Source organism: Mercurialis annua, linkage group LG2 (assembly GCF_937616625.2).
Source record: "Mercurialis annua linkage group LG2, ddMerAnnu1.2, whole genome shotgun sequence".
Taxonomy (NCBI): Eukaryota; Viridiplantae; Streptophyta; class Magnoliopsida; order Malpighiales; family Euphorbiaceae; genus Mercurialis; species Mercurialis annua.
The window spans coordinates 36,802,276-36,874,364 of NC_065571.1; the positions used below are offsets into that span (position 1 = coordinate 36,802,276).

The window sequence follows — 72,089 nt, forward strand, 5'->3', positions numbered from 1 at the left end:
CAGACAGAGCAGATGTCAGTAATGGACATATCTCTTGAATCCATACGAGTGGTTAGATAAAATTAAAAAATTCATAAGTCTGGGAGGAGTAAACCTCAGCACTTAAATGGTAAACCACAACGAAACATCTAAAAGAAAGATGATGGAAAGAAGTGTGAGTATTCTCAGAACCAAGTAGGTACACTACTAGTTCTGATATGAGTAAAGAGGATCAATGAATATGTTAACGACTGATGTAGTTGTCAAGTCGTGTTAGCAGATATTCATTAATGAAAATGATTAATAAATCATAAAACGAACAAACAATATACTTAAAAGTATATCAAACCTGGAATCAACATAAGGTAAAGATGTTATCAAGGTGTAACGGGGATGAAGATAGTGAATTGGACAAGTGAGTTTCAGATGTTGTCTGTAAACTACCAGGGTGTAGCAAAATCCTAATAACTTGCGATCGAGCCGTTAGATCGGTTTGATATTGGGATATGATGGTCCCATGACGGTTATCTAAGTTTTAACCGTTGCGATCGTCGAACGGAGAGGTAGGAGATGCTCGATGATGGAGATGTTGTCGTGGAACTTGCGTGAAATTTTGGCGGTAAGCCAAAAGTGCAAGTGACAACGATAAGAAGTATAAACTTTAATTAACTTGGAATTATCAACATAAGCTCCAGATATGTATATAAATGAATTTGAAAGCTGTAATGAGACAGTAATTTCAAAGGATGAAAATTCCGAGAACCAAGCCTTATGACTATGAGGTCTAGGCTAGCTGGTAACGGAATACACATGTGATGTACATGTGTTTTAAATGTTGGGCCAGAAATATGTATAGTACGGCCGACTAAAAGTGAAAAAATGTTTAATAAACATTTTGTTTTCAAAGTGAAATATTTTGAAAACGGAGCTAAAGTTGATAATCACTTAATTAAATACAATAGTAACAGCTAAAGTACAGTTGTGATAACTGTTAGCTGTGAACAAGGGAGTAGATGTGTGTGGAAAAGAGGTTGAGAAGTCTAATTAACCTTGAAAATACCGAAAACTAGTAATAGATGTATGGTTTTACGGTAATTATGAAGTAAGTTAGAAGGTGTTTTATGGTGAGATAGTTAGGTTATAACCTACACATACACCTAGATAACCGCATCATTAGGGTGAGAGGAATCCATTAATTCAATCTGTAACAGGAAGTTACTATAGATTGATAAAGAGTTAAAAGACATTCTGTACAAGATATAGAATTCATAAGGAATTGTAAGAGATGTTATGGATGAGTAGTCTGTTTATGGAACGGGAGTTCCAACAGATGAGGAGGGTAAGGTTAGGGATTGAAAATACTTAACCAATATTACCCTAAAACGATTAAAAGATATGAAAATTTTATAATGAGACCAAAATTCTTAAATTATAAAATGTACAACCAATAATTAACATTGAACTAGAAGGTTCAAGGAATAAAAAGAAAGTGAATTCAAAGGTGATATCATAAGACTTAGTAACAAGTTGATATCCCAGAAATGAGTTCAAAGCTTGTACCGTCCATAAAGAAGTACAATGAAAAGAAAAAGTAATAAGATGTATAAAGAATACAAATATGGCTAGTAGCCAACTTCAAGGACGATTTCAGAAACCGAAAAGAGGTCGGATTAAGTTCGACTCTTCACGGAAGTTGTAGATTGGATGTCAAAATATGGGAATTTGAAATAATATTTGGAAAAAGACTGGTTTAAATGCTTGGTTCATTGGTTTCGACAATAGCCATGACGGCAGTTTAGCAGTCTCCCTCTCAAAATTTGCTCGAAGAGGCAACTTTGAGATCGATTTCCGAGACTTTCGAGAAAGAATCTTAACTCGAAGTCTAAACGGAAATTTTAGAACGCATTGCCGACTATAGGAATACCAAATTTATTTGGTAAACGGACGCTTCAGAATAAGCGATTCAGATAGCCAAAGTAGGCTCGAAAAGAGGAAACATAAGCGAATAACTCGAAGTTAATGGATACCTAGATTTCTGATAACAGAAGTCAAGGTTATAGGTTTAGAATCTATAAGTGAAAGTATAGTGAGATGAGATGTAAAGTGATTGAGAGTTATAAGATGCAGTTAGAGGAGAACTGTAAGATGCTAATATAAGCATTTATATACTAGTAAAGGAAAGTATACGGTCTGAAAGGACCAGTAAAGCAGAAGTAGAAAAATTGATAGACGAAAGGTAGTAAGTTGACAATAGTGCACAGCTGTGCAATTGAGCCATAGACGACATCAACTGTGCCATAGATGGAAGCAGTTATGCCACGGACAACAACAGTAATGTTTATGCTGTGAAAAGCATAGAACATGCAATGGAAGAGTATTCTTTGGTTGTATAAGTAAAAGCAGAAGTATAAGTAAATTCGAGGACGAATTTATATAAGGGGGAGAGAATGTAATACCCCGTATTTTATAAGCTACGTGTAAGCTTTTATTAGTCGGGAATACGTAAATTAAATTTAAGCGTAAATTTAATTTATAAGTATTCCTAAAAATATATTGTAATAATAGAAGTTTAAAATTTAAATCAGGGATTTAAATTTTAATAAAAGAATATGAACGGGACTAATCGAATAAGAAATACGACTAGAGTCGTAAGATAAACATATATTGATAATTAATATATCAATATACCACTCTAAGTGGAGAGTTTAATATTTCGGAATAAACCCCGAAATTAAAATGTTGAAACTCGAAAGTTTTGACGTGTAATTAACGAATATAAATTAAGATATATATAAATATATTTTATATATATATTAAAGAAAAGAAAAAAAAATAATAATGATAAGAAGAAGGTGAGGCGGTTATGAGTGAGGGGAAAGTAAGGAGAAATGCTTCCTTTAATCCCTAAACTTTTACTTTAATTAGTTTTCAATTATTAACTAATTAAGTATAATTTATTAGTCCAAATTAAAATAAAATAATTTATAAGCCCCGAGAGAATAATTTTGGTGTCATTATTCGCGAAATAATTTGACGAAGCTATCGTCAAAATTTCATGAAATTTGGACATAGAAAGTTTAATCAAGTGGGGCTAATTTGGACCTCATAAATCTTTAGAGATTTATTAAGAATAAAATATAAGTCGGATAAGAATAAAAATTATATTTTTATTCTTACTATATTTTATTAGATTTTTGGGTAAAATTTTATGAAATTTGAAAGTCGTTTCCGTTTGGGCTACGGACGACTAGTTTAGAAGTTTGTTTAAAGTGCATGATTGAGCTAGTACTAAAGAGCACTTTAACCGAATCTATATATATAACATTTGAGAGCCATATTAGGGCATCTGAGCCCATTTCTTTCAAATGAAAGAAATGGAGAGCTGCTATGCTCTCTGAGTGTGCGTCGACGTTACGGTTTCGAGCCGATCCGTCCGTTTCTCGATTCTAACTCCGTTTCTTCGACGATTACTCAAGTAATCGAGGTACTAAACCTGTATTAAACGTTTATTTTAATATATTTCGATATATCTCGAATATATATTCGTTTATAAACGGTTACCGTATCGAACGATTGAAATATACGTTCAAATTGTGATTGGATTGCGTATATGTGAACTAGGACGTTAAAATAGCGTTTTTGCAGCGTTTTGAAATTCAATAGCACTTCAGAATGGCCCGGGGATCGATTTCCCCGAGGCTGGCCTGCTGTGCGCCTGCACAGCAGAGGCTGTGCGAACGCACAGCTAGTCAACTGTGCGAACGCACAGCTGGCTGTGCGAATGCACAGCCAGTCACGTGCGGACGCACAGTGACTTAGCGGGACGTGTGCGTAGAGACTTTCCGGACTTTTTCGGCGGACTTTCGAGGGGCGATTTTGAAATGTTTTCGCCTAGTAACTCGATGTGTTGTCTGACCGAAACTAAAATATTTTAAATAAATATTTTTAAACATAAGTCAAAGACTTTTAAAATGAGATTTTAAAAGTAAAGTTAAACATTTAAAAAGGACTTTAAAAGAGTTAAAGTCGATGTTTAACCGGTTTAAAAAAATTAGCAAACGATGTTGCTAAATAATTAGTATACGACTGTGAATTATTTTGACAATCAAGTCGATACTATTAAATGATTTTAATTAGGTATTGCTATAACTAAAATGACTTCTAGAGTGAAGTCTAAACTTTTTCTCGAGGTGAAAACGGTTTAAATAGTTTTTTAAAGAGAAAGAGACCATACGTGCTATTTGTTACGTGAATTGCATGATTTGATTAAACCTAGGTTTCAGGACCTAGATATTTATACCAGAAATGGGTATTGATGTGCTGTCTTGTGTGTTTTGTATGTTTGATCCGACTAGCTGTCCAGCAGTCAGACCAGGACTCAGGGGAGTCTGTCACACATACGGCAGGGCTAAGTAGTAACTTAGCAGTACTGTGAGTTTACGTGTTTACTTTTGAATATCATTATTCAACTGTTTTAAATCCATAAATCGCAGTAGTATAACGTAGCCAAGAAAGGTCCATTGAAACGAGCTACCTATTGGGCAGCAATAGGGTTGCGTGATCACCAACACCGATTTTTAGATATACTTCTGTCGAGGTATAGAGGTATGTCTGTCGTGTAAGTCATTGGGAAAGTAGATGCCCTGACTTCACGGGTAAACCCTGAGACGACAGTAATACAGTTACGGTCGCGGGTAAAACCACGATGGCAGTTTCATGATTACGGTCCAGGTACCAGAGATACAGAAGTGGACGGCAGTGACTCGGGTCACGGTCTTTATTCTGTTGTCTATCAGCTCGTAAGATAAGTGTGTCTGTTAGGACAATTGTGGACTAGGGTTTCATATGGATCGACATATTGGTAACATATTTTATATATATAGCTGTTTTATATATATGATGCGATTTTGGTATTTACCTGTAAACTGTTTACTCACTCAGAAATATTTATATTTCTGACCCCGTTGTTGTTATCCCATTTTCACGAAATGAGTTTTGAGGTCAGTCGAGCTTCCACATCCCTTCTTCAGGAAAGCTCTTCTTTGGTAATGTACATATGATTTTGTACTCTTAGTATGCTGCAATAGTATAAGTGTAATGTGCCAGCAGCCGTGCCACTAGTCCTTTGTTTAGATACTCTGATAGGATCTATTGCACGTATATGTACCTTTTGGGTGGCTGCTTAGTGGTATATTGTATCTAGTTACCGAGTCGGCCTCGTGTGTTTTTGTGAGGGTCAAACACAGTATGTTTTATTTACGCCGGCTATGTGTAACCGGTCCGCTGTGTATTTTAATATGTTTAATACCACCGTTGCGAGACGCAGAGTGTCCGCTTATTTTTATTAAACATATTAACGTTGGCATGTGGTTTGGAACGGGGCTGCCAATGTGTTAAGGCAAGCGAAAGATAAGTCCCTGGTTTCCAGTATCTACCACGCCAGATTTTCAGAAGGGAGCAAGGGTTGAGATAACGAGGTTATCCAACCAGTACTTCTGAAACCAGATTTCGCATATATGTTTATTTTCAGAAATCGTGTTACGTTAAAAGAGAAAAGTTTTAACGGTATTTTCTGAAAACAGATCGTACGCGAGGTGCGATCTTTTAATAATATTTGTGAAAAATTTCTAGAGGTTATAGGCTTGCTACGGGTTTCGGAACAACCATTCCCATTCCCTAGCGCCGGTTGTGACTTGGATTAGGGTGGAATTCGGGTCGTGACAGCTCTCGGGACCAAGTAGAGTAACTCGGTGTAGCTCAGCTCTCGGGACTCTGGTATAAGTGTGGTCAGTGGTAACTCGGTGTAGCTCAGCTCTCGGGACTAGACCTGTTGGATTATGTTTATTATTTAGAATTGTGGATTAGGGTTCCAACTATTATTCGTAATATCGTATTTAAACGTTTTAAACGGTTTCAAAAGTTTTCCACTTAATAAATGTAGATAGTGGTATAAACTCATCTCAGTATATCTGACCCCGTTGTTTTCCCAATTTTCCCCAGGGTTATGATCTGAGAGAGTCTGGTGATCTCCTTATTTACTTTTCCTCGGAGGTTTCTTTTATTTTTAATAAAACTATAAACTGTTTTATTCTTAGACCGCAGTAGTAACTAGACGTCTTTATTATTATTATATTTTTGTCGGATTGGTTCGACTGGTTTTATTGCTTTGGCATGTTATATTATTTACATTGGTTGATGATAAACCTATTTTAGGCTCGGGATTGAATAAGCATGTTATATAAACTGTTGAATATTATAACTGTTAGTTTTAGGCTGAAGTCTCGGTTGCCCCCGAGCATTGGTTTTCTGCAGGTTTATGTGTTTATGTGATATATGGAAGGCTAGCTACGGGTTTCGGTACTACATCACCCATACCCTAGCGCCGGTTGCGATTCATGAAAATGGGTCGTGACAGTTTCGTAATATTTTAAACGATTGGATTGGTTTCGTAACATTTTAAACGTTTGGCTTGAATCGCTAAAATGGAGAAACGTTTGGTTTTGTTTCGTAACGTCTGTAAACGTTTGGCTTAAATTGCTAAAAAGTTGAAACGTTTGGTTTTGTTTCGTAACGTTTTTGGTTTTGTAACGTTTGCAAACGTTTGGCTTAAATCGCTAAAAAGGTGAAACGTTTGGATTTATTTCGTAACATTATTGGTTTTGTAACGTTTTAAATGTTTAGATTAAATAGCTAAAAAATGTAAAATGTTTGGATTTGTTTCGTAACGTTTGTAAATGTTTGTCTTAAATCGCTAAAAAGGTGAAATGTTTGGATTTGTTTCGTAATTTTTTAAACTTTTGGATTTGTTTCACAACGAATTAAATGTTTGGCTTAAATCGCTAAAAAGGTGAAACTTTTGGTTTGTTTCGTAACATTTCTAAACGTTTGTCTTCAATCGCTAAAAATGTGAAACGTTTGGTTTTATTTCGTAACGTTTGTAAATGTTTGGCTTCAATCGCTAAAAAGGTGAAAAATTTGGTTTTGTTTCGTAACATTTGTAAACGTTTGGCTTCAATCCCTAAAAAGGTTAAACGTTTGGTTTTTTTTTTGCAGCGTTTGTAAACGTTTAGCTTAAATTGGTTAAAAGGTGAAACGTTTGGATTTGTTTCGTAACGGCATTAACGTTTGGTTTAAATCGCCAAAAAAAGTAAAATGTTTGGATTTATTTCGTAACATTTGTAAACGTTTGGCTTAAATCGCTAAAAAGGGGAAACGTTTGGATTTGTTTCGTAATGTTTTAAACGATTGGATTGGTTTCATAACATTTTAGACGTTGGCTTAAATCGCTAAAAAGATGAAACGTTTGGTTTTGTTTCGTAACGTTTGTAAACGTTTGACTTAAATTGCTAAAAATGTGAAACGTTTGGTTTTGTTTCGTAACATTTGTAAACGTTTGGATTTGTTTCGTAATATTTTAAATGTTTGGCTCTAATTGATAAAAAGGGGAAACGTTTGGATTTCTTTCTTAATGTTTGTAAACGTTTGGCTTAAATCGGTATAATGGTGAAGCGTTTGGATTTGTTTTGTATTGTTTTAAACGTTTAGATTTGTTTCGTAAGGATTTAAATGTTTGGATTAAATAGCTAAAAAGGTGAAACATTTTGTTTTGTTTCGTAACGTTTGTAAACGTTTGTCTTCAATCGCTAAAAAGGTTAAACTTTTGGTTTGGTTTTGTAACGTTTGGCTTCAATCGCTAAAAAGGTGAAAAGTTTGGTTTTGTTTCGTAACATTTGTAAACGTTTCGCTTCAATCGCTAAAAAGGTTAAATGTTTGGTTTTGTTTCGTAACGTTTGTAAATGTTTGGCTTAAATTGCTAAAAAGGTGAAACATTTGCATTTGTTTCGTAACGGCTTTAACGTTTGGCTTAAATCACTAAAAATGTGAAACGTTTGGATTATTTCGTAACATTTGTAAACGTTTGGCTTGAATCGCTAAAAATGGGGGAACGTTTGGATTTGTTTCGTAATGTTTTAAACGTTTGGATTAGTTTCATAACATTTTAAACGTTGGGCTTAAATCGCTAAAAAGGTTAAACTTTTGGTTTTGTTTTGTAACGTTTGTGAACGTTTGGCTTAAATTACTAAAAAATTGAAACGTTTTGGTTTTGTTTCATAACGTTTGTAAATATTTGGTATAAATCGCTAAAAATGTAAAACATTTGGATTTGTTTCGTAAAGTTTCTAAACGTTTAGCTTAAATCGCTAAAAAGGTGAAACGTTTGGATTTGTTTCTTAGCGTTTGTAAACGTTTGGCTTAAATCGCTAAAAATGTGAAATGTTTGGATTTGTTTCTAAACGTTTGTAAACGTTTGACTTAAATCGCTAAAATAGTGAAATGTTTGGATTTGTTTCGTAACGTTTGTAAACATTTGGCTTAAATCATTAAAAAGGTAAAACGTTTGGATTTGTTTCGTAACGTTTGTAAACTTTTGGCTTAAATCGCTAAAAAGGTGAAACGTTTCGATTTCTTTCTTAACGTTTGTAAACATTTGGCTTAATTTGTTAAAAATGTCAAACGTTTGGATTTGTTTCTTAACATTTGTAAACGTTTGCCTTATATAGCTAAAAAGGAGAAACATTTGGATTTGTTTCATAACGTTTGTAAACATTTTGCGTAAATTGCTAAAAAGGTGAAACGTTTTGTTTCGTAACGTTTGTAAACATTGGCTTAAATCGCTAAAAATGTGAAACGTTTGGATTTGTTTCGTAACGTTTTAAACGTTTGGATTGGTTTCATAACGTCTTAAACGTTTTGCATAAATCGCTAAAAACGTGAAACGTTTTGGTTTATTTCGTAACATTTGTAAGCGTTTGGCTTAAATCTTAAAAAAGGTGAAACATTTGGATTTGTTTCGTAACATTTTTTGTTTTGTAACGTTTGCAACGTTTCGCTTAAATCGCTAAAAAGGTGAAACGTTTGGATTTGTTTCGTAATGTTTTAAAGGTTCGGTTGGTTTTGTAACGTTTTAAACGTTTGGCTGAAATTGCTAAAAAGGTGAAATGTTTGAATTTGTTTCGTAACGTTTGTAAACGTTTGGCTGAAATCGCTAAAAAGGGGACACGTTTGGTTTTGTTTTGTAACTTTTGTAAGCGTTTGGATTTGTTTCGTAACATTTGAAATGTTTGGCTCGAATTCATAAAAAGGGGAAACATTTGGATTTGTTTCTTAACGTTTGTAAATGTTTGGTTTAAATTGATATATAGGTGAAACATTTGGATTTGTTTCGTCATATTTTAAACGTTTCGATTTGTTTGGTAACGATTTAAATGTTTGGCTTAAATCGCTAAAAAGTTGAAACGTTTGGTTTTGTTTCGTAACGTTTCTCTGCAATCGCTAAAAAGGTGAAACGTTTGGTTTTGTTTCGTAACGTTTGTAAACGTTTGGCTTCAATCGCTAAAAAGGTGAAACGTTTAGTTTTGTTTCGTAACATTTGTAAATGTTTGGCCTCAATCGGTAAAAAAGTGAAATGTTTGGTTTTGTTTCGTAATGTTTGTAAACGTTTGGCTTAAATTGCTAAAAAGGTGAAACGTTTGTATTTGTTTCGTAACGGCTTTAACGTTTGGCTTAAATTGCTAAAAATGTGAAACGTTTGGATTTGTTTCGTAACGTTTGTAAACGTTTGGCTTAAATTGCTACAAAAGGGTAACGTTTGGATTTGTTTCGTAATGTTTTAAACGTTTGGATTGGTTTCATAACATTTTAAACTTTTGGTTTAAATCGCTAAAAAGGTGAAACGTTTTGTTTTGTTTCATAACGTTTGTAAACATTTGGCTTAAATTGCTAAAAAGTTGAAACGTTTGGTTTTGTTTTGTAATGTTTGTAAACATTTGGTTTAAATCGCTAAAAATGTAAAACGTTTGGATTTGTTTCGTAACGTTTGTAAACGTTTGGCTAAAATCGCTGAAAAGGTGAAACGTTTGGATTTGATTATTAACGTTGTAAACGTTTGGCTCAAATCGCTAAAAATGTGAAACGTTTGGATTTGTTTCTTAACTATTGTAAACGTTTGGCTTAAATCGCTAAAATTAATAAATGTTTGGATTAATTTTGTAACGTTTGTGAACCTTTGGCTTAAATCTTTAAAAAGATGAAATGTTTGGAATTGTTATGTAACGTTTGTAATTATTTGGCTTAAATCGCTAAAAAGGTGAAACATTTCGATTTGTTTTTTTACGTTTATAAACGTTTAGCTTAAACTGCTAAAAATGTCAAACATTTGGATTTGTTTTGTAACGTTTGTAAATGTTAACGTTTGGATTTGTTTCGTAACGTTTGTAAACATTTGGCATAAATTGCTAAAAAGGTGAAACGTTTTATTTCGTAACGTTTTACAAACATTTGCCTTAAATCACTAAAAAAGAGAAATGTTTGGATTTGTCTAGTATCGTTTTAAACGTTTGGATTGGTTTTGCAACGTCTTAAACGTTTTTCTTAAATCGCTAAAAAGGTGAAACGTTTAGATTTGTTTCGTAACATTTGTAAACGTTTGGCTTAAATCGTTAAAAAGGGGAAACGTTTGGATTTGTTTCATAATGTTTTAAACGATTGGATTGGTTTTGTAACATTTTAAACGTTTGGCTTACATTATTAATAAGGTGAAACGTTTGGTTTTGCTTCGTAACATTTGTAAACGTTTGGCTTAAATTGCTAAAAAGTTGAAACGTTTGGTTTTGTTTCGTAATGTTTTTTTGTTTTGTAATGTTTGCAATCGTTTGTCTTAAATCGTTAAAAAGGAAAAACGTATGGATGTTTTTTGTAATGTTTTAAACGTTTGGATTGGTTTTGTAACGTTTTAAACGTTTGGATTAAATCGCTAAAAAATGTGAAATGTTTGGATTTGTTTCGTAACGTTTGTAAACTTTTCGCTTAAATCTCTAAAAATGTGAAATGTTTGGATTTGTTTCGTAACGTTTTAAAGGTTTGGATTTGTTTGGTAACGTTTTAAACTTTTGGCTTAAATCGCTAAAAAGGTGACATGTTTGGATTTGTTTCATAACGTTTGTAAACGTTTGGCCGCTAAAAAGGGGAAATGTTTGGATTTGTTTTGTAATGTTTATAGACGTTTGGCTTAAATCGCTAGAAACGTGAAACGTTTGGTTTCGTTTCGTAACGTTTGGATTTGTTTCGTATCATTTTAAATGTTTGGCTCTAATTGATAAAAAGGGGAAATGTTTGGATTTGTTTCGTAACGTTTGTAAATATTATACTTAAATCGCTAAAAAGGTAAAACATTTGGATTTGTTTCGTAAGGTTTGTAAATGATTGGCTTAAATCGCTAAAAAGGTGAAACGTTTCGATTTGTTTCTTAACGTTTGTAAACGTTTGGCTTAATTTGTTAAAAATGGCAAACGTTTGGATTTGTTTCGTAACATTTGTAAACGTTTGGCTTAAATCGCTAAAAAAGAGAAACATTTGGATTTGTTTCATAACGTTTGTAAACATTTGGCGTAAATTGCTAAAAAAGTGAAACGTTTTGTTTCGTAACGTTTGTAAACATTTGGCTTAAATCACTAAAAATGTGAAACGTTTGGATCTATTTCTTAACGTTTTAAATGTTTGGATTGGTTTCGTAACATCTTAAACGTTTTTCTTATATCGCTAAAAAAGTGAAACATTTGGGTTTATTTCGTAAAATTTGGCTTAAATCGCAAAAAATGTGAAACGTTTGGATTTGTTTCGTAACATTTTTGGTTTTGTAACGTTTGCAAACGTTTGGCTTAAATCGCTAAAAAGGAGAAACGTTTGGATTTGTTACGTAATGTTTTAAAGGTTTGGATTGGTTTTGTAACGTTTTAAACGTTTGGGTTAAATTATTAAAAAGGTGAAATATTTGGATTTGTTTCGTAACGTTTGTAAACGTTTGGTTGAAATCGCTAAAAAGGGGAAACGTTTGGTTTTGTTTTGTAACGTTTGTAAACGTTTGGATTTGTTTCTTAACATTTGAAACGTTTGGCTCGAATTGATAAAAAGGGGAAACATTTGGATTTGTTTCTTAACGTTTGTAAACGTTTGGCTTACATCGATATAAAGGTGAAACGTTTGGATTTGTTTCGTAATATTTTAAACGTTTGGATTTGTTTGGTAATGATTTAAATGTTTGGCTTAAATCAATAAAAAGTTGAAATGTTTGGTTTTGTTTCTTAACGTTTCTCTTCAATCGCTAAAAAGGTGAAACATTTGGTTTTTTTTCGAAACGTTTGTAAACATTTGGCTTCAATTGCTAGAAATGTTTGGTTTTGTTTCGTAACATTTGTAAACGTCTTCAATCGATAAAAAGGTGAAATGTTTGGTTTTTGTTTCGTAACGTTTGTAAACGTTTGGCTTAAATTGCTAAGAAGGTGAAACGTTTGGATTTCTTTCGTAACGGCTTTAATGTTTGGCTTAAATTGCTGAAAATATGAAACATTTGGATTTGTTTCGTAACGTTTGTAAACGTTTGGCTTAAATAGCTAAAAAGGGGAAACATTTGGATTTGTTTCGTAATGTATTAAACGTTTGGATTGGTTTCGTAACATTTTAAACGTTTGGCTTAAATCGCTAAAAAGGTGAAACTTTTGGATTTGTTTCGTAACGTTTTAAACGTTTGGATAGGTTTTGTAACGTTTTAAATGTTTGGATTAAATCGCTAAAAAATGTGAAATGTTTGGATTTGTTTCGTAGCATTTGTAAACGTTTGGCTTAAATCGCTAAAAAGGTGAAACATTTGGTTTTGTTTCGTAACATTTGTAAACGTTTGTCTTCAATCGCTAAAAATGTGAAACGTTTGGTTTTATTTCGTAACATTTGTAAACGTTTGGCTTCAATCACTAAAAATGTGAAACATTTGGTTTTTTTTCGTAACATTTGTAAACGTTTGGCTTCAATCGCTAAAAATATAAAACGTTTGGTTTTGTTTTATAAGTTTGTAAACGTTTGGCTTAAATTGCTAAAAAGGTGAAACGTTTGGATTTGTTTCATAACGGCTTTAACGTTTGGCTTAAATCACTAAAAATGGGAAACGTTTGGATTTGTTTCGTAATGTTTGTAAACGTTTGGCTTAAATCGCTAAAAAGGGGAAACATTTGGATTTGTTTCGTAATGTTTTTAATGATTGGATTGGTTTTGTAACATTTTAAACGTTTGGCTTACATTACTAATAAGGTGAAACGTTTAGTTTTGTTTCGTAACATTTGTAAACGTTTGTCTTAAATTGCCAAAAAGTTGTAACGTTTGGTTTTGTTTCGTAATGTTTTTTGTTTTGTAACGTTTGCAAACGTTTGGCTTAAATCACTAAAAAGGAGAAACGTATGGCTTTTTTTCGCAATGTTTTAAACGTTTGTATTGTTTTGTAACGTTTTAAACGTTTGGATTAAATCGCTAAAAAATGTGAAATGTTTGGATTTGTTTCGTAACATTTGTAAACTTTTGGCTTAAATCTCTAAAAAGGTGAAATGTTTGGATTTGTTTAGTAACGTTATAAAGGTTTGGATTGGTTTGGTAACGTTTTAAACTTTTGGCTCAAATCGCTAAAAAGGTGACATGTTAGGATTTGTTTCGTAACGTTTGTAAACGTTTGGCCGCTAAAAAAGGGAAATGTTTGGATTTGTTTTGTGATGTTTATAGACGTTTGGCTTAAATCGCTAAAAACATGAAACGTTTGGTTTTGTTTCGTAACGTTTGTAAACGTTTGAATTTGTTTCATAACATTTTAAATGTTTGGCTCTAATTGATAAAAAGGGGAAATGTTTGGATTTGTTTCTTAACGTTTGGCTTAAATCGGTATAAAGGTGAAGCGTTTAGATTTGTTTTGTAATGTTTTAAACGTTTGGATTTGTTTCGTACTGATTTAAATGTTTGGCTTAAATCGCTAAAAAGGTGAAATGTTTGGTTTTGTTTCATAACGTTTGTAAACATTTGTGTTCAATCGCTAAAAAGGTGAAACGTTTGGTTTTGTTTTGTAATGTTTGTAAATGTTTGGCTTCAATCGCTAAAAAGGTGAAACATTTGGTTTTGTTTCGTAACATTTGTAAACGTTTGGCTTTAATTGCTAAAAAGGTTAAGCGTTTGGTTTTGTTTCGTAACGTTTGTAAATGTTTGGCTTAAATTGCTAAAAAGGTGAAATGTTTGGATTTGTTTCGTAACGGCTTTAACGTTTGGCTCAAATCGCAAAAAATGGGAAACGTTTGGATTGTTTCGTAACATTTGTAAACGTTTGGCTTAAATCGCTAAAAATGGGGGAACGTTTGGATTTGTTTAGTAATCTTTTAAACGATCGGATTGGTTTCATAACATTTTAAACATTGGGCTTAAATCGCTAAAAAGGTTAAACGTTTGGTTTTGTTTTGTAACGTTTGTAAACGTTTGGCTTAAATTGCTAAAAATTTGAAACATTTTTGTTTTGTTTCATAACGTTTGTAAACGTTTGGTTTAAATTGCTAAAAATGTAAAACATTTGGATTTGTTTCGTAACATTTGTAAACGTTTAGCTTAAAGCGCTAAAAAGGTGAAACATTTGGATTTGTTTCTTAACGTTTGTGAACGTTTGGCTTAAATCGCTAAAATTGTGAAACGTTTGGATTTGTTTCATAACGTTTGTAAACGTTTGGCTTAAATCGCTAAAAAGGTAAAACGTTTGGATTTGTTTCGTAATGTTTGTAAACGATTGGCTTAAATCGCTAAAAAGGTGAAACGTTTCGATTTGTTTCTTAATGTTTGTAAACGTTTGGCTTAATTTGTTAAAAATGTCAAACGTTTGGATTTGTTTCGTAACGTTTGTAAATGTTTGGCTTAAATCGCTAAAAAAGAGAAACATTTGGATTTGTTTCATAACGTTTGTAAACATTTGGCGTAAATTGCTAAAAAGGTGAAACGTTTTGTTTCGTAACGTTTGTAAACATTTGGCTTAAATCGCTAAAAATGTGAAGCGTTTAGATTTGTTTCGTAACGTTTTAAATGTTTGGATTGGTATCTTAATGTCTTAAACGTTTTGCTTAAATCGCTAAAAACGTGAAACGTTTGGGTTTATTCGTAACATTTTATCGCAAAAAAGGTGAAATGTTTGGATTTGTTTCGTAACATTTTTGGCTTTGTAACGTTTGCAAACGTTTGGCTTAAATCGCTAAAAAGGTGAAACGTTTGGATTTTTTTCGTAACGTTTTAAAGGTTTGGATTGGTTTGGTAACCTTTTAAACTTTTGGCTTAAATCGCTAAAAAGGTGACATGTTTGTATTTGTTTCGTAACGTTTGTAAATGTTTGGCAGCTAAAAAGGGGAAATGTTTGGATTTGTTTTGTAATGTTTATAGACGTTTGGCTTAAATCGCTAGAAACGTGAAACGTTTGGTTTTGTTTCGTAACGTTTGGATTTGTTTCGTAACATTTTAAATGCTTGGCTCTAATTGATAAAAAGGGGAAATGTTTGGATTTGTTTCTTAACGTTTGTAAACGTTTGGCTTAAATCGGTATAAAGGTGAAGCGTTTGGATTTGTTTTGTAATGTTTTAAACGTTTGGATTTGTTTCTTAACGATTTAAATGTTTGGCTTAAATCGCTAAAAAGGTGAAACGTTTGGTTTTGTTTTGTAACGTTTGTAAATGTTTGGCTTCAATCGCTAAAAAGGTGAAACGTTTGGTTTTGTTTCGTAATGTTTGTAAACGTTTTTCTTCAATCCCTAAAAATGTGAAACATTTGGTTTTGTTTCGTAACATTTGTAAACGTTTGGCTTCAATCGCTAAAAATATAAAACGTTTGGTTTTGTTTTGTAAGTTTGTAAACGTTTGGCTTAAATTGCTAAAAAGGTGAAACGTTTGGATTTGTTTCGTAACGGCTTTAACGTTTGGCTTAAATCACTAAAAATGGGAAACGTTTGGATTTGTTTCGTAATGTTTGTAAATGTTTGGCTTAAATCGCTAAAAAGAGGAAACATTTGGATTTGTTTCGTAATGTTTTTAACGATGGGATTGGTTTAGTAACATTTTAAACGTTTGGCTTACATTACTAATAAGGTGAAACGTTTGGTTTTGTTTCGTAACATTTGTAAACGTTTGTCTTAAATTGCTAAAAAGTTGTAACGTTTGGTTTTGTTTCGTAATGTTTTTTGTTTTGTAACATTTGCAAACGTTTGGCTTAAATCGCTAAAAAGGAGAAACGTATGGATTTTTTTCGTAATGTTTTAAATGTTTATTTTGTTTTGTAACGTTTTAAACGTTTGGATTAAATCGCTAAAAATGTGAAATGTTTGGATTTGTTTCGTAACATTTGTAAACTTTTGGCTTAAATCTCTAAAAAGGTGAAATGTTTGGATTTGTTTAGTAACGTTTTAAAGGTATGGATTGGTTTGGTAACGTTTTAAACTTTTGGCTCAAATCGCTAAAAAGGTGACATGTTTGGATTTGTTTCGTAACGTTTGTAATCGTTTGGCCGCTAAAAAACGGAAATGTTTGGATTTGTTTTGTAATGTTTATAGACGTTTGGCTTAAATCGCTAAAAACATGAAACGTTTGGTTTTGTTTCGTAACGTTTGTAAACGTTTGGATTTGTTTCGTAACATTTTAAATGTTTGGCTCTAATTGATAAAAAGAGTAAATGTTTGGATTTGTTTCTTAACGTTTGGCTTAAATCGGTATAAAGGTGAAGCGTTTAGATTTGTTTTGTAATGTTTTAAACGTTTGGATTTGTTTCGTAACGATTTAAATGTTTGGCTTAAATCGCTAAAAAGGTGAAACGTTTGGTTTTGTTTCGTAACGTTTGTAAACATTTGTTTTCAATCGCTAAAAAGGTGAAACGTTTGGTTTTGTTTTGTAACGTTTGTAAATGTTTGGCTTCAATCGCTAAAAAGGTGATACATTTGGTTTTTTTTCGTAACATTTGTAAACGTTTGGCTTCAATTGCTAAAAAGGTTAAGCGTTTGGTTTTGTTTCGTAACGTTTGTAAATGTTTGGCTTAAATTGCTAAAAAGGTGAAACTTTTGGATTTGTTTCGTAACGTCTTTAACGTTTGGCTCAAATCGCAAAAAATGGGAAACGTTTGGATTGTTTCGTAACATTTGTAAACGTTTGGCTTAAATCGCTAAAAATGGGGGAACGTTTGGATTTGTTTCGTAATCTTTTAAACGATTGAATTGGTTTCGTAAAATTTTAAACGTTGGGCTTAAATCACTAAAAAGGTTAAACGTTTGGTTTTGTTTTTTAACGTTTGTAAACGTTTGCTTAAATTCCTAAAGAGTTGAAACATTTTTGTTTTGTTTCATAACGTTTGTAAACGTTTGGTATAAATCGCTAAAAATGTAAAACATTTGGATTTGTTTCGTAACGTTTGTAAACGTTTAGCTTAAAGCGCTAAAAAGGTAAAACATTTGGATTTGTTTCTTAACGTTTGTAAACGTTTGGCTTAAATCGCTAAAATTGTGAAACGTTTGGATTTGTTTCGTAACATTTGTAAACATTTAGCTTAAATCGCTAAAAAGGTGAAACGTTTCGATTTGTTTCTTAACGTTTGTAAAGGTTTGGCTTAATTTGTTAAAAATGTCAAACGTTTCGATTTGTTTCGTAACATTTGTAAACGTCTGGGTTAAATCGCTAAAAAAGAGAAACATTTGGATTTGTTTCATAACTTTTGTAAACATTTGGCGTAAATTGCTAAAAAGGTGAAACGTTTTGTTTCGTAACGTTTGTAAACATTTGGCTTAAATCGCTAATAATGTGAAGCGTTTGGATTTGTTTCGTAACGTATTAAATGTTTGGATTGGTTTCGTAACGTCTTAAACGATTTGCTTAAATCACTAAAAACGGGAAACGTTTTGGTTTATTTCGTAACGTTTGGCTTAAATCGCAAAAAAGGTGAAACGTTTGGATTTGTTTCGTAACATTTTTGGTTTTGTAACGTTTGCAAACGTTTGTCTTAAATCGCTAAAAAGGTGAAACGTTTGGATTTGTTTCGTAACGTTTTAAAGGTTTGGATTGGTTTGGTAACGTTTTAAACTTTTGGCTTAAATCGCTAAAAAGGTGACATGTTTGGATTTGTTTCGTAACGTTTGTAAACGTTTGGCCGCAAAAAAGGGAAACATTTGGATTTGTTTTGTAATGTTTATAGATGTTTGGCTTAAATCGCTAGAAACGTGAAACGTTTAGTTTTGTTTCGTAACGTTTGGATTTGTTTCGTAACATTTTAAATGTTTTGCTCTAATTGATAAAAAGGGGAAATGTTTGGATTTGTTTCTTAACATTTGTAAACGCTTGGCTTAAATCGGTATAAAGGTGAAGCGTTTGGATTTGCTTTGTAATGTTTTAAACATTTGGATTTGTTTCGTAACGATTTAAATGTTTGGCTTAAATCGCTAAAAAGGTGAAACGTTTGGTTTTGTTTCGTAACGTTTGTAAACATTTGTCTTCATTCGCTAAAAAGGTGAAACGTTTGGTTTTGTTTTGTAAAGTTTGTAAATGTTTGGCTTCAATCGCTAAAAAGGTGAAACGTTTGGTTTTGTTTCGTAACGTTTGTAAACGTTTTGCTTCAATCACTAAAAATGTGAAACATTTGGTTTTGTTTCGTAACATTTGTAAACGTTTGGCTTCAATCGCTAAAAATGTAAAACGTTTGGTTTTGTTTCGTAAGTTTGTAAACGTTTGGCTTAAATCGATAAAAAGGGGAAACATTTGGATTTGTTTCGTAATGTTTTTAACGATTGGATTAGTTTTGTAACTTTTTAAACGTTTGGCTTACATTACTAATAAGGTGAAACGTTTGGTTTTGTTTCGTAACATTTGTAAACGTTTGTCTTAAATTGCTAAAAAGTTGTAACGTTTGGTTTTCTTTCGTAATGTTTTTTGTTTTGTAACATTTGCAAACGTTTGGCTTAAATCGCTAAAAAGAAGAAATGTTTCGATTTGTTTCTTAACGTTTGTAAACGTTTGGCTTAAATCGGTATAAAGGTGAAGCGATTAGATTGGTTTTGTAATGTTTTAAACGTTTGGATTTGTTTCGTAACGATTTAAATGTTTGACTTAAATCGCTAAAAAGGTGAAACGTGTGGTTTTGTTTCGTAATGTTTATAAACATTTGTTTTCAATCGCTAAAAAGGTGAAACGCTTGGTTTTATTTTGTAACGTTTGTAAATGTTTGGCTTCAATCGCTAAAAAGGTGAAACATTTGGTTTTGTTTCGTAACATTTATAAACGTTTGGCTTCAATTGCTAAAAAGGTTAAGCGTTTGGTTTTGTTTCGTAACGTTTGTAAATGTTTGGCTTAAATTGCTAAAAAGGTTAAACGTTTGGCTTTGTTTCTTAACGTTTGTAAACGTTTGGCTTAAATCACTAAAATTGTGAAACGTTTGGATTTGTTTTGTAACGTTTGTAAACATTTGGCTTAAATCGCTAAAAAGGTAAAACATTTGGATTTGTTTCGTGACGTTTGTAAACGATTGGCTTAAATCGCTAAAAAGGTGAAACGTTTTGATTTGTTTCTTAACGTTTGTAAACGTTTGGCTTAATTTGTTCAAAATGGCAAACGTTTGGATTTGTTTCGTAACATTTGTAAACGTTTGGTTTAAATCCCTACAAAAGAGAAATATTTGGATTTGTTTCATAATGTTTGTAAACATTTGACGTAAATTGCTAAAAAGGTGAAACGTTTTGTTTCGTAACGTTTGTAAACATTTTGCTTAAATCGCTAAAAACGTGAAACGTTTGGGTTTATTTCGTAACGTTTGGCTTAAATCGCAAAAAATGTGAAACGTTTGGATTTGTTTCGTAACATTTTTGGTTTTGTAACGTTTGCAAACGTTTGGCTTAAATCTTTAAAAAGGTGAAACGTTTAGATTTGTTTCGTAATGTTTTAAAGGTTTGGATTGGTTTTGTAACGTTTTAAACGTTTGGCTTAAATTGTTAAAAAGGTGAAATGTTTGGATTTGTTTCGTAACGTTTGGTTGAAATCGCTAAAAAGGGGAAACGTTTGGTTTTGTTTTTCAACGTTTGTAAACGTTTGGATTTGTTTCTTAACATTTGAAATGTTTGGCTCGAATTGATAAAAAGGGGAAACGTTTGGATTTGTTTCTTAACGTTTGTAAACGTTTGGCTTACATCGATATAAAGGTGAAAGGTTTGGATTTGTTTCGTAATATTTTAAACGTTTGGAGTTGCTTGGTAATGATTTAAATGTTTGGCTTAAATCGCTAAAAAGTTGAAATGTTTGGTTTTGTTTCGTAACGTTTCTCTTCAATCGCTAAAAAGGTGAAACGTTTGGTTTTGTTCCGAACCGTTTGTAAACATTTGGCTTCAATCGCTAAAAATGTGAAACGTTTGGTTTTGTTTCGTAACATTTGTAAACGTTTGGCTTCAATCGATAAAGAGGTGAAATGTTTGGTTTTGTTTCGTAACGTTTATAAACGTTTGGCTTAAATTGCTAAGAAGGTGAAACGTTTGGATTTGTTTCATAACTACTTTAACGTTTGGCTTAAATTGCTAAAATTATGAAACGTTTGGATTTGTTTCGTAATGTTTGTAAATGTTTGGCTTAAAAAGCTACAAAGAGAAAACATTTGGATTTGTTTCGTAATGTTTTAAACGTGTGGATTGGTTTCGTAACATTTTAAACGTTTGGCTTAAATGGCTGAAATGGTGAAACTTTTGGATTTGTTTCGTAACGTTTTAAACGTTTGGATTGGTTTTATAACGTTTTAAATGTTTGGATTAAATTGCTAAAAAATGTGAAATGTTTGGATTTGTTTCGTAACGTTTGTAAACGTTTGGCTTAAATCGCTAAAAAGGTGAAACATTTGGTTTTGTTTCGTAACATTTGTAAACGTTTGTCTTCAATCGCTAAAAATGGGAAACGTTTGGTTTTATTTCGTATCGTTTGTAAACGTTTGGCTTCAATCACTAAAAATGTGAAACATTTGGTTTTTTTTCGTAACATTTGTAAACGTTTGGCTTCAATCGCTAAAAATGTAAAACGTTTGGTTTTGTTTTGTAAGTTTTTAAACGTTTGGCTTAAATTGCTAAAAAGGTGAAACGTTTAGATTTGTTTCGTAACGGCTTTAACGTTTGGCTTAAATAACTAAAAATGGGAAACTTTTGGATTTGTTTCGTAATGTTTGTAAACGTTTGGCTTAAATCGCTAAAAAGGGGAAACGTTTGGATATGTTTCGTAATGTTTTAAACGATTGGATTGGTTTCGTAACATTTTAAATGTTTGGCTTACATTACTAATAAGGTAAAACGTTTGGTTTTATTTCGTAACATTTGTAAATGTTGGCAATTAATCGCAAGTGTACGATATCGCGCAAGTAATATAACTTGGAAGAGCAAGTATCGATCCCACAAGGAACAATGAACTAAACAACTATTTTCTAATATTCTTTAATTGGCTAGTAGAAAAATAAATGGATTTGTGTAAACTAATTATAATCTAAAGTAAATTAACTCAAATAATTAGACTAAAAATCTGAAATCAAACAAATAAATTGAAGTTTAAACAATAATGACAAAAAGCTCAAGGATTGATAATTCCAAATAAACTAGTAGAAGAATGAATCAAAATTTATCTAGTGATTTTATTATGAATCGAGCTATTCTAATGCACCGAATCCCGCTCTCTCAAGCCTCAAAGATTCAAATAAAATCAGAACCTAATTAGCTAATCAATTATTAACTTGCTCTCACAATATTAAAACTGAATTAAATAACTAAACTGTAATTATGAAGCAAACTCAACGACTACCTAAATTCAAACCCGCTCTCACGGTGTTTTCCTCTAAGTTTTTAATTACCTATGTCTATTTAATTAACAATCTCTCAATTAGTTAATTAAACACAAAATCATAAACTAAGTGATCAAATTAATTTAAGCATTAATCTTAGTAATTAAAACACAATTTCACTCACTTAATAAATCTTAATCCAATTCGAAAACTAATCTAAGTGTTCATATCAATCCCCGAACAAAGGATTTAGTTATGCATGCTTAAGCTTAAATTAAACAAAGAAGAAGATGAAGAATTAAACATAATTAGAACAATAAATACCGGAGTTGTCAATTTCGGAAGAATCGTCTAGATTAAACTTGAAATCTTCACAATCGTTCTTTGCAGAAACTAATCATAAACTACTTATAAACTGCTGAGAAACAGAAGCTAAAACGCTATTTTAAGAGAATGAAAATAAAACTAATGTATTCTAATTATTAAAACTAGTCTATTACAAGGTCTTTATATAGAGGAGGAAGCTCTGGAATCTTCTAAGTCGATTGACGAATCCAATTTGAAATAGGAGTTTCGGTTGTAGTCGTAAAAGGAGATTAAGTCCAAGTCCAATTCTGATTAGGCAAAATTCAGCTCTTTCCCGGTCGTACCTCTCTTTCTCGTTCGAGACATGCCTAAATTCTTCATGATTCTCGTACGTACCTTGGCTTCCTGTTCGAAAAAGCTTTGACCGAGAGAAAATTCTCGTTTGCCCATCCTTGGTTTCGAACGTACCTTCACCTTTTCACTTGGGTCTCGTTCGAGAATGGCTTTCTCGTTCGAGACTCAAGCAAAAACTTCATGGTTCCTGTTCGGGAATACATTATTTCGAACGGGAACATCCTTTTACTGTTGAAATTTCGTTCGAGAATTCATAATCTTTTCTTAGGACATTAATTTCTTCGTCCGCAAGCTACGCTTTTACTCCAACGCTTAATCCACCATAAATTAGCTCCAAATACTCGATTTTCACCTAATTTCCACTGAAACACTAACAAACACTATCAAACATAAAAATGCCAAATAATGTACAAAATTGATACTAAACGTGATAAAAAACCGAGTAAAATCGACCCTAATTATAGGAGTAAAATACTCCTATCAGTAAACGTTTGACTTCAATCGATAAAAAGGTGAAATGTTTGGTTTTGTTTCGTAACGTTTGTAAACGTTTGGCTTAAATTGCTAAGAAGGTGAAACGTTTGGATTTATTTCATAACGGCTTTAACGTTTGGCTTAAATAGCTACAAAGGGGAAACGTTTGGATTTGTTTCGTAATGTTTTAAACGTTTGGATTGGTTTCATAACGTTTTAAACGTTTGGCTTAAATCGCTAAAAAGGTGAAACTTTTGGATTTGTTTCGTAACGTTTTAAACGTTTGGATTGGTTTTGTAACGTTTTATACGTTTGGATTAAATCGCTAAAAAATGTGAAATGTTTGGATTTATTTTGTAACGTTTGGCTTAAATCGCTAAAAAGGTGAAACATTTGGTTTTGTTCCGTAACATTTGTAAACGTTTGTCTTCAATCGCTTAAAACGTTAAACGTTTGGTTTTATTTCGTAACGTTTGTAAACGTTTGGCTTCAATCACTAAAAATGTGAAACATTTGGTTTTGTTTCGTAACATTTGTAAACGTTTGGCTTCAATCGCTAAAAATGTAAAACGTTTGGTTTTTTTTGTAAGTTTGTAAACGTTTGGCTTAAATTGCTAAAAAGGTGAAACGTTTGTATTTGTTTCGAAACGGCTTTGACGTTTGGCTTAAATCACCAAAAATTGGAAACGTTTGGATTTGTTTCGTAATGTTTGTAAACGTTTGGCTTAAATCGCTAAAAAGGGGAAACGTTTGAATTTGTTTCGTAATGTTTTAAACGATTGGATCGGTTTCGTAACATTTAACACGTTTGCCTTACATTACTAATAAGGTGAAACGTTTGGTTTTGTTTCGTAACATTTGTAAACGTTTGTCTTAAATTGCTAAAAAGTTGAAACGTTTGGTTTCGTTTCGTAATGTTTTTTGTTTTGTAACGTTTGCAAACGTTTGGCTTAAATCGCTAAAAAGGAGAAACGTGTGGATTTTTTTCGTAATGTTTTAAACGTTTGTATTGGTTTTGTAACGTTTTAAACCTTTGGATTAAATAGCTAAAAAATGTGAAATGTTTGGATTTGTTTCGTAACGTTTGTAAACTTTTGGCTTAAATCTCTAAAAAGGTGAAATGTTTGGATTTGTTTAGTAACGTTTAAAGGTTTGGATTGGTTTGGTAACGTTTTAAACTTTTGGCTCAAATCGCTAAAAAGGTGACATGTTTGGATTTGTTTCATAACGTTTGTAAACGTTTGGCTGCTAAAAAGGGGAAATGTTTTGATTTGTTTTGTAATGTTTATAGACGTTTGGCTTAAATCGCTAAAAACATGAAACGTTTGGTTTTGTTTCGTAACGTTTGTAAACGTTTGGATTTGTTTTGTAACATTTTAAATGTTTGGCTCTAATTAATAAAAAGGGGAAATGTTTGGATTTGTATCTTAACGTTTGTAAACATTTGGCTTAAATCGGTATAAAGGTGAAGCGTTTGGATTTGTTTTGTAATGTTTTAAACGTTTGGATTTGTTTCGTAACGATTTAAATGTTTGGCCTAAATCGCTAAAAAGGTGAAACGTTTGGTTTTGTTTCGTAACGTTTGTAAACATTTGTCTTCAATCGCTAAAAAGGTGAAACGTTTGGTTTTGTTTTGTAACGTTTGTAAATGTTTGACTTCAATTGCTAAAAAGGTGAAACATTTGGTTTTGTTTCGTAACATTTGTAAACGTTTGGCTTCAATTGCTAAAAAGGTTAAGCGTTTGGTTTTGTTTCGTAATGTTTGTAAATGTTTGGCTTAAATTGCTAAAAAGGTGAAACGTTTGGATTTGTTTCGTAACGGCTTTAACGTTTGGCTCAAATCGCAAAAAATGGGAAACGTTTGGATTGTTTCGTAACATTTGTAAACGTTTGGCTTAAATAGCTAAAAATGGGGGAACGTTTGGATTTATTTCGTAATCTTTTAAACAAGTGGATTGGTTTCGTAACATTTTAAACGTTGGGCTTAAATTGCTAAAAAGGTTAAACGTTTGGTTTTGTTTTGTAACGTTTGTAAACGTTTGGCTTAAATTGCTAAAAAGTTGAAATATTTTTGTTTTGTTTCATAACGTTTGTAAACGTTTTGGATTTGTTTCGTAATCTTTTAAAGGTTTGGATTGGTTTCGTAACATTTTAAATGTTGGGCTTAAATTGCTAAAAAGGTTAAACGTTTGGTTTTGTTTTGAACGTTTGTAAATGTTTGGCTTAAATTGCTAAAAAGTTGAAACATTTTTGTTTTGTTTCATAACGTTTGTAAACGTTTGGTATAAATTGCGAAAAATGTAAAACATTTGGATTTGTTTCGTAACGTTTGTAAACATTTAGCTTAAAGCGCTAAAAAGGTGAAACATTTGGATTTTTTTCTTAACGTTTGTAAACGTTTGGCTTAAATCGCTAAAATTGTGAAACGTTTGGATTTGTTTCGTAACGTTTGTAAACATTTGGCTTAAATCGCTAAAAAGGTAAAACGTTTGGATTTGTTTCGTAATGTTTGTAAACAATTGGCTTAAATCGCAAAAAAGGTGAAACATTTCGATTTGTTTCTTAACGTTTGTAAACGTTTGGCTTAATTTGTTAAAAATGTCAAATGTTTGGATTTGTTTCGTAACATTTGTAAACGTTTGGCTTAAATCGCTAAAAAAGAGAAACATTTGGATTTGTTTCATAACTTTTGTAAACATTTGGCGTAAATTGCTAAAAAGGTGAAACGTTTTGTTTCGTAACGTTTGTAAACATTTGGCTTAAATCGCTAAAAATGTGAAGCGTTTGGATTTGTTTCGTAACGTTTTAAATGTTTGGATTGGTTTCGTAACGTCTTAAACGTTTTGCTTAAATCGCTAAAAACGTGAAACGTTTGGGTTTATTTCGTAACGTTTGGCTTAAATCGCAAAAAAGGTGAAATGTTTGGATTTGTTTCGTAACATTTTTGGTTTTGTAACGTTTGCAAACGTTTGGCTTAAATCCCTAAAAAGGTGAAACGTTTGGATTTGTTTCGTAATGTTTTAAAGGTTTGGATTGGTTTTGTAACGTTTTAAACGATTGGCTTAAATTGTTAAAAAGGTGAAATGTTTGGATTTGTTTCTTAACGTTTGTAAACGTTTGGTTGAAATCGCTAAAAAGGGGAAACGTTTGGTTTTGTTTTGTAACGTTTGTAAACGTTTGGATTTGTTTCTTAACATTTGAAATGTTTTGCTCGAATTGATAAAAAGGGGAAACGTTTGGATTTGTTTCTTAACGTTTGTAAATGTTTGGCTTACATCGATATAAAGGTGAAACGTTTGGATTTGTTTCGTAATATTTTAAATGTTTGGATTTGTTTGGTAATGATTTAAATGTTTGGCTTAAATCGCTAAAATGTTGAAACGTTTGGTTTTGTTTCGTAACGTTTCTTTTCAATCGCTAAAAAGTTGAAACGTTTGGTTTTGTTTCGAAACGTTTGTAAACATTTGGCTTCAATCGCTACAAATGGTAAACGTTTGATTTTGTTTCGTAACATTTGTAAACGTTTGGCTTCGATCGATAAAAAGGTTAAATGTTTGGTTTTGTTCCGTAACGTTTGTAAACGTTTGGCTTAAATTGCAAAGAAGGTGAAACGTTTGGATTTGTTTCGTAACGGCTTTAACGTTTGGCTTAAATTGCTAAAAATATGAAACGTTTGGATTTGTTTCGTAACGTTTGTAAATGTTTGGCTTAAATAGCTACAAAGGGGAAGCTTTTCGATTTGTTCCGTAATGTTTTAAACGTTTGGATTGGTTTCGTAACATTTTAAATGTTTGGCTTAAATCGCTAAAAAGGTGAAACTTTTGGATTTGTTTCGTAACGTTTTAAACGTTTGGATTGGTTTTGTAACCTTTGAAACGTTTGGATTAAATCGCTAAAAAATGTGAAATGTTTGGTTTTATTTCGTAACGTTTGTAAACGTTTGGCTTAAATCGCTAAAAAGGTGAAACATTTGGTTTGTTTTCGTAACATTTGTAAACGTTTCTCTTCAATCGCTAAAAATGTGAAACATTTGGTTTTGTTTCGTAACATTTGTAAACGTTTGCCTTCAATTGCTAAAAATGTAAAACGTTTGGTTTTGTTTTGTAAGTTTGTAAACGTTTGGCTTAAATTGCTAAAAAGGTGAAACGTTTGGACTTGTTTCTGTCACGACCCATTTTCATGAATCGCGACCGGCGCTAGGGTATGGGTAATGTAGTACCACCGTAGCTAGCCTTTCATTTAACACATAAACACATGAACCTGCAGAAAACCAATGCTCGGGGGTAACCGAGACTTCAGCCTAAATCTAGCAGTTATAATATTCAACAGTTAATATAACATGCTTATTCAATTTCGAGTCAAAATAGATTTATCATAACTGAAGTAAATGATATAACATGCCAAAGCAATAAAACCAGTTGAACCAATCCGACAAAATATATAATAATAATAAAGACGTCTAGTTACTACTGCGGTCTAAGAATAAAACAGTTTTACAGTTTATCAAAAATAAATGGAATCTCCGAGGAAAAGTAAATGCGGAGGTCACCAGACTCTCTCAGATCATAACCTTGGGAAAATTGGGAAAACAACGGGGTCAGATATACTGAGATGAGTTTATACCACTATCTACATTTATTAAGTGGAAAACCTTTAAAACCGTTTAAAACATTTAATAACGATATTACGAATAATAGTTGGAACCCTAATCCACAATTCTAAATAATAAACATAATCCAACAGGTCTGGTCCCGAGAGCTGAGCTACACCGAGTTACCACCGACCGCACTTATACCAGAGTCCCGAGAGCTGAGCTACACCGAGTTACTCTACTTGGTCCCGAGAGCTATGCTCACACCGAGTTACCACATTTCCATATATACCTTACCCAGATCAATACCGGTGCGCACGCAGTCCTAATGATGCCCATTAGGTAGCATGTTCCAACTAGAAGCCATAATATAAAAACAGTTCGAAATATACGTACAGTATATATTTAATATTAAAATAACAATTTACTTAATAAAGCGGTAAATAGTAAATACAAACTCACAGCTTGCTAATCCACGTGAAAACCGGCAAGCAACTAATCCTGGTTCGCCTCTGGAGCACGAACAATAGACGGGTCTAGACAAATAAAATAATTATTAAAAACAGACCCTAACTCTAGAGAGTACTAGACACCACATAGGACTAGCACAAATAACACGTCGGAATTAAATAAGCCAGAAGACACAAAAATACCCAATAGGTAATAAAGTCCAATTAATATAAGTCTATTGAGTTCTCGCTTTAAAATCCAATTAATAAATATTATTTAATATTCTTTAAATAATAAGTAATTTTCGAATAGTGGGCTAGCCGAGTTACCAATAACTACCAAGCTAACCACACTTGTCGGGTGACCCAAGTCTAACCCGACTCAAACATATATCAATGTAAACCCGAGTTTATATTTAGAAAACAATTCAATAGAATAATAATCCATTTTAAAAGCGGAACTCAATAACTTCAATTTCAAGTAACCCAAGTTACAACCCAAAAACTTAACCATTTTAAGTTTATAAAAGTTTAGGGACTAAACTGTACTTTAGCCAAATAGGGACTAAACTGTACTTTAGCCAATTTGATATCCGAAATCAAATTAATTACTTTTGTTTAATATTTAAAACAAATTATAAAGTTATTAATTAAAAACTTACTTAAATAAATTATAAAAATGTTCAAGGGCTAAATTGTAATTTAGCCAAATTTGGCACGCTAAGCCAAAAATTATAATAATAATTATCAATTATTAATCTGCTAGCTCAAATATTAATTTTAACTTTTTAAAATAATATAACTAAATTGGCAACTTTTAATTTCAATTGAAATCCCAAAATAGAATTTAAAATCATTTAATTATAATACGATTAATATAAATTTAAATTTCAAAATAATAATGCCCAAGTGAATTAACGATTTAAATGTTTGGCTTAAATCGCTAAAAAGGTGAAACGTTTGGTTTTGTTTTGTAACGTTTGTAAATGTTTGGCTTCAATCGCTAAAAAGGTGAAACGTTTGGTTTTGTTTCGTAATGTTTGTAAACGTTTTTCTTCAATCCCTAAAAATGTGAAACATTTGGTTTTGTTTCGTAACATTTGTAAACGTTTGGCTTCAATCGCTAAAAATATAAAACGTTTGGTTTTGTTTTGTAAGTTTGTAAACGTTTGGCTTAAATTGCTAAAAAGGTGAAACGTTTGGATTTGTTTCGTAACGGCTTTAACGTTTGGCTTAAATCACTAAAAATAGGAAACGTTTGGATTTGTTTCGTAATGTTTGTAAACGTTTGGCTTAAATCGCTAAAAAGGGGAAACATTTGGATTTGTTTCGTAATGTTTTTAACGATGGGATTGGTTTTGTAACATTTTAAACATTTGGCTTACATTACTAATAAGGTGAAACGTTTGGTTTTGTTTCGTAACATTTGTAAACGTTTGTCTTAAATTGCTAAAAAGTTGTAACGTTTGGTTTTGTTTCGTAATGTTTTTTGTTTTGTAACATTTGCAAACGTTTGGCTTAAATCGCTAAAAAGGAGAAACGTATGGATTTTTTTCGTAATGTTTTAAATGTTTATATTGTTTTGTAACGTTTTAAACGTTTGGATTAAATCGCTAAAAATGTGAAATGTTTGGATTTGTTTCGTAACATTTGTAAACTTTTGGCTTAAATCTCTAAAAAGGTGAAATGTTTGGATTTGTTTAGTAACGTTTTAAAGGTATGGATTGGTTTGGTAACGTTTTAAAATTTTGGCTCAAATCGCTAAAAAGGTGGCATGTTTGGATTTGTTTCGTAACGTTTGTAAACGTTTGGCCGCTAAAAAAGGGAAATGTTTGGATTTGTTTTGTAATGTTTATAGACGTTTGGCTTAAATCGCTAAAAACATGAAACGTTTGGTTTTGTTTCGTAACGTTTGTAAACGTTTGGATTTGTTTCGTAACATTTTAAATGTTTGGCTCTAATTGATAAAAAGAGTAAATGTTTGGATTTGTTTCTTAACGTTTGGCTTAAATCGGTATAAAGGTGAAGCGTTTAGATTTGTTTTGTAATGTTTTAAACGTTTGGATTTGTTTCGTAACGATTTAAATGTTTGGCTTAAATCGCTAAAAAGGTGAAACGTTTGGTTTTGTTTCGTAACGTTTGTAAACATTTGTTTTCAATCGCTAAAAAGGTGAAACGTTTGGTTTTGTTTTGTAACGTTTGTAAGTGTTTGGCTTCAATCGCTAAAAAGGTGAAACATTTGGTTTTTTTTCGTAACATTTGTAAACGTTTGGCTTCAATTGCTAAAAAGGTTAAGCGTTTGGTTTTGTTTCGTAACGTTTGTAAATGTTTGGCTTAAATTGCTAAAAAGGTGAAACTTTTGGATTTGTTTCGTAACGTCTTTAACGTTTGGCTCAAATCGCAAAAAATGGGAAACGTTTGGATTGTTTCGTAACATTTGTAAACGTTTGGCTTAAATCGCTAAAAATGGGGGAACGTTTGGATTTGTTTCGTAATCTTTTAAACGATTGGATTGGTTTCGTAAAATTTTAAACGTTGGGCTTAAATCGCTAAAAAGGTTAAACGTTTGGTTTTGTTTTGTAACGTTTGTAAACGTTTGCTTAAATTCCTAAAGAGTTGAAACATTTTTGTTTTGTTTCATAACGTTTGCAAACGTTTGGTATAAATCGCTAAAAATCTAAAACATTTGGATTTGTTTCGTAACGTTTGTAAACGTTTAGCTTAAAGCGCTAAAAAGGTAAAACATTTGGATTTGTTTCTTAACGTTTGACTTAAATCGCTAAAATTGTGAAACGTTTGGGTTTGTTTCGTAACATTTGTAAACATTTAGCTTAAATCGCTAAAAAGGTGAAACGTTTCGATTTGTTTCTTAACGTTTGTAAAGGTTTGGCTTAATTTGTTAAAAATGTCAAACGTTTCGATTTGTTTCGTAACATTTGTAAACGTCTGGGTTAAATCGCTAAAAAAGAGAAACATTTGGATTTGTTTCATAACTTTTGTAAACATTTGGCGTAAATTGCTAAAAAGGTGAAACGTTTTGTTTCGTAACGTTTGTAAACATTTGGCTTAAATCGCTAATAATGTGAAGCGTTTGGATTTGTTTCGTAACGTATTAAATGTTTGGATTGGTTTCGTAACGTCTTAAACGTTTTGCTTAAATCACTAAAAACGGGAAACGTTTTGGTTTATTTCGTAACGTTTGGCTTAAATCGCAAAAAAGGTGAAACGTTTGGATTTGTTTCGTAACATTTTTGGTTTTGTAACGTTTGCAAACGTTTGTCTCAAATCGCTAAAAAGGTGAAACGTTTGGATTTGTTTCGTAACGTTTTAAAGGTTTGGATTGGTTTGGTAACGTATTAAACTTTTGGCTTAAATCGCTAAAAAGGTGACATGTTTGGATTTGTTTCGTAACGTTTGTAAACGTTTGGCCGCAAAAAAGGGAAACGTTTGGATTTGTTTTGTAATGTTTATAGACGTTTGGCTTAAATCGCTAGAAACGTGAAACGTTTAGTTTTGTTTCGTAACGTTTGGATTTGTTTCGTAACATTTTAAATGTTTGGCTCTAATTGATAAAAAGGGGAAATGTTTGGATTTGTTTCTTAACATTTGTAAACGTTTGGCTTAAATCGGTATAAAGGTGAAGCGTTTGGATTTGCTTTGTAATGTTTTAAACATTTGGATTTGTTTCGTAACGATTTAAATGTTTGGCTTAAATCGCTAAAAAGGTGAAACGTTTGGTTTTGTTTCGTAACGTTTGTAAACATTTGTCTTCATTCGCTAAAAAGGTGAAACGTTTGGTTTTGTTTTGTAAAGTTTGTAAATGTTTGGCTTCAATCGCTAAAAAGGTGAAACGTTTGGTTTTGTTTCGTAACGTTTGTAAACGTTTTGCTTCAATCACTAAAAATGTGAAACATTTGGTTTTGTTTCGTAACATTTGTAAACGTTTGGCTTCAATCGCTAAAAATGTAAAACGTTTGGTTTTGTTTCGTAAGTTTGTAAACGTTTGGCTTAAATTGCTAAAAAGGTGAAACATTTGTATTTGTTTCGTAACGGTTTTAACGTTTGGCTTAAATAACTAAAAATGGGAAACGTTTGGATTTGTTTCGTAATGTTTGTAAACGTTTGGCTTAAATCGATAAAAAGGGGAAACATTTGGATTTGTTTCGTAATGTTTTTAACGATTGGATTAGTTTTGTAACTTTTTAAACGTTTGGCTTACATTACTAATAAGGTGAAACGTTTGGTTTTGTTTCGTAACATTTGTAAACATTTGTCTTAAATTGCTAAAAAGTTGTAACGTTTGGTTTTGTTTCGTAATGTTTTTTGTTTTGTAACATTTGCAAACGTTTGGCTTAAATCGCTAAAAAGAAGAAATGTTTCGATTTGTTTCTTAACGTTTGTAAACGTTTGGCTTAAATCGGTATAAAGGTGAAGCGATTAGATTGGTTTTGTAATATTTTAAACGTTTGGATTTGTTTCGTAACGATTTAAATGTTTGACTTAAATCGCTAAAAAGGTGAAACGTGTGGTTTTGTTTCGTAACGTTTATAAACATTTGTTTTCAATCGCTAAAAAGGTGAAACGCTTGGTTTTGTTTTGTAACGTTTGTAAATGTTTGGCTTCAATCGCTAAAAAGGTGAAACATTTGGTTTTGTTTCGTAACATTTATAAACGTTTGGCTTCAATTGCTAAAAAGGTTAAGCGTTTGGTTTTGTTTCGTAACGTTTGTAAATGTTTGGCTTAAATTGCTAAAAAGGTTAAACGTTTGGCTTTGTTTCTTAACGTTTGTAAACGTTTGGCTTAAATCACTAAAATTGTGAAACGTTTGGATTTGTTTTGTAACGTTTGTAAACATTTGGCTTAAATCGCTAAAAAGGTAAAACATTTGGATTTGTTTCGTGACGTTTGTAAACGATTGGCTTAAATCGCTAAAAAGGTGAAACGTTTTGATTTGTTTCTTAACGTTTGTAAACGTTTGGCTTAATTTGTTCAAAATGGCAAACGTTTGGATTTGTTTCGTAACATTTGTAAACGTTTGGTTTAAATCCCTACAAAAGAGAAATATTTGGATTTGTTTCATAATGTTTGTAAACATTTGACGTAAATTGCTAAAAAGGTGAAACGTTTTGTTTCGTAACGTTTGTAAACATTTTGCTTAAATCGCTAAAAACGTGAAACGTTTGGGTTTATTTCGTAACGTTTGGCTTAAATCGCAAAAAATGTGAAACGTTTGGATTTGTTTCGTAACATTTTTGGTTTTGTAACGTTTGCAAACGTTTGGCTTAAATCTCCAAAAAGGTGAAACGTTTAGATTTGTTTCGTAATGTTTTAAAGGTTTGGATTGGTTTTGTAACGTTTTAAACGTTTGGCTTAAATTGTTAAAAAGGTGAAATGTTTGGATTTGTTTCGTAACGTTTGTAAACGTTTGGTTGAAATCGCTAAAAAGGGGAAACGTTTGGTTTTGTTTTTCAACGTTTGTAAACGTTTGGATTTGTTTCTTAACATTTGAAATGTTTGGCTCGAATTGATAAAAAGGGGAAACATTTGTATTTGTTTCTTAACGTTTGTAAACGTTTGGCTTACATCGATATAAAGGTGAAAGGTTTGTATTTGTTTCGTAATATTTTAAACGTTTGGAGTTGCTTGGTAATGATTTAAATGTTTGGCTTAAATCGCTAAAAAGTTGAAATGTTTGGTTTTGTTTCGTAACGTTTCTCTTCAATCGCTAAAAAGGTGAAACGTTTGGTTTTGTTCCGAACCGTTTGTAAACATTTGGCTTCAATCGCTAAAAAGGTGAAACGTTTGGTTTTGTTCCGAACCGTTTGTAAACATTTGGCTTCAATCGCTAAAAATGTGAAACGTTTGGTTTTGTTTCGTAACATTTGTAAACGTTTGGATTTGTTTCATAACTACTTTAACGTTTGGCTTAAATTGCTAAAATTATGAAACGTTTGGATTTGTTTCGTAATGTTTGTAAATGTTTGGCTTAAAAAGCTACAAAGAGAAAACATTTGGATTTGTTTCGTAATGTTTTAAACGTGTGGATTGGTTTCGTAACATTTTAAACATTTGGCTTAAATGGCTGAAATGGTGAAACTTTTGGATTTGTTTCGTAACGTTTTAAACGTTTGGATTGGTTTTATAACGTTTTAAATGTTTGGATTAAATTGCTAAAAAATGTGAAATGTTTGGATTTGTTTCGTAATGTTTGTAAACGTTTGGCTTAAATCGCTAAAAAGGTGAAACATTTGGTTTTGTTTCGTAACATTTGTAAACGTTTGTCTTCAATCGCTAAAAATGGGAAACGTTTGATTTTATTTCGTATCGTTTGTAAACGTTTGGCTTCAATCACTAAAAATGTGAAACATTTGGTTTTTTTTCGTAACATTTGTAAACGTTTGGCTTCAATCGCTAAAAATGTAAAACGTTTGGTTTTGTTTTGTAAGTTTTTAAACGTTTGGCTTAAATTGCTAAAAAGGTGAAACGTTTAGATTTGTTTCGTAACGGCTTTAACGTTTGGCTTAAATAACTAAAAATGGGAAACTTTTGGATTTGTTTCGTAATGTTTGTAAACGTTTGGCTTAAATCGCTAAAAAGGGGAAACGTTTGGATATGTTTCGTAATGTTTTAAACGATTGGATTGGTTTCGTAACATTTTAAATGTTTGGCTTACATTACTAATAAGGTAAAACGTTTGGTTTTATTTCGTAACATTTGTAAATGTTGGCAATTAATCGCAAGTGTACGATATCGCGCAAGTAATATAACTTGGAAGAGCAAGTATCGATCCCACAAGGAACAATGAACTAAACAACTAATTTCTAATATTCTTTAATTGGCTAGTAGAAAAATAAATGGATTTGTGTAAACTAATTATAATCTAAAGTAAATTAACTCAAATAATTAGACTAAAAATCTGAAATCAAACAAATAAATTGAAGTTTAAACAATAATGACAAAAAGCTCAAGGATTGATAATTCCAAATAAACTAGTAGAAGAATGAATCAAAATTTATCTAGTGATTTTATTATGAATCGAGCTATTCTAATGCACCGAATCCCGCTCTCTCAAGCCTCAAAGATTCAAATAAAATCAGAACCTAATTAGCTAATCAATTATTAACTTGCTCTCACAATATTAAAACTGAATTAAATAACTAAACTGTAATTATGAAGCAAACTCAACGACTACCTAAATTCAAACCCGCTCTCACGGTGTTTTCCTCTAAGTTTTTAATTACCTATGTCTATTTAATTAACAATCTCTCAATTAGTTAATTAAACACAAAATCATAAACTAAGTGATCAAATTAATTTAAGCATTAATCTTAGTAATTAAAACACAATTTCACTCACTTAATAAATCTTAATCCAATTCGAAAACTAATCTAAGTGTTCATATCAATCCCCGAACAAAGGATTTAGTTATGCATGCTTAAGCTTAAATTAAACAAAGAAGAAGATGAAGAATTAAACATAATTATAACAATAAATACCGGAGTTGTCAATTTCGGAAGAATCGTCTAGATTAAACTTGAAATCTTCACAATCGTTCTTTGCAGAAACTAATCATAAACTACTTATAAACTGCTGAGAAACAGAAGCTAAAACGCTATTTTAAGAGAATGAAAATAAAACTAATGTATTCTAATTATTAAAACTAGTCTATTACAAGGTCTTTATATAGAGGAGGAAGCTCTGGAATCTTTTAAGTCGATTGACGAATCCAATTTGAAATAGGAGTTCCGGTTGTAGTCGTAAAAGGAGATTAAGTCCAAGTCCAATTCTGATTAGGCAAAATTCAGCTCTTTCCCGGTCGTACCTCTCTTTCTCGTTCGAGACATGCCTAAATTCTTCATGATTCTCGTACGTACCTTGGCTTCCCGTTCGAAAAAGCTTTGACCGAGAGAAAATTCTCGTTTGCCCATCCTTGGTTTCGAACGTACCTTCACCTTTTCACTTGGGTCTCGTTCGAGAATGGCTTTCTCGTTCGAGACTCAAGCAAAAACTTCATGGTTCCTGTTCGGGAATACATTATTTCGAACGGGAACATCCTTTTACTGTTGAAATTTCGTTCGAGAATTCATAATCTTTTCTTACGACATTAATTTCTTCGTCCGCAAGCTACGCTTTTACTCCAACGCTTAATCCACCATAAATTAGCTCCAAATACTCGATTTTCACCTAATTTCCACTGAAACACTAACAAACACTATCAAACATAAAAATGCCAAATAATGTACAAAATTGATACTAAACGTGATAAAAAACCGAGTAAAATCGACCCTAATTATAGGAGTAAAATACTCCTATCAGTAAACATTTGACTTCAATCGATAAAAAGGTGAAATGTTTGGTTTTGTTTCGTAACGTTTGTAAACGTTTGGCTTAAATTGCTAAGAAGGTGAAACGTTTGGATTTATTTCATAACGGCTTTAACGTTTGGCTTAAATAGCTACAAAGGGGAAACGTTTGGATTTGTTTCGTAATGTTTTAAACGTTTGGATTGGTTTCATAACATTTTAAACGTTTGGCTTAAATCGCTAAAAAGGTGAAACTTTTGGATTTGTTTCGTAACATTTTAAACGTTTGGATTGGTTTTGTAACGTTTTATACGTTTGGATTAAATCGCTAAAAAATGTGAAATGTTTGGATTTATTTTGTAACGTTTGGCTTAAATCGCTAAAAAGGTGAAACATTTGGTTTTGTTCCGTAACATTTGTAAACGTTTGTCTTCAATCGCTTAAAACGTTAAACGTTTGGTTTTATTTCGTAACGTTTGTAAACGTTTGGCTTCAATCACTAAAAATGTGAAACATTTTGTTTTGTTTCGTAACATTTGTAAACGTTTGGCTTCAATCGCTAAAAATGTAAAACGTTTGGTTTTTTTTGTAAGTTTGTAAACGTTTGGCTTAAATTGCTAAAAAGGTGAAACGTTTGTATTTGTTTCGAAACGGCTTTGACGTTTGGCTTAAATCACTAAAAATTGGATACGTTTGGATTTGTTTCGTAATGTTTGTAAACGTTTGGCTTAAATCGCTAAAAAGGGGAAACGTTTGAATTTGTTTCGTAATGTTTTAAACGATTGGATCGGTTTCGTAACATTTAACACGTTTGCCTTACATTACTAATAAGGTGAAACGTTTGGTTTTGTTTCGTAACATTTGTAAACGTTTGTCTTAAATTGCTAAAAAGTTGAAACGTTTGGTTTCGTTTCGTAATGTTTTTTGTTTTGTAACGTTTGCAAACGTTTGGCTTAAATCGCTAAAAAGGAGAAACGTGTGGATTTTTTTCGTAATGTTTTAAACGTTTGTATTGGTTTTGTAACGTTTTAAACCTTTGGATTAAATAGCTAAAAAATGTGAAATGTTTGGATTTGTTTCGTAACGTTTGTAAACTTTTGGCTTAAATCTCTAAAAAGGTGAAATGTTTGGATTTGTTTAGTAACGTTTTAAAGGTTTGGATTGGTTTGGTAACGATTTAAACTTTTGGCTCAAATCGCTAAAAAGGTGACATGTTTGGATTTGTTTCATAACGTTTGTAAACGTTTGGCCGCTAGAAAGGGGAAATGTTTTGATTTGTTTTGTAATGTTTATAGACGTTTGGCTTAAATCGCTAAAAACATGAAACGTTTGGTTTTGTTTCGTAACGTTTGTAAACGTTTGGATTTGTTTCGTAACATTTTAAATGTTTGGCTCTAATTAATAAAAAGGGGAAATGTTTGGATTTGTATCTTAATGTTTGTAAACATTTGGCTTAAATCGGTATAAAGGTGAAGCGTTTGGATTTGTTTTGTAATGTTTTAAACGTTTGGATTTGTTTCGTAACGATTTAAATGTTTGGCCTAAATCGCTAAAAAGGTGAAACGTTTGGTTTTGTTTCGTAACGTTTGTAAACATTTGTCTTCAATCGCTAAAAAGGTGAAACGTTTGGTTTTGTTTTGTAACGTTTGTAAATGTTTGACTTCAATTGCTAAAAAGGTGAAACATTTGGTTTTGTTTCGTAACATTTGTAAACGTTTGGCTTCAATTGCTAAAAAGGTTAAGCGTTTGGTTTTGTTTCGTAATGTTTGTAAATGTTTGGCTTAAATTGCTAAAAAGGTGAAACGTTTGGATTTGTTTCGTAACGGCTTTAACGTTTGGCTCAAATCGCAAAAAATGGGAAACGTTTGGATTGTTTCGTAACATTTGTAAACGTTTGGCTTAAATAGCTAAAAATGGGGGAACCTTTGGATTTATTTCGTAATCTTTTAAACAAGTGGATTGGTTTCCTAACATTTTAAACGTTGGGCTTAAATTGCTAAAAAGGTTAAACGTTTGGTTTTGTTTTGCAACGTTTGTAAACGTTTGGCTTAAATTGCTAAAAAGTTCAAATATTTTTGTTTTGTTTCATAACGTTTGTAAACGTTTTGGATTTGTTTCGTAATCTTTTAAACGATTGGATTGGTTTCGTAACATTTTAAATGTTGGGCTTAAATTGCTAAAAAGGTTAAAAGTTTGGTTTTGTTTTGTAACGTTTGTAAATGTTTGGCTTAAATTGCTAAAAAGTTGAAACATTTTTGTTTTGTTTCATAACGTTTGTAAACGTTTGGTATAAATCGCGAAAAATGTAAAACATTTGGATTTGTTTCGTAACGTTTGTAAACATTTAGCTTAAAGCGCTAAAAAGGTGAAACATTTGGATTTGTTTCTTAACGTTTGTAAACGTTTGGCTTAAATCGCTAAAATTGTGAAAAGTTTGGATTTGTTTCGTAACGTTTGTAAACATTTGGCTTAAATCGCTAAAAAGGTAAAACGTTTGGATTTGTTTCGTAATGTTTGTAAACGATTGGCTTAAATCGCAAAAAAGGTGAAACATTTCGATTTGTTTCTTAACGTTTGTAAAGGTTTGGCTTAATTTGTTAAAAATGTCAAACGTTTCGATTTGTTTCGTAACATTTGTAAACGTCTGGGTTAAATCGCTAAAAAAGAGAAACATTTGGATTTGTTTCGTAACTTTTGTAAACATTTGGCGTAAATTGCTAAAAAGGTGAAACGTTTTGTTTCGTAACGTTTGTAAACATTTGGCTTAAATCGCTAATAATGTGAAGCGTTTGGATTTGTTTCGTAACGTATTAAATGTTTGGATTGGTTTCGTAACGTCTTAAACGTTTTGCTTAAATCACTAAAAACGGGAAACGTTTTGGTTTATTTCGTAACGTTTGGCTTAAATCGCAAAAAAGGTGAAACGTTTGGATTTGTTTCGTAACATTTTTGGTTTTGTAACGTTTGCAAACGTTTGTCTCAAATCGCTAAAAAGGTGAAACGTTTGGATTTGTTTCGTAACGTTTTAAAGGTTTGGATTGGTTTGGTAACGTTTTAAACTTTTGGCTTAAATCGCTAAAAAGGTGACATGTTTGGATTTGTTTCGTAACGTTTGTAAACGTTTGGCCGCAAAAAAGGGAAACGTTTGGATTTGTTTTGTAATGTTTATAGACGTTTGGCTTAAATCGCTAGAAACGTGAAACGTTTAGTTTTGTTTCGTAACGTTTGGATTTGTTTCGTAACATTTTAAATGTTTGGCTCTAATTGATAAAAAGGGGAAATGTTTGGATTTGTTTCTTAACGTTTGTAAACGTTTGGCTTAAATTGGTATAAAGGTGAAGCGTTTGGATTTGCTTTATAATGTTTTAAACATTTGGATTTGTTTCGTAACGATTTAAATGTTTGGCTTAAATCGCTAAAAAGGTGAAACGTTTGGTTTTGTTTCGTAACGTTTGTAAACATTTGTCTTCATTCGCTAAAAAGGTGAAACGTTTGGTTTTGTTTTGTAAAGTTTGTAAATGTTTGGCTTCAATCGCTAAAAAGGTGAAACGTTTGGTTTTGTTTCGTAACGTTTGTAAACGTTTTGCTTCAATCACTAAAAATGTGAAACATTTGGTTTTGTTTCGTAACATTTGTAAACGTTTGGCTTCAATCGCTAAAAATGTAAAACGTTTGGTTTTGTTTCGTAAGTTTGTAAACGTTTGGCTTAAATTGCTAAAAAGGTGAAACATTTGTATTTGTTTCGTAACGGTTTTAACGTTTGGCTTAAATAACTAAAAATGGGAAACGTTTGGATTTGTTTCGTAATGTTTGTAAACGTTTGGCTTAAATCGATAAAAAGGGGAAACATTTGGATTTGTTTCGTAATGTTTTTAACGATTGGATTAGTTTTGTAACTTTTTAAACGTTTGGCTTACATTACTAATAAGGTGAAACGTTTGGTTTTGTTTCGTAACATTTGTAAATGTTTGTCTTAAATTGCTAAAAAGTTGTAACGTTTGGTTTTGTTTCGTAATGTTTTTTGTTTTGTAACATTTGCAAACGTTTGGCTTAAATCGCTAAAAAGAAGAAATGTTTCGATTTGTTTCTTAACGTTTGTAAACGTTTGGCTTAAATCGGTATAAAGGTGAAGCGATTAGATTGGTTTTGTAATGTTTTAAACGTTTGGATTTGTTTCGTAACGATTTAAATGTTTGACTTAAATCGCTAAAAAGGTGAAACGTGTGGTTTTGTTTCGTAACGTTTATAAACATTTGTTTTCAATCGCTAAAAAGGTGAAACGCTTGGTTTTGTTTTGTAACGTTTGTAAATGTTTGGCTTCAATCGCTAAAAAGGTGAAACATTTGGTTTTGTTTCGTAACATTTATAAACGTTTGGCTTCAATTGCTAAAAAGGTTAAGCGTTTGGTTTTGTTTCGTAACGTTTGTAAATGTTTGGCTTAAATTGCTAAAAAGGTTAAACGTTTGGCTTTGTTTCTTAACGTTTGTAAACGTTTGGCTTAAATCACTAAAATTGTGAAACGTTTGGATTTGTTTTGTTACGTTTGTAAACATTTGGCTTAAATCGCTAAAAAGGTAAAACATTTGGATTTGTTTCGTGACGTTTGTAAACGATTGGCTTAAATCGCTAAAAAGGTGAAACGTTTTGATTTGTTTCTTAACGTTTGTAAACGTTTGGCTTAATTTGTTCAAAATGGCAAACGTTTGGATTTGTTTCGTAACATTTGTAAACGTTTGGTTTAAATCCCTACAAAAGAGAAATATTTGGATTTGTTTCATAATGTTTGTAAACATTTGACGTAAATTGCTAAAAAGGTGAAACGTTTTGTTTCGTAACGTTTGTAAACATTTTGCTTAAATCGCTAAAAACGTGAAACGTTTGGGTTTATTTCGTAACGTTTGGCTTAAATCGCAAAAAATGTGAAACGTTTGGATTTGTTTCGTAACATTTTTGGTTTTGTAACGTTTGCAAACGTTTGGCTTAAATCTCTAAAAAGGTGAAACGTTTAGATTTGTTTCGTAATGTTTTAAAGGTTTGGATTGGTTTTGTAACGTTTTAAACGTTTGGCTTAAATTGTTAAAAAGGTGAAATGTTTGGATTTGTTTCGTAACGTTTGTAAACGTTTGGTTGAAATCGCTAAAAAAGGGAAACGTTTGGTTTTGTTTTTCAACGTTTGTAAACGTTTGGATTTGTTTCTTAACATTTAAAATGTTTGGCTCGAATTGATAAAAAGGGGAAACGTTTGGATTTGTTTCTTAACGTTTGTAAACGTTTGGCTTACATCGATATAAAGGTGAAAGGTTTGGATTTGTTTCGTAATATTTTAAACGTTTGGAGTTGCTTGGTAATGATTTAAATGTTTGGCTTAAATCGCTAAAAAGTTGAAATGTTTGGTTTTGTTTCGTAACGTTTCTCTTCAATCGCTAAAAAGGTGAAACGTTTGGTTTTGTTCCGAACCGTTTGTAAACATTTGGCTTCAATCGCTAAAAATGTGAAACGTTTGGTTTTGTTTCGTAACATTTGTAAACGTTTGGCTTCAATCGATAAAGAGGTGAAATGTTTGGTTTTGTTTCGTAACTTTTATAAACGTTTGGCTTAAATTGCTAAGAAGGTGAAACGTTTGGATTTGTTTCATAATTACTTTAACGTTTGGCTTAAATTGCTAAAATTATGAAACGTTTGGATTTGTTTCGTAATGTTTGTAAATGTTTGGCTTAAAAAGCTACAAAGAGAAAACATTTGGATTTGTTTCGTAATGTTTTAAACGTGTGGATTGGTTTCGTAACATTTTAAACGTTTGGCTTAAATGGCTGAAATGGTGAAACTTTTGGATTTGTTTCGTAACGTTTTAAACGTTTGGATTGGTTTTATAACGTTTTAAATGTTTGGATTAAATTGCTAAAAAATGTGAAATGTTTGGATTTGTTTCGTAACGTTTGTAAACGTTTGGCTTAAATCGCTAAAAAGGTGAAACATTTGGTTTTGTTTCGTAACATTTGTAAACGTTTGTCTTCAATCGCTAAAAATGGGAAACGTTTGGTTTTATTTCGTATCGTTTGTAAACGTTTGGCTTCAATCACTAAAAATGTGAAACATTTGGTTTTTTTTCGTAACATTTGTAAACGTTTGGCTTCAATCGCTAAAAATGTAAAACGTTTGGTTTTGTTTTGTAAGTTTGTAAACGTTTGGCTTAAATTGCTAAAAAGGTGAAACGTTTAGATTTGTTTCGTAACGGCTTTAACGTTTGGCTTAAATAACTAAAAATGGGAAACTTTTGGATTTGTTTCGTAATGTTTGTAAACGTTTGGCTTAAATCGCTAAAAAGGGGAAACGTTTGGATATGTTTCGTAATGTTTTAAACGATTGGATTGGTTTCGTAACATTTTAAATGTTTGGCTTACATTACTAATAAGGTAAAACGTTTGGTTTTATTTCGTAACATTTGTAAATGTTGGCAATTAATCGCAAGTGTACGATATCGCGCAAGTAATATAACTTGGAAGAGCAAGTATCGATCCCACAAGGAACAATGAACTAAACAACTAATTTCTAATATTCTTTAATTGGCTAGTAGAAAAATAAATGGATTTGTGTAAACTAATTATAATCTAAAGTAAATTAACTCAAATAATTAGACTAAAAATCTGAAATCAAACAAATAAATTGAAGTTTAAACAATAATGACAAAAAGCTCAAGGATTGATAATTCCAAATAAACTAGTAGAAGAATGGATCAAAATTTATCTAGTGATTTTATTATGAATCGAGCTATTCTAATGCACCGAATCCCGCTCTCTCAAGCCTCAAAGATTCAAATAAAATCAGAACCTAATTAGCTAATCAATTATTAACTTGCTCTCACAATATTAAAACTGAATTAAATAACTAAACTGTAATTATGAAGCAAACTCAACGACTACCTAAATTCAAACCCGCTCTCACGGTGTTTTCCTCTAAGTTTTTAATTACCTATGTCTATTTAATTAACAATCTCTCAATTAGTTAATTAAACACAAAATCATAAACTAAGTGATCAAATTAATTTAAGCATTAATCTTAGTAATTAAAACACAATTTCACTCACTTAATAAATCTTAATCCAATTCGAAAACTAATCTAAGTGTTCATATCAATCCCCGAACGAAGGATTTAGTTATGCATGCTTAAGCTTAAATTAAACAAAGAAGAAGATGAAGAATTAAACATAATTATAACAATAAATACCGGAGTTGTCAATTTCGGAAGAATCGTCTAGATTAAACTTGAAATCTTCACAATCGTTCTTTGCAGAAACTAATCATAAACTACTTATAAACTGCTGAGAAACAGAAGCTAAAACGCTATTTTAAGAGAATGAAAATAAAACTAATGTATTCTAATTATTAAAACTAGTCTATTACAAGGTCTTTATATAGAGGAGGAAGCTCTGGAATCTTTTAAGTCGATTGACGAATCCAATTTGAAATAGGAGTTCCGGTTGTAGTCGTAAAAGGAGATTAAGTCCAAGTCCAATTCTGATTAGGCAAAATTCAGCTCTTTCCCGGTCGTACCTCTCTTTCTCGTTCGAGACATGCCTAAATTCTTCATGATTCTCGTACGTACCTTGGCTTCCCGTTCGAAAAAGCTTTGACCGAGAGAAAATTCTCGTTTGCCCATCCTTGGTTTCGAACGTACCTTCACCTTTTCACTTGGGTCTCGTTCGAGAATGGCTTTCTCGTTCGAGACTCAAGCAAAAACTTCATGGTTCCTGTTCGGGAATACATTATTTCGAACGGGAACATCCTTTTACTGTTGAAATTTCGTTCGAGAATTCATAATCTTTTCTTACGACATTAATTTCTTCGTCCGCAAGCTACGCTTTTACTCCAACGCTTAATCCACCATAAATTAGCTCCAAATACTCGATTTTCACCTAATTTCCACTGAAACACTAACAAACACTATCAAACATAAAAATGCCAAATAATGTACAAAATTGATACTAAACGTGATAAAAAACCGAGTAAAATCGACCCTAATTATAGGAGTAAAATACTCCTATCAGTAAACATTTGACTTCAATCGATAAAAAGGTGAAATGTTTGGTTTTGTTTCGTAATGTTTGTAAACGTTTGGCTTAAATTGCTAAGAAGGTGAAACGTTTGGATTTATTTCATAACGGCTTTAACGTTTGGCTTAAATAGCTACAAAGGGGAAACGTTTGGATTTGTTTCGTAATGTTTTAAACGTTTGGATTGGTTTCATAACATTTTAAACGTTTGGCTTAAATCGCTAAAAAGGTGAAACTTTTGGATTTGTTTCGTAACATTTTAAACGTTTGGATTGGTTTTGTAACGTTTTATACGTTTGGATTAAATCGCTAAAAAATGTGAAATGTTTGGATTTATTTTGTAACGTTTGGCTTAAATCGCTAAAAAGGTGAAACATTTGGTTTTGTTCCGTAACATTTGTAAACGTTTGTCTTCAATCGCTTAAAACGTTAAACGTTTGGTTTTATTTCGTAACGTTTGTAAACGTTTGGCTTCAATCACTAAAAATGTGAAACATTTGGTTTTGTTTCGTAACATTTGTAAACGTTTGGCTTCAATCGCTAAAAATGTAAAACGTTTGGTTTTTTTTGTAAGTTTGTAAACGTTTGGCTTAAATTGCTAAAAAGGTGAAACGTTTGTATTTGTTTCGAAACGGCTTTGACGTTTGGCTTAAATCACTAAAAATTGGAAACGTTTGGATTTGTTTCGTAATGTTTGTAAACGTTTGGCTTAAATCGCTAAAAAGGGGAAACGTTTGAATTTGTTTCGTAATGTTTTAAACGATTGGATCGGTTTCGTAACATTTAAAACGTTTGCCTTACATTACTAATAAGGTGAAACGTTTGGTTTTGTTTCGTAACATTTGTAAACGTTTGTCTTAAATTGCTAAAAAGTTGAAACGTTTGGTTTCGTTTCGTAATGTTTTTTGTTTTGTAACGTTTGCAAACGTTTGGCTTAAATCGCTAAAAAGGAGAAACGTGTGGATTTTTTTCGTAATGTTTTAAACGTTTGTATTGGTTTTGTAACGTTTTAAACCTTTGGATTAAATAGCTAAAAAATGTGAAATGTTTGGATTTGTTTCGTAACGTTTGTAAACTTTTGGCTTAAATCTCTAAAAAGGTGAAATGTTTGGATTTGTTTAGTAACGTTTTAAAGGTTTGGATTGGTTTGGTAACGATTTAAACTTTTGGCTCAAATCGCTAAAAAGGTGACATGTTTGGATTTGTTTCATAACGTTTGTAAACGTTTGGCCGCTAGAAAGGGGAAATGTTTTGATTTGTTTTGTAATGTTTATAGACGTTTGGCTTAAATCGCTAAAAACATGAAACGTTTGGTTTTGTTTCGTAACGTTTGTAAACGTTTGAATTTGTTTCGTAACATTTTAAATGTTTGGCTCTAATTAATAAAAAGGGGAAATGTTTGGATTTGTATCTTAACGTTTGTAAACATTTGGCTTAAATCGGTATAAAGGTGAAGCGTTTGGATTTGTTTTGTAATGTTTTAAACGTTTGGATTTGTTTCGTAACGATTTAAATGTTTGGCCTAAATCGCTAAAAAGGTGAAACGTTTGGTTTTGTTTCGTAACGTTTGTAAACATTTGTCTTCAATCGCTAAAAAGGTGAAACGTTTGGTTTTGTTTTGTAACGTTTGTAAATGTTTGACTTCAATTGCTAAAAAGGTGAAACATTTGGTTTTGTTTCGTAACATTTGTAAACGTTTGGCTTCAATTGCTAAAAAGGTTAAGCGTTTGGTTTTGTTTCGTAATGTTTGTAAATGTTTGGCTTAAATTGCTAAAAAGGTGAAACGTTTGGATTTGTTTCGTAACGGCTTTAACGTTTGGCTCAAATCGCAAAAAATGGGAAACGTTTGGATTGTTTCGTAACATTTGTAAACGTTTGGCTTAAATAGCTAAAAATGGGGGAACCTTTGGATTTATTTCGTAATCTTTTAAACAAGTGGATTGGTTTCCTAACATTTTAAACGTTGGGCTTAAATTGCTAAAAAGGTTAAACGTTTGGTTTTGTTTTGCAACGTTTGTAAACGTTTGGCTTAAATTGCTAAAAAGTTCAAATATTTTTGTTTTGTTTCATAACGTTTGTAAACGTTTTGGATTTGTTTCGTAATCTTTTAAACGATTGGATTGGTTTCGTAACATTTTAAATGTTGGGCTTAAATTGCTAAAAAGGTTAAACGTTTGGTTTTGTTTTGTAACGTTTGTAAATGTTTGGCTTAAATTGCTAAAAAGTTGAAACATTTTTGTTTTGTTTCATAACGTTTGTAAACGTTTGGTATAAATCGCGAAAAATGTAAAACATTTGGATTTGTTTCGTAACGTTTGTAAACATTTAGCTTAAAGCGCTAAAAAGGTGAAACATTTGGATTTGTTTCTTAACGTTTGTAAACGTTTGGCTTAAATCGCTAAAATTGTGAAAAGTTTGGATTTGTTTCGTAACGTTTGTAAACATTTGGCTTAAATCGCTAAAAAGGTAAAACGTTTGGATTTGTTTCGTAATGTTTGTAAACGATTGGCTTAAATCGCAAAAAAGGTGAAACATTTCGATTTGTTTCTTAACGTTTGTAAACGTTTGGCTTAATTTGTTAAAAATGTCAAATGTTTGGATTTGTTCCGTAACATTTGTAAACGTTTGGCTTAAATCGCTAAAAAAGAGAAACATTTGGATTTGTTTCATAACTTTTGTAAACATTTGGCGTAAATTGCTAAAAAGGTGAAACGTTTTGTTTCGTAACGTTTGTAAACATTTGGCTTAAATCGCTAAAAATGTGAAGCGTTTGGATTTGTTTCGTAACGTTTTAAATGTTTGGATTGGTTTCGTAACGTCTTAAACGTTTTGCTTAAATCGCTAAAAAGGTGAAACGTTTGGGTTTATTTCGTAACGTTTGGCTTAAATCGCAAAAAAGGTGAAATGTTTGGATTTGTTTCGTAACATTTTTGGTTTTGTAACGTTTGCAAACGTTTGGCTTAAATCCCTAAAAAGGTGAAACGTTTGGATTTGTTTCGTAATGTTTTAAAGGTTTGGATTGGTTTTGTAACGTTTTAAACGTTTGGCTTAAATTGTTAAAAAGGTGAAATGTTTGGATTTGTTTCTTAACGTTTGTAAACGTTTGGTTAAAATCGCTAAAAAGGGGAAACGTTTGGTTTTGTTTTGTAACGTTTGTAAACGTTTGGATTTGTTTCTTAACATTTGAAATGTTTTGCTCGAATTGATAAAAAGGGGAAACGTTTGGATTTGTTTCTTAACGTTTGTAAATGTTTGGCTTACATCGATATAAAGGTGAAACGTTTGGATTTGTTTCGTAATATTTTAAACGTTTGGATTTGTTTGGTAATGATTTAAATGTTTGGCTTAAATCGCTAAAATGTTGAAACGTTTGGTTTTGTTTCGTAACGTTTCTCTTCAATCGCTAAAAAGTTGAAACGTTTGGTTTTGTTTCGAAACGTTTGTAAACATTTGGCTTCAATCGCTACAAATGGTAAACGTTTGGTTTTGTTTCGTAACATTTGTAAACGTTTGGCTTCGATCGATAAAAAGGTTAAATGTTTGGTTTTGTTCCGTAACGTTTGTAAACGTTTGGCTTAAATTGCAAAGAAGGTGTGTAATATCCCGTATTTTTAAATTATATATTTAAAAAAAAAATTAAATTATTATAATTTTTGCATTTCGTCAAGCTTTAACTAATTTATTATTATTATTGTATATTTTTATTTAATTTTATTTTAGTCGCTCGTTAATTCGATCGTGGTCCGATTCGTGTTTAGTGTGTATTAGTTTAGTGTGTATTATTAAATTTTAATAGAAAAAAAAGAACAGAAAAAAAAAAAGAAAAGAAAAGCATTGTTAAGTATTGCATGAATAGTCCATGCAATGGGCAATTCTTTGTACCACGTTGGTGAGCCATTAGTTCAAATAGCCATTTTATTCATTCCATGTGAAAGCCCATTGGCTTGTGCCATTACATTATCCCATCACGCCAAATTGTATTCTTCTTTTCTTTTGGTTACAGTATCACTGCTGCTTCACGTCTTCTTTTTCCTAACCTAATAATTTCTTCATCACTTTAAATCAAACTCAGCCGCCACCCTTCTCCTCTCAATCCCAAAAATTATAACGTTCGTTTTTCTCGTTTCATTCACGTCAATCCGGTAAGTAATTCTCATTGTTCTTATGCTTTTGTTTCGACATCGCATCACCGATTTTAACCATTATCTCTATCGTTTAGGTATAATTCTGAGTTGTGTTTGATTAGTTCATATATTCCGGTTGTTCTCTATCATCGCTACGTTTCGGAATCAATAACGGTACGTGAAACTATCTCGTTTAAAAGCCGCTACGGTTCGTCGCTTTTTCTTGTTCTCACTAATAACTGCCGTTCTTTTGATTATAATTCGGCTGTCTGGATCGTTTCCTTATGATCTATATTTGTTGTTAAGTTGTGATTGCTCGTCTTTGTCGCCGTCTCGATTCGCCGTGTCCGTGCGTGATAGATTGCCATTCTTCTTGTTATTGCTCTGAATCTTCATGCTTGTTGGTGGTGTTTTCTTTCATGAATGTTAGGGTGTAAACTTGTGATTGAAGTTGGCTTATGGGTTTTGGTAAAGGTTTATATATTTCTACTGTTAATAATTGTGTTTCATTGAAAAAGGGATATTAAACTCCCTGGGTCACTAAAATTACCTCGAATTATATAATGATCATTAAACTTGATTTTATTACAAAATGGTTACTGAACTATACCTTTTGTTACAAAGGGGTGTCACTCATATAAAACGCAACGTTTTTGCTTACATGGCAAGCTTTAACTACAAAAAGGTACATAGTTCAGTGACCTTTTTGCAATAAAAAGTTTAACTCAATGACTTTTTCGTAATTCATGAAAAGTTTAGTATTCTTTTTATAACAACTTAAGCATGAAAACGATGTGTTTTATACGAGTGACAACCTCTTGTAATAAAAGGTAAAGTTCAGTGACAATTTTGTAACAAAATGAAGTTTAGTGATCATTATGTAATTCGAGGTAACCCTAATGACCCAGGGAGTTGGATATTAAACTCCACAGGTGACTCAAGTCTCAGGTAATTTCAAAAAGGTCACTAAAGTTAATTTTCTAACAAAATGGTCACTGAACTATACCTTTTATTACAAAAGGGTTCACCCATATAAAACGACGTAAAATCCTAACATTTTTGCTTACGTGGCATGCCAAAATTACAAAAAGGAATATAGTTCAGTGACCTTTTTGTAATAAAAGGAATAACCCAATGATTTTTTTATAGTTCACAAAAAGTTTAATGTTCTTTTCGTAACAATAGAAATATTTTTGTAATAAAAGGCATAGTTCAGTGACCATTTTGTATGAAAATTGACTTTAATGACCATTTTGAAATTTCCTGAGACTTGAGTGACTCAGGGAGTTTAATATCAAAAGTAATGGCGGCAGGAACATGAGCTGAATTGTGCTTTTGAATTAAAAGGATGGTTAAATGTCATGTGTAATCACCAAGTTATTTTATTGCAATCAATTGAATCCCTTAAGTTAGTTTTACCTATCGAATTCGGTTTGATAATAACTTAAACTCGTTTAATTTTAAATAGAAAATTTGGATACGTTAAATATTTTTATAACTTAAATTAATATAATTACCAGATAATTATATTTTATTTTTAATTGAAATGTCAATTTGGCTAAATTACAATTTTGCCCCTAAAGGTTTCTAAAAGTTTATTCAAAATTTATTTTTACCTATAGGGTAACTTGTTGGATTTTGTTTATCCTATAAATTACTATATCGGAAAACGAACAATTAAATTAATTTCGAATATCGAATTGTCATGAATTTGGCTAAATTACAATTTAACCCCTGAACGTTTTTATAACTTATTTAAGTAAGTTTTTGGGTTAGTAACTTTATACTTTGTTTTAATTATAACAAAAGTAATTAATTTGATTTTGGGTACCTAATTGGCTAAAGTACAGTTTAGTCCCTAAACTTTTATAGACTTAAAATAATTAAGTTTTGGTTGTAACTTGGGTTACTTGAATTATAAGATATTAAATTCTATTTAATATAGATAATTGTTTTATTAAAGTATTTTAAATTATAAACTCGGGTTTATAAATTTAATAAAGTTTTGTTTTGGGTTAGACTGTGGTCGCCCAACAAGTGGGAAGAAGCTTGGTAGTTTTTAATAACTCGGGTGACTCACTGATATGGATTTTAACTTGGGTTAAATTAAATTGTTTAATAAATTACTTGAATTGTAATTTAATATATATACCTATATGATTTGATTTTTATAACTTGGGTTATAGTTTTAATACGTTTTAATCTTATGTGTTTGATTATACATTGGCGTGTTGTTGTGTGTACTAGTCCTATGTGGTGTTTAGTACTCTTTAGAGTTAGGGTCTGATTTTAATTATGATTTTAATATTTTTTTTTGGCCCGTCGACTGTTCGTACTTCAGAGGCGAACCAGAGTTAGGTGCTTGTCAAGTTTCACGAGGAATAGCAAGCAGTGAGTTTATATCTCTATTTACCTCTTTATTAAGCAAATGTATTATTTTGTATATATATATGTATAAGCAGCTTTTGAACTGTTTTCGGCATTGTGGATTTGATTTGGAACGTGCTACTCGATGGGCATCATCGGGACTGCGTGCGCACCGGTAAAGATTATGGTATTGAGGTAGGTTTGAGATACGTCTCACCTTAGTGAGGGCACCGGTGGAAGATACGTCTCCTGGGCTCACTATTTATTAAGTGATAGTCGGGGATCGGTTATTGAGATACGTCTCACCGACACGACAATGGATTTAGAATTGTGGTTTAGGGTTTCATTGATAATCCATAATGAAAATGTTTTATTAAACGTTTTAAAGGTTTTTAACTTAATAAATGTAAATGGTTATATAAACTCTACTCAGTAAATCTGACCCCGTTGTTTTCCAAAATTTTCCAGGTTTATGATTTGAGCATTGGTCGATCTCCGTTTCTTCATTCTCGGAGGTTCCTTATTTTATTTTTCAGAATAAAAGAGTCGAACTGTTTTAAACTCTTAGACCGCAGTAGTAGTATTAGAGTATTTATGATTAGTCTTTTATTATATTTTAGACTGCTGATTGTTGGTGATTACTTTATCGCTTTTGGCATGATTACAGTAACTATGGTATTTATATTATATTGCCATACTGTTGGAGTTATAATTTCAGATAAGTATACTTTGAATATATGTTGCTTATTGTACTGCTAGACTAGGCTGAAGTCTCGGTTGCCCCCGAGCATGTGGTTTTCTGCAGGTACATTGTTTTTAAATGATATAAGTTGGTTATCCGCAAGGCTAGCTACGGGTTTTGGTACAACCATACCCATACCCTAGCGCCGGTCACGATTCATGAAAATGGGTCGTGACAAGGTGAAACGTTTGGATTTGTTTCGTAACGGCTTTAACGTTTGGCTTAAATTGCTAAAAATATGAAACGTTTGGATTTGTTTCGTAACGTTTGTAAATTTTTGGCTTAAATAGCTACAAAGGGGAAGCTTTTCGATTTGTTCCGTAATGTTTTAAACGTTTGGATTGGTTTCGTAACATTTTAAACGTTTGGCTTAAATCGCTAAAAAGGTGAAACTTTTGGATTTGTTTCGTAACGTTTTAAACGTTTGGATTGGTTTTGTAACCTTTGAAACGTTTGGATTAAATCGCTAAAAAATGTGAAATGTTTGGTTTTATTTCGTAACGTTTGTAAACGTTTGGCTTAAATCGCTAAAAAGGTGAAACATTTGGTTTGTTTTCGTAACATTTGTAAACGTTTCTCTTCAATCGCTAAAAATGTGAAACATTTGGTTTTGTTTCGTAACATTTGTAAACGTTTGCCTTCAATTGCTAAAAATGTAAAACGTTTGGTTTTGTTTTGTAAGTTTGTAAACGTTTGGCTTAAATTGCTAAAAAGGTGAAACGTTTGGACTTGTTTCTGTCACGACCCATTTTCATGAATCGCGACCGGCGCTAGGGTATGGGTAATGTAGTACCAAAACCCGTAGCTAGCCTTTCATTTAACACATAAACACATGAACCTGCAGAAAACCAATGCTCGGGGGTAACCGAGACTTCAGCCTAAATCTAGCAGTTATAATATTCAACAGTTAATATAACATGCTTATTCAATTTCGAGTCAAAATAGATTTATCATAACTGAAGTAAATGATATAACATGCCAAAGCAATAAAACCAGTTGAACCAATCCGACAAAATATATAATAATAATAAAGACGTCTAGTTACTACTGCGGTCTAAGAATAAAACAGTTTTACAGTTTATCAAAAATAAATGGAATCTTCGAGGAAAAGTAAATGCGGAGGTCACCAGACTCTCTCAGATCATAACCCTGGGAAAATTGGGAAAACAACGGGGTCAGATATACTGAGATGAGTTTATACCACTATCTACATTTATTAAGTGGAAAACCTTTAAAACCGTTTAAAACATTTAATAACGATATTAAGAATAATAATTGGAACCCTAATCCACAATTCTAAATAATAAACATAATCCAACAGGTCTGGTCCCGAGAGCTGAGCTACACCGAGTTACCACTAACCACACTTATACCAGAGTCCCGAGAGCTGAGCTACACCGAGTTACTCTACTTGGTCCCGAGAGCTATGCTCACACCGAGTTACCACATTTCCATATATACCTTACCCAGATCAATACCGGTGTGCACGCAGTCCTAATGATGCCCATTAGGTAGCATGTTCCAACTGGAAGCCATAATATAAAAACAGTTCGAAATATACGTACAGTATATATTTAATATTAAAATAGCAATTTACTTAATAAAGCGGTAAATAGTAAATACAAACTCACAGCTTGCTAATCCACGTGAAAACCGGCAAGCAACTAATCCTGGTTCGCCTCTGGAGCACGAACAATAGACGGGTCTAGACAAATAAAATAATTATTAAAAACAGACCCTAACTCTAGAGAGTACTAGACACCACATAGGACTAGCACAAATAACACGTCGGAATTAAATAAGCCAGAAGACACAAAAATACCCAATAGGTAATAAAGTCCAATTAATATAAGTCTATTGAGTTCTCGCTTTAAAATCCAATTAATAAATATTATTTAATATTCTTTAAATAATAAGTAATTTTCGAATAGTGGGCTAGCCGAGTTACCAATAACTACCAAGCTAACCACACTTGTCGGGTGACCCAAGTCTAACCCGACTCAAACATATATCAATGTAAACCCGAGTTTATATTTAGAAAACAATTCAATAGAATAATAATCCATTTTAAAAGCGGAACTCAATAACTTCAATTTCAAGTAACCCAAGTTACAACCCAAAAACTTAACCATTTTAAGTTTATAAAAGTTTAGGGACTAAACTGTACTTTAGCCAAATAGGGACTAAACTGTACTTTAACCAATTTGATATCCGAAATCAAATTAATTACTTTTGTTTAATATTAAAAACAAATTATAAAGTTATTAATTAAAAACTAACTTAAATAAATTATAAAAATGTTCAAGGGCTAAATTGTAATTTAGCCAAATTTGGCACGCTAAGCCAAAAATTATAATAATAATTATCAATTATTAATCTGCTAGCTCAAATATTAATTTTAACTTTTTAAAATAATATAACTAAATTGGCAACTTTTAATTTCAATTGAAATCCCAAAATAGAATTAAAAATCATTTAATTATAATACGATTAATATAAATTTAAATTTCAAAATAATAATGCCCAAGTGAATTAAAATCATTACTAATAATTTAATTGTCAAAGTAAAAGTCGGAACTAATTCCGTAAATTAAAATCAAAACGCAATTTTAAAAGTAGCAATTAATAACTTAAGGAATCTATAGGCTTTAAGTAAGATAAATCAAGGACTAAAAGAACCTTAAAACATAACAATTTCAAATACAACCAATTACACCATGACACATAATCATCTTCTACCATAATTACTTATAACCAAACCAACAGAATTCATTAAACCCACGAACAGAGATTCAAAACGAAAGCTCATGACTCATCAATCATTAATCTTATTACAATCATATCTTGAATCAAATAACCAACAAGAACAAACAATCAAAGATTACCGAAGCTCAAGATATCAAAAATCATTCTTTTGTTAAAGCAAATATGTGGCAGAGACAACAAGAACCGAAACAAAAACGAAGAACATGAAATCAAATAAGGAATTCGTCGGTTACAAGTTTAATGGATCAAATACCCAAAACACAAGAGTCTATTAACCTAAGATGCCATAATCAATATTCAAGAACAGAAGCAACATTCGGCAGAATCAGACTTAACATAAAACAGTTATAATAACTCAAAACGGTAAACCGTACGGCGATTGAAACGAGGTCGATCACGTACCGTTCAACGAAAACGAGGTGGGGAATCGAAGGTATATGAGTCTAGAACGTCTGAGATAAAACGGTTTTGATTTCGATCTAGAAACGAGCAAGAACGAATCAGAAAACCGAAAGACGTTTCAAAAGAAAACTGAAATCAAAAGAATCAAGAATACTTACTGAACAGCGATCTTTGGAGGACGATTACGGCTTCGTTTCTAAGCGAAAGAACAAAAGAAAAATGGCTAGGGTTTGTTTGCAGCGTGATCTAGGTTTTTCATTTAGAAGCCGACATTAAATAACGCAAGGAAACGGGCCGTAAATGAGATCGAAAAGGGCCGAATGAAAGGGTTCAAGGAATTGTTAATTTCTCGAACGGGAATTAACAATTTCCTTTTTTTTTCTTTTTTTTTAATTAAAAAAAATAAATGGTTGAACCAATAAAATCAACCCCAACCCGAACCAACTCGAAACAAACCGCTACCATCGAAGTTACTTCAAAACGATCAGAAAATTTGTCGGAAATTATAAAAAAATAAATTAAAATTTACGGGATATTACATTCTCCCCAAGTAATTAAAAATTCGTCCTCGAATTTAACACGATAGCAATTACCACAAGAACAACACGTAACCCAAGTAGAAATCATAAAAATTCACCGAAAATCAAGATATCGTACCTCACGGAAAAAGAAAAGGATAGCGATTCAGCATATCCAACTCGGTCTCCCAAGTACACTCCTCTACAGAATGATTGCGCCAGAGAACTTTGACCATCGGAATCTCCTTGTTCCGCAATTTACGCACCTGCGTATCAACAATCTCAACTGGTTGTTCCTCATAGGATAGCTCCTGGTCAATCTCAGAGGCACAATCACGTGCGAAGGATCAGAAATGCACTTTCTCAACATAGAAACGTGAAACACAGGATGTACTAACGACATGTCTGGCGGTAAAACCAGACGATAAGCCACAGCTCCAATTCTCTCTAAAATCTCATAAGGACCAATATACCTCGGCGCCAACTTTCCCTTGACACCAAAACGAACCACGCCTTTCATAGGCGAAACCCGAAGAAACACGAAATCACCAACATGAAACTCAATGTCTTTCCTCTTCGGATCAGCATAACTCTTGTGCCGACAAAAAAGCAGTCTCTAACCTCCGCTTAATCAACGGTACCTTCTCTGAGGTAATCTGAATAATCTCAGCTCCCGAGAGTTTACGCTCTCCGACCTCCTCCCAACAGATAGGAGATCTACACTTGCGCCCGTACAAAGCCTCATACGGCGCCATCTCGATACTTGCATGGTAACTGTTATTATAAGAAAACTCAATCAACGGCAGATGAGTATCCCAGCTACCCTGAAAATCGAGAACACACATCCTAAGCATATCCTCCAACGTCTGAATAGTCCTCTCAGACTGACCGTCAGTCTGAGGATGGAAAGCTGTACTGAAATCCAACCGAGAACCCAAGGATTCCTGTAATGCTTTCCAGAACCTCGAAGTAAACACAGAACCTCTGTCTGAAACAATAGAAACTGGTACACCATGCAAACTGATAATCCTGTCGATGTACAACTGAGCCAACCTCGAAGCAGTATACGAAACCTTTATCGGAAGGAAATGAGCTGACTTGGTCATACGTCAACTATAACCCAGATGGAATCGTATCCCTGTCGAGTACGTGGTAAACCAATCACAAAATCCATGGCAATCCGCTCCCACTTCCACTCTGGAATAGGTAGTGGCTGGAGATAGCCAAAAGGTCTCTGATGCTCCAGCTTCACCTGCTGGCACGTCAGACACTTAGAAACATACTCAGCGATATCCTTCTTCATCCCGCTCCACCAGTAGGTACTTTTAAGATCATGGTACATCTTAGTAGAACCCGGATGAACACTATAAGCAGACTTGTGTGCTTCCTCCAGAATCTGATCCCTCAAACCATCTGAATCCGGAACACACAGTCTCGAACCATGTCTTAGAACACCATCCACAAAAGTAAACTCAGAATTACTGTCTTGCTGATTTTCCTCAATAATCCGTTTCAACTGTAGATCCTCAGCTTGAAAAGCTTTGATCTGATCAATCAAAACGGGTTGCACTTGTAACTGTGCTAACAAACAACCAGTCTGAGAAATCTAAAAACCATAGCCTGAAGCTATCAAACTGTGCCACTCTCTAACCATGGGTCTACGCCCAATCTCAGAAATATGAGCCAAGCTGCCCGAAGACTTGCGACTCAACGCATCGGCTACCACATTAGCCTTACCAGGATGGTACTGAATAGTACAGTCGTAGTCTTTCAGCAACTCTAGCCACCTCCTCTGTCTCAGGTTCAACTCTCGCTGATCAAAGATATACTTCAAACTCTTATGATCAGTGAAAATCTCACAAGTAGCACCATACAGATAATGTCTCCAGATTTTCAGCGTAAAAACCACAGCTGCCAACTTTAAATCATGAGTAGGGTAATTCACCTCATGCTTCTTCAACTGTCTGGAAGCATAGGCAATCACCTGTCCATGTTGCATCAGCACGCAACCCAAACCAATCCGAGAAGCATCGCAGTACACCGTAAAACCCTCGATGCCAGAAGGCAATGCCAAAACAGGAGCTGTAGTCAGAATCTTCTTCAGCTTCTCGAAATTCTCCTCACACTTGTCGGTCCACACAAACTTCACACCCTTTTGTGTCAGCTTAGTCAAAGGTGCAGATATCCGAGAGAAATCCTGCACGAACCGACGGTAGTAGCCAGCTAACCCAAGAAAACTCCTGATCTCGGTAACTGACCTCAGCCTCTGCCAATCCATAACCGCCTCTATCTTCTTCGGAACAACCTTGATCCCATCCTTCGACACCACGTGTCCTAAGAAGGTAACCTGCTCCAGCCAAAACTCACACTTTGAGAACCTAGCATACAACTGATGCTCTCGCAAAGTCTGTAATACAGTCCTCAAGTGATAAGCATGCTCCTCCTCACTCCGAGAATAGATCAAAATTTCGTCAATGAAAACGATAACAAACTGATCCAAAAACGGCTTGAACACTCTGTTCATCATATCCATAAACGCTGCTGGTGCGTTCGTCAGACCAAAGGATATAACCAGAAAATCAAAATGTCCATAACAAGTCCGAAAAGCAGTCTTAGGCACATCTGCATCACGGATGCGAAGCTGATGATACCCAGACCTCAAATCAATCTTGGCAAAACACTTCGCACCCTGCAACTGGTCAAACAAATCATCGATGCGAGGAAGAGGATATCTGTTCTTGACAGTAGCCTTGTTCAACTGTCTGTAGTCGATACACAGTCGAAAGGAACCGTCTTTCTTCTTCACAAACAGAACTGGAGCACCCCACGGAGAAGTACTCGGTCTGATGAACCCGCTATCCAACAACTCTTGTAACTGGTCCTTCAACTCCTTCAGCTCTGCAGGAGCCATCCGATACGGCGGTATCGAAATCGGAGCTGTACCAGAAACCACATCAATGCAAAACTCAATAGCGCGATCAGGTGGTAATCCAGGAAATTCCTCTGGAAATACATCAGTGAACTCATTCACTATTGGAACACTATGCATATCACCACTACTAGTCTCCAAATAACGAACCACAGCAAGAAAACCCTGGCAACCCTTGCCTAGCATCCGCTTCGCCTTGATGGCGGAAATCAGATTCTTAGGTGTCTCCGCCTTTTCTCCCTGAAAGGAAAAAGGTAGATCACCCGGAATCCAAAACTCGACTGACTTCCCTCGACAATCAATAGAAGCATAATGGCGCGACAGCCAATCCATCCCCAAGATGACATCAAAAGAAAGAACATCAAGCAAAATCAAATCAGCACATAATTCTCTACCCTGAATAACCACTGGACAAGAAGGATAAACAACGTCCACTACTACACCTTCAGACATAGGTGTAGACACAGCTAGAGGTTCACTCAAAACAGTTGATGCAGTACCCAATTTTCCCGCAAAACAAGTAGAAACAAACGAGTGGGTTGCACCCGCATCAAATAACACCAAAGCACTAGTAAAAGAAATCGGAATGGTACCTTGCACCACAGCATTTGATGCACGCGCATCCTGAGGAGTAAGTGCGAACACTCTGGCCTGACCCTGCGGCTGCTGCGAACTCTGCCCAGTACCATAACCGTTGGAACCTCTTCCACCGTTTCCACGGCCACCAAAACCCCTGCCACAAGAACCACGGCCCCGCTGGCCACCAAAAGATGTTGCAGGTTGACAGTACCCTACAGACTGTGTAAACGCGGGTCTCTGCTGCTGGTAAGATGACTGCGCCACACTGGAGGTAGACATCTGCTGTCCAGATGTCGGACACTCCCTGGAAAAATGACCCGGCTGGCCACAAGAGAAACAACCTCGAGGAGCTAACTGACACTGACCATAGTGCATGCGTCTGCAATTCTGGCAGAACGGAAAGTTAGATCCTCCACCGAACCCGCATCCTGAACCACGGTTACTCCCACTACTGCTAGAACTGTAAGGAGCACTCCTAGCACTATGCCTTCCCTTACTGTGAGTACGGCGACTCCCCCTATTGGCCTGAGAAGAGCCACTGTAGTAGTTCCCACTACCATGCTGCGCTGGGGCCTGCTGTCCCCCACTAGGAATATCACTCTTTCCCTTCTGAGTCTGGAAAGGGTCAGAGATCGTCCCAAACTGAATCATCGAGCTCTCCAGCCGACGAGCACTATCCACTATTCTAGTGAAGTCCATGTCTGTTCCCATAAGCAAAGGAAGAAAGTCTGAGCCTAAGCCCTTAACATAGCGGTCGTTCACCCGCGCTTGATCACCCTGTAGGTCTGTAGCAAATCGCCCCAAACGGACAAACTCTATAGTGTAGTCTGTCACTGATTTATCCCCCTTCTTCAAATGAAGCAGCTTCTCTCTGTGACTCTCGGTAACAGAGAAGGGTAAATAGAAACCTCTGAATCTGACCACAAACTCAGCCCAAGTCACCGTAGCCATATCATGTCTGATATTATCACGAAACCAGTCCTTTGCTGGACCCTTTAGTGACATCTCCACAAGCATCACTGATTGATGATCAGTAGCTTGAATCCTCTGACTGTTGTACTCAAGCTCCTCAAGAAAATCAAGAGCATCACCAGTGCCATCAAAAGTAGTCGGAGATAGTTTCATGTAGCTCATCACTACCTCTCTGTCTGTCGGAACATGACCGACACCAGCAAGTCCACCAGTACCAGCTACAGCACCAGCCTGAGGTTGTTGTTGCTGCGCTATCTGACCCAGTATATTACACTGATTTTGCAGAAGAGCCTGATTGTTCTGAATCTCGACAACGCCAGCCAAGAAAGTAGTGAAGTCGAACGCTTGCATGTTTGGTGCCTGATGCACCCCCGGTGCCTGCTGTACATTCGGTGCATGAACACCTGCTGCACCACGTCCTCTAGCTCCACCTCTACCAGCACCAGCTCCTCTACCTCTACCAGCACCAGCTCCTCTACCTCTCCCAGCACCAGCTCCTCTACCTCTGCCCGCACCTCCACCTCGACCACGTCCAGCATTGGCCTGGACCTGTGGCACATTCTGATCGACTTCCATGGAAATCGCATCATCAGCCTCAGCTTCTTGCTCTGCCGCAGCACGAGCACGAGTACGAATAGCGTTGTTCATATCCTAAAGATTGAACAAGAACAATTTAAATACACAGATATTTCATACCCAAGTATGAACAAAACAAGCAACATATAGGATTTCCCAAGAAATCAACAGCAATAAGATATTCACCCAAGAGAAATAAAATTAACATTTAACAGCATCAAATCAACATATAATGACTGACTCGACGCAATCCTATTGGTGTAGGCAGAATATTTGAAAAATCAAAAGATGACGTTTTTAAAGACATGACAGAAACCTATATCCGCAGTAGTTCCTAAGACACAACCATACTTAACAGAGTAAACACATAGCAAGCAATTTGGCCTTGGTTTGAAACCAAAGCTCTGATACCAAGTTTGTCACGACCCATTTTCATGAATCGCGACTGGCGCTAGGGTATGGGTAATGTAGTACCAAAACCTGTAACTAGCCTTTCATTTAACACATAAACACATGAACCTGCAGAAAACCAATGCTCGGGGGTAACCGAGACTTCAGCCTAAATCTAGCAGTTATAATATTCAACAGTTAATATAACATGCTTATTCAATTCCGAGTCAAAATAGATTTATCATAACTGAAGTAAATGATATAACATGCCAAAGCAATAAAACCAGTCGAACCAATCCGACAAAATATATAATAATAATAAAGACGTCTAGTTACTACTGCGGTCTAAGAATAAAACAGTTTTACAGTTTATCAAAAATAAATGGAATCTCCGAGGAAAAGTAAATGCGGAGGTCACCAGACTCTCTCAGATCATAACCCTGGGAAAATTGGGAAAACAACGGGGTCAGATATACTGAGATGAGTTTATACCACTATCTACATTTATTAAGTGGAAAACCTTTAAAACCGTTTAAAACATTTAATAACGATATTACGAATAATAGTTGGAACCCTAATCACCAATTCTAAATAATAAACATAATCCAACAGGTCTGGTCCCGAGAGCTGAGCTACACCGAGTTACCACTGACCACACTTATACCAGAGTCCCGAGAGCTGAGCTACACCGAGTTACTCTACTTGGTCCCGAGAGCTATGCTCACACCGAGTTACCACATTTCCATATATACCTTACCCAGATCAATACCGGTGCGCACGCAGTCCTAATGATGCCCATTAGGTAGCATGTTCCAACTAGAAGCCATAATATAAAAACAGTTCGAAATATACGTACAGTATATATTTAATATTAAAATAACAATTTACTTAATAAAGCGGTAAATAGTAAATACAAACTCACAGCTTGCTAATCCACGTGAAAACCGGCAAGCAACTAATCCTGGTTCGCCTCTGGAGCACGAACAATAGACGGGTCTAGACAAATAAAATAATTATTAAAAACAGACCCTAACTCTAGAGAGTATTAGACACCACATAGGACTAGCACAAATAACACGTCAGAATTAAATAAGGCAGAAGACACAAAAATACCCAATAGGTAATAAAGTCCAATTAATATAAGTCTATTGAGTTCTCGCTTTAAAATCCAATTAATAAATATTATTTAATATTCTTTAAATAATAAGTAATTTTCGAATAGTGGGCTAGCCGAGTTACCAATAACTACCAAGCTAACCACACTTGTCGGGTGACCCAAGTCTAACCCGACTCAAACATATATCAATGTAAACCCGAGTTTATATTTAGAAAACAATTCAATAGAATAATAATCCATTTTAAAAGCGGAACTCAATAACTTCAATTTCAAGTAACCCAAGTTACAACCCAAAAACTTAACCATTTTAAGTTTATAAAAGTTTAGGGACTAAACTGTACTTTAGCCAAATAGGGACTAAACTGTACTTTAGCCAATTTGATATCCGAAATCAAATTAATTACTTTTGTTTAATATTTAAAACAAATTATAAAGTTATTAATTAAAAACTAACTTAAATAATTTTTTTTAATATTTAAAACAAATTATAAAGCTAGCTCAAATATTAATTTTAACTTTTTAAAAATAATATAACTAAATTGGTAACTTTTAATTTCAATTGAAATCCCAAAATAGAATTTAAAATCATTTAATTATAATACGAATAATATAAATTTAAATTTCAAAATAATAATGCCCAAGTGAATTAAAATCATTACTTATAATTTAATTGTCAAAGTAAAAGTCGGAACTAATTCTGTAAATTAAAATCAAAACTCAATTTTAAAAGTAGCAATTAATAACTTAAGGAATCTATAGGCTTTAAGTAAGATAAATCAAGGACTAAAAGAACCTTAAAACATAACAATTTCAAATGCAACCAATTACACCATGACACATAATCATCTTCTACCATAATTGCTTATAACCAAACCAACAGAATTCATTAAACCCACGAACAGAGCTTCAAAACGAAAGCTCATGACTCATCAATCATCAATCTTATTACAATCATATCTTGAATCAAATAACCAACAAGAACAAACAATCAAAGATTACCGAAGCTCAAGATATCAAAAATCATTCTTTTGTTAAAGCAAATATGTGGCAGAGACAACAAGAACCGAAACAATAACGAAGAACATGAAATCAAATAAGGAATTCGTCGGTTACAAGTTTAATGGATCAAATACCCAAAACACAAGAGTCTATTAACCTAAGATGCCATAATCAATATTCAAGAACATAAGCAACATTCGGCAGAATCAGACTTAACATGAAACAGTTATTATAACTCAAAACGGTAAACAGTACGGCGATTGAAACGAGGTCGATCACGTACCGTTCAACGAAAACGAGGTGGGGAATCGAAGGTATATGAGTCTAGAACGTCTGAGATCAAACGGTTTTGATTTCGATCTAGAAACTAGCAAGAACGAATCAGAAAACCGAAAGACGTTTCAAAAGAAAACTGAAATCAAAAGAATCAAGAATACTTACTGAACAGCGATCTTTGGAGGACGATTACGGCTTCGTTTCTCAGCGAAAGAACAAAAGAAAAACGGCTAGGGTTTGTTTGCAGTGTGATCTAGGTTTTTTATTTAGAAGCCGACATTAAATAACGCAAGGAAACTGGCCGTAAATGAGATCGAAAAGGGCCGAATGAAAGGGTTCAAGGAATTGTTAAGTTCTCGAACGGGAATTAACAATTTCCTTTTTTTTTAATTTTTTTTAATTAAAAAAAATAAATGGTTGAACCAATAAAATCAACCCCAACCCGAACCAACTCGAAACAAACCGCTACCATCGAAGTTACTTCAAAACGATCAGAAAATTTGTCGGAAATTATAAAAAAATAAATTAAAATTTTACGGGATATTACAGTTTCGTAACGGCTTTAACGTTTGGCTTAAATCACTAAAAATGGGAAATGTTTGGATTTGTTTCGTAATGTTTGTAAACGTTTGGCTTAAATCGCTAAAAAGGGGAAACGTTTGGATTTGTTTCGTAATGTTTTAAACGATTTGATTGGTTTCGTAACATTTGTAAATGTTTGTCTTAAATTGCTAGAAACTTGAAACGTTTGGTTTTGTTTTGTAATTTTTTTTGTTTTGTAACGTTTGCAAACGTTTGGCTTTAGTCGCTAAAAAGGAGAAACATGTGGATTTTTTTCGTAATGTTTTAAACGTTTGTATTGGTTTTGTAAAGTTTTAAACGTTGGATTAAATCGCTAAAAAATGTGAAATGTTTGGATTTGTTTCGTAATGTTTGTAAACTTTTGGCTTAAATCTCTAAAAAATGAGAAATGTTTGGATTTGTTTCGTAACGTTTTAAAGGTTTGGATTGGTTTGGTAATGTTTTAAACTTTTGGCTTAAATCGCTAAAAAGGTGACATGTTTGGATTTGTTTTGTAACGTTTGTAAACGTTTGGCCGCTAAAAAGGGGAAATGTTTGGATTTGTTTTGTAATGTTTATAGACGTTTGGCTTAAATCGCTAAAAACATGAAACGTTTGGTTTTGTTTCGTAACGTTTGTAAACGTTTGGATTTTTTCGTAACATCTTAAATATTTGGCTCTAATTGATAAAAAGGGGAAATGTTTGGATTTGTTTCTTAATGTTTGTAAACGTTTGGCTTGAATCGGTATAAAGGTGAAGCGTTTGGATTTGTTTTGTTATGTTTTAAACGTTTGGATTTGTTTCGTAACGATTTAAATGTTTGGTTTAAATCGTTAAAAAGGTGAAACGTTTGGTTTTGTTTCGTAACGTTTGTAAACATTTGTCTTCAATCGCTAAAAAGGTGAAACATTTGGTTTTGTTTTGTAACATTTGTAAATGTTTGGCTTTAATCGCTAAAAAGGTGAAACATTTGGTTTTGTTTCGTAACATTTGTAAACGTTTGGCTTCAATTGCTAAAAAGGTTAAGCGTTTGGTTTTGTTTCGTAACGTTTGTAAATGTTTGGCTTAAATTGCTAAAAAGGTGAAACGTTCGGATTTGTTTCGTAACGGCTTTAACGTTTTGCTCAAATCGCAAAAAATAGGAAACGTTTGGATTGTTTCGTAACATTTGTAAACGTTGGCTTAAATCGCTAAAAATGGGGGAACGTTTGGATTTGTTTCGTAATCTTTTAAACGATTGGATTGGTTTCATAACGTTTTAAACATTGGGCTTAAATCGCTAAAATGGTTAAACGTTTGGTTTTGTTTTATAACATATGTAAACGTTTGGCTTATATTGTTAAAAAGATGAAACATTTTTGTTTTGTTTCATAACGTTTGTTAACGTTTGGTATAAATCGCTAAAAATGTAAACATTTGGATTTGTTTCGTAACGTTTGTAAACGTTTAGCTTAAAGCGCTAAAAAGGTGAAACATTTGGATTTATTTCTTAACGTTTGTAAACGTTTGTCTTAAATCGCTAAAATTGTGAAACGTTTGGATTTGTTTCGTAACGTTTGTAAACCTTTGGCTTAAATCGCTAAAAAGGTAAAACGTTTGGATTTGTTTCGTAATGTTTGTAAACGATTGGCTTAAATCGCTAAAAAGGTGAAACGTTTCGATTTGTTTCTTAACGTTTCTAAACGTTTGGCTTAATTTGTTAAAAATGTCAAACGTTTGGATTTATTTCGTAACATTTGTAAACGTTTGGCTTAAATCGCTAAAAAGAGAAACATTTGGATTTGTTTCATAACGTTTGTAAACATTTGGCGTAAATTGCTAAAAAGGTGAAACATTTTGTTTCGTAACGTTTGTAAACATTTGGCTTAAATCGCTAAAAATGTGAAGCTTTTGGATTTGTTTCGTAACGTTTTAAATGTTTGGATTGGTTTCATAACGTCTTAAACGTTTTGCTTAAATCGCTAAAAACGGGAAACATTTGGGTTTATTTCGTAACGTTTGGCTTAAATCGCAAAAAAGGTGAAACGTTTGGATTTGTTTCGTAACATTTTTGGTTTTGAAACGTTTGCAAACGTTTGGCTTAAATCGCTAAAAAGGTGAAATGTTTGGATTTGTTTCGTAATGTTTTAAAGGTTTGGATTGGTTTTGTAACGTTTTAAACGTTTGGCTTAAATTGTTAAAAAGGTGAAATGTTTGGATTTGTTTCGTAACGTTTGTAAACGTTTGGTTGAAATCGCTAAAAAGGGGAAACGTTTGGTTTTGTTTTGTAACGTTTGTAAACGTTTAGATTTGTTTCTTAACATTTGAAATGTTTGGCTCGAATTGATAAAAAGGGGAAACGTTTGGATTTGTTTCTTAACGTTTGTAAATGTTTGGCTTAAATCGATATAAAGGTGAAACGTTTGGATTTGTTTCGTAATATTTTAGACGTTTGGATTTGTTTGGTAATGATTTAAATGTTTGGCTTAAATTGCTAAAAAGTTGAAACGTTTGGTTTGTTTGGTAACGTTTCCCTTCAATCGCTAAAAAGGTGAAACGTTTGGTTTTGTTTTGAAAAGTTTGTAAACATTTGGCTTCAATCGCTAAAAATGTGAAACGTTTGGTTTTGTTTCGTAACATTTGTAAATGTTTGGCTTCAATCGATAAAAAGGTGAAATGTTTGGTTTTTTTTCGTAACGTTTGTAAACGTTTGGCATAAATTGCTATAAAGGTGAAACGTTTGGATTTGTTTCGTAACGGCTTTAACGTTTGGCTTAAATTGCTAAAAATGTGAAACGTTTGAATTTGTTTCGTAACGTTTGTAAACGTTTGCCTTAAATAGCTACAAAGGGGAAACGTTTGGATTTGTTTTGTAATGTTTTAAACGTTTGGATTGGTTTCGTAACATTTTAAATGTTTGGCTTAAATCGCTAAAAATGTAAAACGTTGGGATTTGTTTTGTAACGTTTGTAAACGTTTGGCTCAAATCGCTAAAAAGATGAAACGTTTGGATTTGTTTCTTAACGTTGTAAATGTTTGGCTGAAATCGCTAAAAATGTGAAACGTTTGGATTTGTTTTTTAACGTTTGTAAACGTTTGGCTTAAATCGCTAAAATTGTGAAACGTTTGGATTTGTTTCGTAACGTTTGTAAACCTTTGGCTTAAATCGCTAAAAAGGTGAAACGTTTGGAATTCTTATGTAACGTTTGTAATTGTTTGGCTTAAATCGCTAAAAAGGTGAAACGTTTCGATTTGCTTTTTTACGTTTGTAAACATTTAGCTTAAACTGCTAAAATTGTCAAATGTTTGGATTTTTTTGTAACGTTTGTTAATGTTTGGCTTAAATCGCTAAAAAGGAGAAACGTTTGGATTTGTTTCGTAACGTTTGTAAACATTTAGCATAAATTGCTAAAAAGGTGAAACGTTTTGTTTCATAACGTTTTACAAACATATGGCTTAAATCACTAAAAAAGTGAAACGTTTGGATTTGTTCAGTAACGTTTTAAACGTTTGGATTGGTTTCGTAACGTCTTAAGCGTTTTGCTTGAATCGCTAAAACGGTGAAACGTTTGGGTTTGTTTCGTAGCGTTTGTAAATGTTTGCCTTAAATCGCAAAAAAGGTGAAACGTTTGGATTTGTTACGTAACGTTTTTGGTTTTGTAACCTTTGCAAACGTTTGGCTTAAATCGCTATAAAGGTGAAACATTTGGACTTGTTTCGTAACATTTTAAACGTTTGGATTGGTTTTATAACGTTTGGATTGGTTTTGTAACGTTTTAAACGTTAGATTAAATGGCTAAAAATGTGAAATGATTGGATTTGTTTCGTAACGTTTGTAAACGTTTTTCTTAAATCGCAAAAAAAGGTGAAATGTTTGGATTTGTTTCGTAACGTTCTAAACGTTTTGAATGGTTTTATAACGTTTTAAACTTTTTGCTTAAATCGCTAAAAAGGTGAAATAATTGGATTTGTTTCGTAACGTTTGTAAATCTTTGGCTGAAATCGCTAAAAAGGTGAAACGATTGAATTTGTTTTGTAATGTTTTTAGACGATTGGCTTTAATCGCTAAAAACGTGAAACGTTTTGTTTTGTTTCGTAACGTTTGTAAACGTTTGGATTTGTTTCGTAACATTTTAAATGTTTGTCTCCAATTGATAAAAAGAGGAAACATTTGGATTTGTTACTTAACGTTTGTAAAAGTTTGGCTTAAATCGGTATAAAGGCGAAACGTTTGGATTTGTTTAGTAATTTTTTAAATGTTTGGATTTGTTTCGTAACGATTTAAATGTTTGGCTTAAATCACAAAAAACTTGAAAGGTTAGGTTTTATTTCGTAACGTTTGTAAACGTTTGTCTTCAATCGCTAAAAAGGTGAAACATTTGGTTTTATTTCGTAATGTTTGTAAACGTTTGGCTTCAATCGCTAAAAAGGTGAAACGTTTGGTTTTGTTTTGTGACTTTTCTAAACGGTTGGCATATATCGCTAAAAAGGTTAAACGTTTTGTTTTGTTTCGTAACATTTGTAAACGTTTGGCTTAAATTGCTAAAAAAGTAAAACATTTGGTTTTGTTTCGTAACGTTTGTAAACGTTTTGTTTAAATTGCTAAAAATGTAAAACGTTTGGATTTGTTTCGTAAAGTTTGTAAAGGTTTAGCTTAAATCGCTAAAAAGGTGAAACGTTTGGATTTGTTTCTTAACATTAGTAAACGTTTGGCTCAAATCGCTAAAAATGTGAAACGTTTGGATTTGTTTCTTAACGTTTGTAAACGTTTGGCTTAAATCGCTAAAATTGTGAAACGTTTGGATTTGTTTCGTAACGTTTGTAAACATTTGGCTTAAATCACTAAAAAGGTAAAACGTTTGGATTTGTTTCGTAACGTTTGTAAACGTTTGGCTTAAATCGCTAAAAAGGTGAAACGTTTCGATTTGTTTCTTAACTTTTGTAAACGTTTGGCTTATATTGATAAAAATGTCAAACCATTGGATTTGTTTCGTAACATTTGTAAATGTTTGGCTTAAATCGCTAAAAAGGAGAAACGTTTGGATTTGTTTCGTAACGTTTGTGAACATTCGGTGTAAATTGCTAAAAAGGTGAAACGTTTTGTTTTGTAATGTTTGTAAACATTTGTCTTAAATCGCTAAAAAAGTGAAACGTTTGGATTTGTTTTGTAACGTTTTAAACGTTTGGATTGGTTTCGTAACGTCTGAAACATTTTGCTTAAATCGCTAAAAACATGAAACGTTTGGGTTTATTTCGTAATGTTTGTAAACGTTTGGCTTAAATTGCAAAAAAGGTGAAACGTTTGGATTTGTTTTGAAACGTTTTTTGTTTTGTAACATTTGCATACGTTTGGCTTAAATCGCTAAAAAGGTGCAACGTTTGGATTTTTTCGTAACGTTTTAAACATTTGGATTGGTTTTTAAACGTTTTAAACGTTTGGATTAAATCGCTAAGAATGTAAAATGTTTGGATTTGTTTCGTAATGCTTGTAAACGTTTAGCTTAGATTGCTAAAAAGGTGAAATGTTTTGATTTGTTTCATTACGTTTGAAACGTTTGGATTGGATTTGTAACGTTTTAAACTTTTGGCTTAAATTGCGAAAAAGGTGAAATGTTTGGATTTGTTTCGTAACGTTTGTAATCGTTTGGCTGAAATTGCTAAAAAGGTGAAACGTTTGGATTTGTTTTGTAACGTTTGTATACGTTAGGCTTAAATCTCTAAAAATGTGAAACGTTTGGTTTTATTTCGTAACATTTGTAAACGTTTGGATTTGTTTCGTAACATTTGAAATGTTTGGCTCGAATTGATAAAAAGGGGAAACATTTGGATTTGTTTCTTAACGTTTGTAAATGTTTGGCTTAAATCGATATAGAGGTGAAACGTTTGGATTTGTTTCGTAATGTTTTAAACGTTTGGATTTGTTTTGTCACGATTTAAATGATTTGGCTTAAATCGCTAAAAAGGTGAAACGTATGGTTTTGTTTCGTAACGTTTTTAAACGTTTGCCTTCAATTGCTAAAAAGGTGAAACGTTTGGTTTTGATGCCAAACGTTTGTAAATGTTTGGCATCAATCGATAAAAAGGTGAAACTTTTGTTTTTGTGTCGTAACATTTGTAAACGTTTGGCCTCAATCACTAAAAAGGTTAAACGTTTGGTTTTATTTCGTAACGTTTGTAAACGTTTGGCTTAAATTGCTAAAAAGGTGAAACGTTTGGATTTATTTCATAACGGCTTTAACGTTTGGGTTAAATCGCTAAAAATGTGAAACGTTTGGATTTGTTTCATAACGTTTGTAGACATTAGTCTTAAATCGCTAAAAAGGGGGAACGTTTGGATTTGTTGCGTAATGTTTTTGTAATACCCCGGAAAATTTTAAAATTTTTCTAAACGTGTTTTCGGAAATAAATTGAGTTTTCGGGAGGCGGTTCGATTTGTAGTTTAATTTTTGGTTCGGTTCAATCGTTGAACCACCGTTGTCGAGCCAGGTCTCAAACGAGACCTGACTTTTTTTCGAACGAGTCTCGTTCGAGAATTGTGGAATTCTCGAACGAGACATCAGCAGTTGGGCTGATTCTCGTTCGAGAATTCCAGTTCTCGAACGAGAACTCAGCCTATTATAGATGGTCTCGTACGAGACCAGCCCAGGCCTGCCGAGGGACCATGTTTTCCCTTGTTTCTAACCTACTCCCTCCATATATATTCTATATTTTCTAAACCTATTCTATTCTCCACACTTCAGACAATCCGTAGCCGTCGTTCCCTATCATTTTCCCTGAGAAATCGCTATCTGAAATCCCTTCCGAAGTTGACAGAAAATCATCGGTAAGATTTTCATAATTTCAGTTTAAGCTTTAAAATGAAAATTCCGTAATTTGATTCGTTCTCTTTCGTTTCTAGATCGAAATCAATACCGTTTGTTTCCGGACGATCTAGACTCACGTACCTTCGATCCCCCACCTCGTTTTCGTTGAATGGTACGTATTCGACCTCGTTTTAATCGCCGTACGGTTTCCGTTTTTGGAAATGCTTTCACTGTTCTTGAGATTAAATGGTTGTTACCGATCTATTCTTTTCTTTTGATAGGCTAGCTACGGGTTTTGGTACTACATTACCCATACCCTAGCGTCGGTCGCGATTCATGAAAATGGGTCGTGACAGTTTTAAACGTTTGGTTTAAATCGCTAAAAAGGTTAAACGTTTTGTTTTGTCTCGTAACGTTTGTAAACGTTTCATTTAAATTGCTAAAAAGTTGAAACGTTTGGTTTTGTTTCGTAACCTTTGTAAACGTTTGATTTAAATCACTAAAAATGTAAAACTTTTGGATTTGTTTCGTTACGTTTGTAAACGTTTAGCTTAAATCTCTAAAAAGGTGAAACGTTTTGATTTGTTTCTTAACGTTGGTAAACGTTTGGCTTAAATCGCTAAAAATCTGAAACATTTGGATTTGTTTCGTAACGTTTGTAAACATTTGGCTTAAATCGCTAAAAAGGTGTAACGTTTGGATTTGTTTCGTAACATTTGTAAACGTTTGGCTTAAATCGCTAAAAAGGGGAAACGTTTCGATTTATTTCTTAACGTTTTTAAACGTTTGGCTTAAATGGCTAAAAATGTCAAACGTTTGGATTTGTTTCTTAACATTTGTTAACGTTAGGCTTAATTCGCTAAAAAGGAGAAACTTTTGGATTTGTTTCGTAACGTTTGTAAACATTTGGCGTAAATATCTAAAAAGGTGAAACGTTTTGTTCCGTAACGTTTGTAAACATTTGGCTTAAATCGCTAAAAAAGTGAAACGTTTAGATTTGTTTTGTAACGTTTTAAACGTTTGGATTGGTTTCGTAGCATCTTATACGTTTTGCTTAAATTGCTAAAAACATGAAACGTTTGTGTTTATTTCGTAACGTTTGGGCACGCATTGGATGGGACTCACCCAACCATTATCTGAGATATGATAGATGATCCCGGCGTGTAGGAGCTTGACTATCTCCTTGTGCACCACTTCCTTAATGTTCGGATTCAATCTCCTTTGCCTTTGAGTCGACTTTCTTGACTCGTCTTCGAGATGAATCTTGTGCATCACAACTTGAGGGTTTATCCCTCAGATGTCGGAAATTTTCCATTCCATAGCTAGTACATGAATTTTAACCACTTGCACAACCCTCTTTTCTTGAGCTTCCGAGAGTTTATTGGAGATGATGATATGAAGCGTCTTGTTTTCACCCACAAACGTATGCCAGAGATGAGGTGTTAAGGGTTTCATCTCAACAACGGGTGGTACCTTGGAGCAAGGGGGAGTAATTACCTCATTCTTGATTAGAATCTCCGGTTTAGGCTCATCTTCCTCAGAATACTCATCATTTAGTTCATCGGAATGGAAAGTAATCTTTGAAACTCTTGAAAAATCGTTTTCCAGCTCAAAAGGGCATGTCTCTTTGAAGACATGAGCTTCACGATCGAGACAAGGGATGATTTTGCCTTGTCTCGATTGACAAGGTTCAGTCTCGATCGAGATCTTTGCACTTAATTTTGTACAAAGGGAGCCCAAAAATGCTTCTTGATCGAGAAGCTTCTGGGAAGGTGCTTCTCAATCGATAAGCTCATCTGAGAGCATGAATTCTTCG

At 33.1% G+C, this 72,089-nt stretch overlaps 1 protein-coding gene and 1 pseudogene across 1 annotated transcript in view; both read right to left on the bottom strand.

The window, feature by feature from the left end:
* Window positions 1–1,136: 1,136 nt before the first annotated feature.
* On the bottom strand, window positions 1,137–56,520 carry LOC130015108 (uncharacterized; annotated as a pseudogene).
* A 15,046-nt stretch (window positions 56,521–71,566) lies between these two features.
* The window catches only part of LOC126668456 (uncharacterized), a 1,122-nt gene continuing 599 nt past the window's right edge, over window positions 71,567–72,089 (bottom strand). The window contains exon 2 of the mRNA XM_050361649.1: window positions 71,567–72,037. Coding sequence (XP_050217606.1) covers window positions 71,567–72,037 — 471 coding nt within the window. The remainder of the gene's footprint in view (window positions 72,038–72,089) is intronic.